The following is a 71,156-nucleotide window of genomic DNA, read 5'->3' as shown; positions in this document are numbered from 1 at the left end:
GGTGGCCAAGGCGGCCAATGGCAACCTGGCTTGCATCAGAAATAGCATGGCCAGCAGGGACAGGGAAGGGATCTTACCCCTGTACTCGGCACTCGTGAGGCTGCACCTCGATTACTGTGTTCAGTTTTGGGCCCCTCACTACAAAAAGGACATTGAATGACTCGAGCGTGTCCAGAGAAGGGCAACGAAGCTGGTGCAGGGTCTGGAGCACATGTCGTACCAGGAGCGGCTGAGGGAACTGGAGTTGTTTAGTCTCGAGAAGAGGAGGCTGAGGGGAGACCTCATCACCCTCTACAGCTACCTGAAAGGAGGTTGCAGAGAGCTGGGGATGAGCCTCTTTAACCAAGTAATAAGTGATAGAACAAGAGGGAATGGCCTCAAGTTGTGCCAGGGGAGGTTTAGACTAGATATTAGGAAGCATTTCTTTACAGAACGGGTTGTTAGACGTTGGAATGGGCTGCCCAGGGAGATGGTGGAGTCCCCATCCCTGGAGGTGTTTAAGAGTCAGGTCGACTTAGCGCTGAGGGATATGGTGTAGTTGGGAACTGTTAATGTTGGGTTGATGGTTGGACTGGATGATCTTCAAGGTCTTTTCCAACCTAGACAATTCTGTGATACTTCCCTTCCACTGCAGGCTAGGCGTGTGCACATGTTCAATTACCACAACTCAACTGATGGGCAGTAACACCACTATGAAACACAGTTATGTGCTCAAGCCACATTTAATACTGTAAAGTGACAAAGACATGTTTGTAAGTTTAGTGCTTGCTAGCAGTCACAGCTCATTGTCATTCAACTAAAGTAATCACATAATGAAGAATATAGCAATTGGGTCTTTCATTTCTCATGAAAAATCCCTACATTGTTCAGTATTCTTAAATTAAGTTTTTAAGTGTTTTGTCTTTTACTCACTGACTGACTGATTCACCTCCAGTCTTGTCTCCTCCATCTGCCTCCTCGTCTGTATCAGAATCAGCTCCAATCTTGCCTAAATATACAGTTTCAAACATGAAAATTTAGGCAGGTAATATAATTAATGCTATATGGTTAAGTTTACTCTTAATTACTAATTCTACTGCAAGCAGCATAAGAGTTTTTTCCCCAGTCAAAGCAGATGTACTAAAATTAGACTTAGTCAAAACCAAAAACCTTATTTAGGAGTTTTTTGCTAGAAACATGGTTGGCATTCTTCAGTTCACTGTATTATGAAAAAAACAGAATAGCTATTGCTAGTACAATACTATAGGTGCTAAAAATACATCACAGGAGACAGAATTAATAGAAGGCACTCTGCAGCATTCAAGATTCAAAGAGTTCCACTTAATTGAGAAGACAGCAGTATTTTACAAATAAAATTCTAGAGCCCTTAAGTATCAAGTGGAAGTTCAGTAAGATACTGAAAAGCTGAAATGTTGTATCTTTAATCACAGTACATGAACTGTGTGTCTCAGCAGAGCAGAGGGATTCACCAACATTTCTTTAACTACACCGAATACTTCAGTGCAATTACTAATTGAACTGGTATTGCAGTTTGTCAGATTTCTCCTGCAGAGAATCAGGAGGTAACTTAATGTCAGTTTACCTAAAATAATGAATTTCAAACAATACTTCTACATGCCTAGCTTTGTTTTTTCCATCACGTCAAAAGCTTTGTTCTTAGTTTGGGTACTAAGGAAAAGCAGCTTATATTACTGCTTTCTGAATGTATGTTTAATAGCTTCTAAAGCAATGGATGATTTCATTCAAGCTTAAAAGATCAAAATCAGCATATATATACCTACACACTATATATATACTATGACAATGTGTATATACACATATATATACACACACTAATATATACTTATTAGTCTGTACATATATATATATAAGTAGCTAGAAATGGAGTGAAAATCCAGTTTAGAAGCAGACTGGTCTCTGGTGTACAGTGGTGCCTAAAAGTTTCATTCATACCTTCAAGTATCTTCAACAGTTTTTTTTCAGATAACAGCTCCAACTGCTCCAAGCAAAGCCTTTTGATTTCATCCATGGAACAGTTCTAAGAAGACAGATAAGACAGACCACGAGCTACTAAAAATTTCTGAGGACAGAGTGATTATCAACAGTAAGCAGCATTCCAACTATACTGAATGAAGAGTTATCTCACACTGCAAGTCCCTTCCCTATTTTCACCTGCATTGATGCAACTGCTGAAGAACACCAGGGATGTTTCAGTTTTGAAAACTACCAAAAACTCTGTGTGTGCACGTGGTCTTTGCTAAAAAATTAAGCAATACACACTATCAGTTACTTGACTTATAGCTTGGAGTTTTCACTGCAGCTACAACTCTGAGCGGTAGAAATACTGGGCCATACGTGTGAAGCATGGAACCGCAAGCAACTGTAGCCCTAATTATTCATAATTCTCCATCACTCAGGAACAGGTGAATTACATAACTAAGCCTGCAAAGACCAGAGCCAACTGCTGAATCCAAGTTCACACACTGAAGCAAACAGTGCTGTTGACAACACACCAACAGTTGTATATCATAATAAAGAAAACATAAGAAATATGTAAATTGTGATCCATTTCTCATGCTTTATACATACCACATGCTGCCACAGGTTTTATGGATATTCCCGCTACCTCCACATCTTTCACACTACTTAAGTGTCCTCTGGGTGAAATGAAGTGATAATTTTACAGTTCCAGATGAACTATGGTACCACATGCAAGTACCAAAATTAGGAAGTGCTAAGCATACTGTAACATTCACGACCCTACTATAGGTTTCGTTCTACACCACCAAGCAACTTTCTTTAAAACTCAGTCATGCCTTTGCCTCCAGCTGCTCCAGACCTCTTTTCTTCTCACAGAGATAAGAAATGGATAGGACTGTATTTTTAATTCACTATTTAAAATGAAGAAGTCCTGCCTCACATTAGTAATATAGCTCATAATGATTAAAATTTTTGTGTTTAATTTTAAACTATTAACAAACGTCACACAAATGGCATTTCACCTGCAGCCTCTTCTTCTGTACAGACTGCTAGCCCAATTTACTTTCACCAAGTCCTGCCATTCACAAGACTCAAAAAGCGTATGTTCTAAGCCAGTAAGACTCTAGCAATACTGTCACTAAAGTCCACAGAAATTACAGCTTCAGAAGCTGTTTATCAAGAAGGGGTTTTACTGCCTTATCTCAGACATTAATTTAATACCATACAAAGAAATTCAGTTAACACAAACAGACACCAAACTTTTATTAACAAATCAGCATATTTATTAGTGAACAACACTACTGAATTTACTCCATGCAACTATGAAACTCCTTTTGCATTTAACTAACCAGTACAGACAGATGGTATAAAAATGATCAGCCTACAGTTCAGCAATGGCTGAGCAGTGGAAAAAAGGAGTAAGCTGGAATAACTAAATTAAATCTTTAAAAAGTCTCACTTTCAGAGACTTGATATAATCTTTAAGAAATATACAGGCAGCTTTTATGCTGGAAGTCCACTAAACTTGAGAGATAAACGAGCTTTGTTACACAAGCATTCAAGCTTGTAAAAAGTATATAAACAGTAAGTGTATTTCAGTACCTTTAAAATATCAGGCAGCATCTTCTGTAGTTTCTTCTCCCCTATGACACAGAAACACTGCTGAAGCATTTCTTTTTTGTCTGCGATGTAGAAACTGACAGGTTTGAGTGACACACTGAGGTCTAATCCTCCTTCTTCTATATCACTGGGTTGTTCAGCTTCTTCCACTTTTTCTCCTGATGGCACACTGCATTTTGCTTCCTAAAATCAGGGAGAGCAAGTACAATTTTCACAGTTTCTAGTGAACTAGAGAAAGAAATTTACCTCTTCATTTGTGCTTGCAATAGTTTTCCCTTCATAATTGCAAGGTTGTGTTGGGTTTGTGTGTGGCAGTGTTTTGGTAGCGGGGGAGGGGGCTACAACTGTGGCCCCTCTGAGAAGGTTCTCCAAGCTCCCCCTGCTCCAGGTCCGACCCACCTCTGGCCAAGGATGAGCCAATTAGTGATGGTGGCTGCGCCTCTGCGAATGTATTTAAGATGGAAAACCTGCAGTGAGGAGAAGATGTGAGAGAAACAACTCTGCAGACACCAAGGTCAGTGCAGAAGGAGGGGGAGGAGGTGCTCCAGGAGCAGAGAGTCCCCCACAGCCCGTGGTGCAGCCCATGGTGAGGCAGCTGTGCCCTGCACCCATGGAGGTCCATGGTGGAGCAGATCTCCACTTGCAGCCCGGGGAGGAGCCCAGCCCGGAGCTGGGGGATGTGCCCGAAGGAGGCTGTGACCCCGTGGGAAGCCCGTGCTGGAGCAGGCTCCTGGCAGGACCTGTGGCCCCATGGAGAGAGGAGCCCACGCTGGAGCAGGTTTGCTGGCAGGACTTGTGACCCCGTGGGGGACCCAGGCTGGAGCAGTCTGTTCCTGAGGGACAGCACCCTGGGGAAGGGACCCACGCTGGGGCAGTTCATGAAGAACTGCAGCCTGTGGGAAGGACTCACATTGGAGAAGTTGATGGAGGACTGTCCTGTGGGAGGGACCCCATGCTGGAGCAGGAGAAGAGTGTGAGGAGTCCTCCCCCTGAGGAGGAGGGAGCGGAGCGGCAGAAACAATGTGTGATGAATTGACTGCAACTCCCATTCCCCAAGGCAGAGAAATTGGGAGCAAAGCTGAGCATGTTAAGAATGGAGGGGTGGGGGGAAGGTGTTTTTAATATGTGGTTGTATTTCTCACTATCCTACTCTGCTTTAATTGGTAAATTAGTAGTGGTGGTGGTGGTGTTAAATTGATGGGGTTTTTCTTCCCCAAGTTGAGCCTGTCTTTTGCCCATGACCATAACAGGTGAGTGAGCCCTTTCCATCCTTATCTCCATCCCCAAGACTTCTGTTATATTTTCTCCTCCCCATCCCACCAGGAAGGAAGGAATGAGCGAACAGCTGTGTGGTGCTCAATTGCTCATCAGGTCTAAACCATGACAAAGGTACACCTTGAGGCAAACTTCTGAGCTTCCCAATAGTGTTTTAGTTTACAAGGTAACTGTGTTACAAAAGCTACATTTTTGGTTACTGAAACCATTTTTATGCTATGGGAAATCTTAAAAGCTTCAAGAGGCAAAAAGTACTTTTAAATATGAAGTGGAAATATTATCTGTAAATACCTAGCTGCTGCTTATACATGAAAGCATGCTTTAAAGCAGAAGAAATCCATCTCTCCGATTTGCTGTACAATTAAATCACTAACCACATAATTTAGAGCTACCCTGACAAGAAGGAAATGGGCATGCAATTCACTGCATGACACGGTCTTCTGAGAATAACGGTCGGTTTTGTATCAGAGAATGTATCATCCACACATCATTAGAAGACCTCTACAGTTTAAAAAAAACTGCTAGAAATACAGTCTGACGGCCCTGCAGTTCACTCGAGAGTGCGTGTTATACGAATTTTTGTACTGGCACACCAACACCTCCTGCAAGAGGGTCACAACCCCGCAAGCACGAGCGCCACGACCAGGGTCACCTCAGAGCCTGTGCCCCCCATCTCTGACCCCCGGGAAGAGACCAGCCGGCCTCCCCCGGGCGTGCACGGGGAGCACCACGGCACCGCCCGCCCGAGCCTTCCCCTCCGCGCAGCGGCGCGCCGGCAAGCTTTGACTGAACGTCACCGGCCCCGAGCTTGTGCCGCAGGCCCGGACAGGAGCCAGCCGCAGCCGCCGGCCGCCTCCCGACCCTGCCCGCCCGCAGCCGGCCCCCACAGCGCCACAGACCGCGCGCGCGGCTGAGGCGGGTCGCGCCCCCGAGGCACGGGTAGGGGGGGGCCCGAGCCCCGTCCCGCCGAGGCGGGAGGGGGGAAGCAGCAGCCACGCCCGCCCCTTCTCGCCGCGCTACCTCCAGGGCATCGCGGCTGGACGCGGTGCTCCGCCGCTTCCTCTCGCCGCTGCCCGGCCCCGAGGCCGCCTCCGGACAGCAGGAACGCGAGCGACGCCGCTTCTTCTCCTTCGACGACTTCCGGCCCGGCATCGCCGCGCCCCGCGACGGTCACATCCGCGCGCCCAGGGCGAGGCGAGCTTCCGGCTGGGCCCCGGTAGGCCGCGCGTCACGCGCCGCCCGGCGGGGTGGGCGGGGCCCGGCGGGCACCGGCGGCGGGGCGGGGAGCGGCCGCAGGCCTCTGGCCTCGGCCCCGGGAGCGCTGCGGGGCTCCCCCGCCGCCGGCTCTGGCTGGGGCCGCTGCATCGCGCCGGTTCCCCGGCCGCGGCTCCGCCCGTTGCTGTGGCGCCTGCCGGGCTTTGGAGCCGTCTCGGCATGCTGCTGTAATTTCGTGGCGTGGTTTTGTTCTTGGGTAGCGAGGTGGGATTAAAACGGCAGGCAAGCCACCCGTTTATACGAATGTGTTTGATCGTTCGTAATTACTACTTAATCCTGACCGTTTATTTCCTCGCTTTCAACTGTCAGCAACGTGAGGACCTTCATTCGCTTCCCTCGGCAACTCTTTGGAACCAGAGATCCTATCCAAAGCCTTTTGGAAACCCAAGTAGATGACGTAAAATCCAGGCAAACTACATTACCCGGGTAACACCGTCTTTGTGCTCAGCGACACCTTCAAAACCTAAATAGATTAGTAAAATGTTCTGCCTGGGGGAAAAAAAAGATCTTTATTCTGGTTTGTCTAGTCTGGTTCTACTCTTTGCTGTAGTCCATATAGCCTGCCCAGCTGAGAGACATTTGACTGATTTCTCTGTTATTCCAGAGAGCCACCTCTTAGACTTGCTTAAAAACTGTTACGAGCTGCTGGTCTGAGCCCCTGGTGTGAAGCTTTAAGCAACAGGTTACACATCACAGTAAACACCTTAACTTGGTTCTCATGTAATGTTTTGTCCCCAGAAATTTGTTCTGAATGATTTGGTTGATGTATTGCTAAGTTCTACAGAGACATGCTCCATTAAAAACGGTTCAAGCATGGAAATATCCATAATAAAAAACCAAATATCCATATCCCAGTCAGTGCTAATGTTAACATAAATTTAGGTTTTATGTGGTATTTCATGAGTATTGGCAATGAAGCTGGTGCAGGGTCTGGAGCACATGTCGTAGGAGGAGCGGCTGAGGGAACTGGGGTTGTTTAGTCTGGAGAAGAGGAGGCTGAGGGGAGACCTCATTGCCCTCTACAGCTACCTGAAAGGAGGCTGCAGAGAGCTGGGGATGAGCCTCTTTAACCAAGTAATAAGCGATAGAACAAGAGGGAATGGCCTCAAGTTGCTCCAGGGAAGGTTTAGACTAGATATTAGGAAGTATTTCTTTACAGAACGAGTAGTTAGGCGTTGGAATGGGCTGCCCAGGGAGGTGGTGGAGTCCCCATCCCTGGAGGTGTTTAAGAGTAGGGTCGACATAGCACTGAGGGATATGGTGTAGTTGGGATCTGTCAGTGCTAGGTTAATGGTTGGACTGGATGATCTTCAAGGTCCCTTCCAACCTAGATGATTCTGTGATTCTATTTTTTGTGGGATGCAAACAAGTAGGAATCACTGCAGAGAAGCCCATTAAAGGCAGATGACCACTCTGTGCAATTCAGTAAGACAGTGATCAGCCTTCAGCCATCAATGCCAAAATTACCTACAAAGGGAAATGCCAATTAAAGAGGAGAGTTAGTTGAAAACAAAAACCAGGGTAGACAAATATCCATCATTACACAGAAAGAATTTGTATTAAGAACATCCTTTTCTGTGCAGAGACCAACAATTTTCTTCTTTATTTAATGCACTAGTTTCATTTGTCTTTCTTCTGGGTCTGTTTTTTTTTTTTCCCCAAACACATTGCCTTCCAGTTTGATATATTCCACATTGTATTGGATCTTCAAACAACATTGGTGGCATAACCCATTTAGGTAGAGGTCCTCTGAATGTAAGTTGTACAAAGCTGGCAGTGACCAAAAGCCCTGTGGCCAGATGATAGGTCATGCAGTGGTTCACACTGTGTTTTCAAAAGGGTTAGAAGAATTTAAGTATCATCTCTTCTTTTTTCAGTAAGCATGAGCCCCTGCAGAGTCAGATAGTGCACAGTCACAGGGTCAGATTTGATCCTGCTTACTCTGTGTTGTTAGATTACCTGGATGGGTGGGAATAGATCTTCATATTTGTCATCACAAAATGACAGCCTTAGTGTACTATGAAGATGGCAGAGGTACTGTAAGTAGGAAATGTTGATGAGGGGTGTATGAGTCTGAGATGAAAATGGGATCCCTTGAGCAGCTCTATGGAAAATAAAAGGTTAAGCAGTATATGATTAGGCACACCAACAGGACATATGTTAAAGATGAATCAGGAATAATCAAATACCTAACTGTCCGAGCTGCTATTTTTTTACAAAACCTGCACCTTTAATTGTGTGTTTTCAATGAATTCAGTGTCTATTCACACAGCATAGAGGAGCTAACTGGGCGTGTTGATAAAATGATTTCTAACAATATTGGCATTTATATGGTCACTGTTAGGCTTCAGAATTTACTGTCAAAAAGGGGTAGTCAAAAAGGGGAAGTCCACTTAACATTTATTTTTATCATGTGATTGATACAGACCAACAGTGACTTCGTCCCCATTTGCAAATTCATCTTTTCAATTGGAAAATCTAGAAAAAAAATTACCCACCAAAATGGAAAGCTCAGTCTCCACAGTGAATAAACATCAAAATCCATTGGAAGAATAGGAAATCTGAAAATGCCCACATGTTCCTTTAGGCTTTAAACAGTTGCATATGGCATCTTGTTGCTAAACATTTAATTTCACAGTCTATCCAGTACACATTTTGAAAGCTGGGAAATGTCTCCTGTTCCTAGACTTTGGATTTGTTGATAGTTTAAAGAGAGGGAGAAAAAAAAAAAGAAAGTGATCACAGTATACAGTAATGGATCAAATTCAGCTAAAACACCTTAACTAAATATTTTTAAACAAAAAACTTCACAGAATTGGAACCAGCAGGTTGTAACATTTCCTAAAGCATTTACAGTTACCTCTTTAGTACTGATCTATGGTATTACTCCTCTACAGTAGATTACTTTAGCGTATGATGTTACAGAGAGTGACTGCATGCAACAGTTCATGAATGTGTAGTTCCATGGACAGTGCTTTTAATGAAACATGTTTGCAGACTGAAGTTAGTCTATTTCTGTCTGCAACCTGAACATGACATCATAATAATGAACATTACAGAAATCCTGTGATTCATGTATCCCAGGTTATGTGACTATTGTCTCCATTTGTTTTGGCAAGTAGAGAGTTGGTGCTGACTTAAGTCAGCTTTGATTCCTCACTCAGTTCCCTAGGAAGACATTTTATATTGTATGCTGAGTTCTGGTCTAAGTAGATCCCAAGTACTTCAACTTCATAAAGCCCAAGGCAGGCCTAACAACAAAGGCTTAATGTGAAGTGCTACTACTACCTGCTGGTTGCTCTTTTTTCAAAGAGTTTCCATTCTAGCTTAGAAAAAGATGCCAGAAGAATTGTATCATCTACTAAGAAACTTTGAATTCTTAGCAAAAGACACAATTTCTCTTTAAGGGTCTCTTGAAATCTCTCAAACTTTTACTATTCCCCTGATGAAGCAAAAGAGCACTTAGCACACAGATCATCTTATTTGAGGTTTATTGCTGCAGATAGCAAGCCAGCTCTGATTTCTGTGCTAGGCACTGCAATGTCCTCTGGCCTCAAAAGATTGTACACTGTGGACCTCCTGTCTGGCATGTTTCCAAGGCATAGATTTAACATCCTTTCACTGAAACAAACTTCATCCTGGTGACATCCTTATTCTAGTTGGTGGTGATCTCTGCAACAGTAGCGTAGACTAAGTAAAACCATATGTTCAGGTTAATGCCTAAGCTATAGTGACCACTAAACATTGGATCTATTGCGTAAGCCTGATACTTTGTATAAATGATGCAGGCCTTGCTAACGACTATACCCTTGAAGAGGAGCCAAAAGATTGGTAAAAGCACATCCTGCCCCAGAAAGTGCCAAAGGCTAGATTGCTTGAGAAGCATGAAGTCAGCAGAAATCTGTAGTAACTGGGGGAAAGGTAAAGGCGGTGAGGGGAGACCACGACCACTGACTCAGTTTAAGACCAGGAAGACGTGCCCACCCTCACCCTTTGAGTTTGCGCAGAGAACTAAAAGACATTTTAACTTTAAATTGAGACGAGGCATGCTGTTAACCAATGAGGGACAAAGTGAAAAGAAACTAAGCAATGATCATTACAGTAAATGTGTATTCCTGTAGTTTGAAGTTCTTTTGTGCAGTGTGCTACCTTTGTGGAATTACCACCTAGCACCCATCTCTGCAAAGATGTGAAATAAAAGAAATACCTTGACCCTGTGTGTATTGGCTTGTATACTGGATAAAAGAACCCTTCTTTTGGGATGACAGCATACATAGAGGCATTCCCCACAGAAAGCTCATCACTTTATGATGATCAATAGATACAGTATGCTTACAGCTATTTGTGTTTATGTACATGCATGCTTCCATGTACCTTAATGGAGTTTTAGAACAGTGTCATTTAAAACAGGAGCAATAGCAATTATTAATTTTCAAGGCAATACTGGGAAAAAGAAGATATTTAGTTATGCATCATAAGGCAAAAAAAAAAAGCGTCCACTGCTTTGTAAAAGATGTGTTTCTCCCCTTTTTGCACTCAACCTGTGTTTGCACATACCAAGTTTTGCTAGCTTGGGAAAATCCTCACTGAAAGCTGCTGCACAAATGCATGAAGGCCTAAGAATGCCAACATGATTCTGTGTCAATTAAAAAAGCAAACCCTTGTTGTAGGATCTTGCTGTGTGTTGTAACTTTTTTTCTCATTACCTCCTTTACACGTTACCTCCATTGCCTGTATGCCACTGCATGGCTCTATGGGGACAGACCCTCCAAGGACAATTCCTGTGGGGATGGAATCCAGTGTCCCCCACTCCCTCTGTTCCTCAGACAATGCGAAATTATCAGGTCAGGTATCACAGTACCCTATAACAGCAGCTGTCCTTCTAATATTCCTGACCTGCTTTGTATATCAGCAGTCTCCAGATGAAGGATTTTTTGCTTGCCCCATACTTTCCCTGCAAATTTACATAAATTTTGTAATATCTCTTAATATACCATTTCTTGGAGTTGCCAGAGTATGTTTATTAATATAAATGTTAATTTTTGGTCTGGGAAATTGATGACAATTTTTACATAAAGAGGTAATCTGTAACAGAGCAATCCCACAATAACAAAGCCAAAATGTTAGATGAGTATAGATTTCTTAAAATAGTACATGTACAAACACAGTTAAAGAGCACAACATCAAAAAGCTAAAGCTTCAAGAACAATTGTATAGTAGGCAACAAAATTCAACACACAGGCACATTATTTCACAGACATGTTTCCTAAAGGTAGGTTCTTAGATGTCTTCCCAGGAAGGGGTTGATCTGTTGTTAAGCACTGTAAATCCTGAATAATCTTATACATGAACCTGCAATGGATGAAATGAGAAAACCTGTGACTAAGGCCATGATCAAGACTGCTTGCGACGATATGTATTTAGAAATTCATCAAGTTTAACAGTACGAATGTGTGACTAATGATCTGAGAAACAAGGTTTGCTGGAAGTAATGTAGTCATTCAGACAGTTCAGTTAAATGGAGCAAAAAAGTTTAGAGCTCTTGGTCACAAAATCCTTCACATCTGTCACAGATGAGGCAGACAAGCGTCCCATGACGAAGAGCTCATGTGCCAGAAAAGTTTGCCCATTTTTTTCATGTTTTCCATTCTATTAGTATAATGAAAAATGTAACTTGAACATTGACCATCTTGACTTCACCTTAATTTTAAGCCGAAGTGTAACGTTTACAGGAGTAGTATGAAATAACATTCCCCTTTTGAGCTGAACATCTTGGATCTGCTGAAATAGCTGTAAATTATTTCATCTTTTCACAATCACCACAGTTACTATGTTAAAACTACTTCATAAAACTTTACATCTGTACAGTTTAAAGTATTTCAGTTGGAAGGGACCTACAACAATCATCTAGTCCAACTGCCTGACCACTTCAGGGCTGACCAGAAGTTAAAGCACATTACTAAGGGCACTGTCCAAATGCCTCTTTAACACTGACAGGCGTGGAGCATCAAGCACCTCTCTAGGAAACGTCTTCTAGATGCTGCTGTTCAACCTGTTCTCTGCACCTGAATTTCTCATTTCTCTCCCCCTCTTCAGGATGGCATCTAATATTTTACAACATACTTTAGACATTTGCTATCAACTGGTGGAATATTCTTGACATTAAAAGTCCTGTAAAGCTTTTGTAGATATTCAAGCCATTTTACAAGCTACAAGATACTCACTTATCAGTGAAGCACAACATCTATATTGCAGTTAAAGATTCTACCCCTCAAAAAGTCAGCTAGTTCTAGGTTAAAAACAGCCATAAAAACAGCTAGGTTTCAGAAGGAAAGCGGAAAAAAACCTTATGGAAAATGCTGCTTCCTTATCAGGATATTTGACAACGGTTAATATTAACCAATTGTGAAAAGTGCCATTGAACTTAACGGGCCCCAGGGCCCCTTCTCTGCTGACAAAAAGCACAGTCAAGAAACAGGCTCATTGTGCTGAAACTTAGAAACGTGGTTGGGATGGGTATCTCAGTTGACAGTCACTGAATCACAGCCATTTCCTATATTTCCATCTAGATGACCTTTAAGTACTGAGATGGTTTGACTTCTTGGTGATCTATTTTGATCTGAGCTATGTCAGAAGTAGTTCCTGGAAAGATCCTGTGCACTATAAACTTCAGAAAAGCAGTCAAACAACAAACAGTGTAAAAAGTTTTATTTGCTCTGTGTCTTCAAACAAATCAAGTGTAATTAGTCCACAGTATTTTCTCAATTATAGTCTGTCACAAAATATGAATAAAAGCATCTTTTTTTTCCTGCATACACTGTGTCTCCCAACTGCTACGAAAAACAATTACAGAAGATTAAGAACAAACCTACAGCATTCCTTTACTTTAGCCGGTTCAGATACAGAGGCGTACTTTTTTATGTGAGAGTCAACTCCAAGAGACTTAGCTAATTGCACAGCATTTGTATCATCACTGATTAGCGTCCCAAGGGCCACAAGCAGTCTAAAAATGGCTTCAAGATCTTTAACAACTTCTATAACTGTGCTGATTATTGATAAACATTGAGCTTTGCCCTCAATGTTGTTGACTTTATGCAAACATACAGCATAGTTCAACATCAGCGTGGCAAGCGCAATGTGGATGTTCTTATTACTGCCAAATTTCATTTCTATTGCTTGCGTCATTATTTCATCCCTCTGTTCCATCATGAGCTTCTGGCCTGCCTGGCTGACAAAACAATTGCAAAGAGCTCTAAGAGCCAACAGCTGGTTTGCTTCCTTTCCTTTAGGGTTCAGAAATTTAAGGAGAAGGATGATAAGTTGCACGTGATCCTTTTCACTGCAGAAGTTCTCATTCACGGTGGGATGCCTGACAGACAATCGAAGAATGTCTAGGGCTGGAAAGACAATATCTAAGAAACAAAACAAAAAATATTTTAGTATTAATACTGCATTATGTGCAAGTGTGATGATGAGTTTCTTTCAGATACAGAGCTTTTTAAGCCCCTAGCTTTGGGAACAGACATAACAGTTTCATGCATAAAGAGATTCAGGTAAAGCACAAGTTGGTTGAAATTCATAAAGACAAATATTGACAAATGCATTCTAGTAACACTTCAATTAAGCACAAAAAACATGCTCCTTAATTTAGGATAAACACAGTGCTTTGCAAAAAATCCTGAAATCTTTCCTAAGAGCTAATTGATAAGACTGAAGGCAAACACAAAATACGGTAACTAATCCAAAAAGGTCTCTGAAAGCTTCCCAGTGACTGAACACCCCTATACAGTCAGCATCTCATTCCGTATTTTACAGTTTAATATAGCTACAAAACTGCTTCAGAAAGAAAAATGAGAAAAAAAGATTTTTAGACCACCTTCAACTTCAAGACGTAATTTGCAAATTAAAAAAAAATATGTCCTCAAGCGACCAACTGGAAATCATTGTAAGGAAACTGAACTGAGAGTTTGTTCAGTAGTTCCCCCTGACTTTCTCAAATTTCAAATATATCTGGCTCCTTGGGTCTACTATCAGTATACTATGCTTATAATCAAATCAAAGATAAACCTGCTTAGCTACCTACTGAGCAGTTTTTCCTGCACATACGCAGGATCTTGAGAATTAATGCTTTGTACAATATGAAGAGTCTGAAAGGTATGAAGATACTAACCATCACTAGCTCTCAGCTGAGCAAAATGTAGTTTGAGTGATGTTATATACTGAACATGAATTTTTAATACCAAAATACTCTTCCTGTTAATAAATCTTTAACCACAATTTCAAGAAAGCACTTCACTTTAACTGCATGTTCAGATATTTGTATATGCAGTGTGTCCATTTTTTCCAGAATGTGTGGTAACAACCAAAATAGCCTTTCCAATCCATCAGTGCTGATGATACATTGTTGAATGAAATTATATCACCTCCACTTGCATTCATTCAGAATGTCATTTCACTAATGCAGCTCTGATCACATAACCTAGCATCAGTAACTTCTTTTCTACCATACTAATCAGGAGCTACTTTTGAGATTTTTTTTTTTTAATAATTTATCTCCATAATTTAGTATCTCATTTGATAACAATTTAGGACTCCAACCTCACATTTCTTTGCTCTGTTTCCAAACAAGCCTCACACTTCGTTCTTGAGGATGCTCCTGATAATGAAATAACCATGACTGATGTTTATATCAAGTTTCTCCTCTGCATTTACTGTTGTGCCAACAACAAAACCAGACAGCCAATTACCAATTTTGCAATTCGTGTCACTGCCTCTGCTACTGACCAGTGCTATTAGCATCTATTTATCATCTTCTGGTTTCTACTTGGATTATAAACTCTTTGCGACAGTCTCTGCGTAACAGCCAGCATAAGACGACTTCTGGCTCATGGTGAAGTATTGATGAGATGATGGTACAAAAAAAATAACTGCAAGTGTCTACCTTCTGGCCAGTTAACTGCTCTCCATAAAGTCTGAAGTTGCTGTGCTGTAGGTGTTTCTGCAGAAGTGTTGCATGTTGCAGACAATAACTTTTCTAGGGTTATCAAGTCATCTTCTGTAAGCTTATGTTCTTCAGCTGCGCTGCCATTAAGTTCCTTTAATTTGCCTGTAAGACCAATAGAAGGCACGGCTTTCTGACATCAGAACTTCACAAATATAGGTCTTCAATGAAATACTGCAAAACCGCTTTACAAACAAGTTTCAACTATTGTTAATTGTTTTGAGGGGTTTTAGATTTTTGAACATTATTTTTCCAGTTTCATCATTTTCTAATTTTAAGTTTTTAATCATCACAATGATTGCTATTATTAATCCCCCTCTAATACTGCAACACAAAGATTTAGGGTTCACAGCCTACATACAGGAAAAAATGCAGAAAATAATCACAAGACCATTAATTTTCATAACTGAAAGATTATTCCTTTTTTGCTCTTTATTATTAGGTAGTAGAAACAATAAAGAAACTGTATGTTCTCAGTGTGATCACAGTTTTTGCATTTTTACTTAAGTGCCATAAGGAAAATATACTGCACCATGTCCTATTATTCAAATTTCAATGTAATTTAAAAATCAAAGTGTTGGAAAAAGTGTTTTAATGTACAGCACTTTGCTTAAAATGGACCTAGCATTAAGCACCTGCCAATCATGGTTCTTCCAGAATTGATGAAAGCCATGTCAATAAACACACAAGCAGGCAGCATTACATTAGTACACCCTTAGGAGTTTTACAGTATGCACAAAAGTCAACTGTGGGCCTCTTATGGAATAAAAACACACACATTAAATCTAGCCCAGTCCAGCCATAAAATTAACAAATGTATTTAACCATGCACCGTTATAATACTGCAGTAAACTCAGTAAACCTAGTTTTGAGATTCTAAGCTTCAAAAAACCCAAACAACCCACTAAGCCTGGGGCTAATATGGCCATCCTTAAAGAATATTTGACAAAAACAAACTGATGCAGTATGTTTTTAAGACTAAGTAAAAGTCTCTACTTTGCTGTAACACAGCAGAATGAGAGTCAGCCAGTCTTGCCATTTTCCCTCTCAGGAAGTTCTGGACAAAATTTTACTGTAAAATCTGTGCAAAACTAAGAGGAGGATAAATCTATTTACTAGCAACAATGTCCAGAAACAAAATTTCTGATCTGTGAATCCCTTATCTTCTCCCTGAACAAACAAATAACAGAGTGCAAGAAAACTCAGAGAAACAGGACAAGGCTGACTGAAGATTCCAACTAGTATTTTTAAACAGAAAACAGAACCTGAACAATACATAGAAGAGCAACACTGCAGAAAGAAGGCCCCAGAGAGACCCTGACAAGCTTGAGAAGTGGACCCATGTGAACCTCATGAAGTTCAACAAGGCCAAGTGCGAGGTCCCACACTTGAGTTGAGGCAATCCCCAGTATCAGTACAGACTGGATGATAAATGGATTAAGAGCAGCTCTGCAGAGAAGGACTTGGGGAATTTGGTGGATTAAAAACTGGACACGAGTTGGTAACATCCACTTGCAGCCAAGAAAACCAACCGTATCGTGGGCTGCATAAAAAGAAGTGTGGCCAGCAGGTTCAGGGAGGTGATTCTCCACTCTTGTGAGACCCCACCTGGAGTACTGCATCCAGTTCTGGGGTCCCCAGCACAAGACAGACATGGGCCTGCTGGAGCAAGTCCAGAGGAAGCCACAAATATGATCAGAGGGCTGGAGCACCTCCCTTATGAGGACAGGCTGAGAAAGTTGGGGTTGTTCAGCCTGGAGAAGAGAAGGCTCCTCGGAGACCTTATTGTGGCCTTTCAATTTAAAGGGGGCTTAAGACAGACAAGGGGAGACTTTTTATCAGGGCCTGTAATGACAGGACGAGGAGTAATGGTTTTAAAACCAAACAAGACACTGGAACAGGTTGCCCAGAACAACTGTGGATGTCCCATCCCTGGAAGTGTTTGAGGTCAGGTTGGATGGGGCTTTCAGCAAGCTGACCTAGTGAAAAATGTCCCTGCCCACGGCATGGGGGTTGGACTAGATGATCTTTAAAGGTCCCTTCCAACCCAAACCATTCTATGTTTCCATGACTGTAAAGGAGCTTATTCTCTTCAAGAAGTTGGATAAAGGTGAAAGTATGCTTTTTCTAAAAAGCAGAATCTCTTGTTCTAAGGTTCTTCAACAGACTACTACACAATGACAACGTTTTCAAGCTCTGTATATAAAGCAGAGGGAAGGAGCCAAGGTAATTTTAATTTGGACATCTTCAAGGCACGTACATTGTGAATACAAATTAGTTTTACAAAACCCTTAAATACACTAAGGCACTCTACAGAAACATACTGAAATAAACTGGTGACAAATAGGGTAGAGATTCTGTGGAACATTTACAGAAAATACAGAGGAAGAGATAGTAGAATAGAAATGAAGCATGGGGAAAAACAAGCCAATAACAACATTTACTAAAAACATGTATAATTACTAAATATTGTACATGGTTTTCTTTTTTTGTTATGCAGTGTTCTGCTTAAATATAGAAGTGACAATTGCAACCTGTGAAATTGCAGAATGCCTTACTTCAAAACTTCACAGATTACACTGTATGGTTATGGTGAACTAAAACTTCGATGCGCAAAATCAGGAAGGGATTGTACATGATCTGCATTACCAGCAGCTAGGTGAAAAAAAGTACAGTATTGATAAAACAAGATGCTGAACACAGCATATACAAGCTGAGTGGAAAAAATGGATATTCTGTATTACATAAAGGTCTTGTGAAATTTACTCATACTCCTAAGCCTTCAAATACATGCACCACTAAAGTGATGAATGCAATTTTAAAAGGTCAAAACCAAGAAACAGTGAAAAGCTATGGGAATCACTTAGCTTTTTGAAAAGTTCAAAAGTAAAGTTACTTCAAACAGATGAAAAAGAAAACCATCCTTGAAATTAAAACACCAACCCAGTATCTGCATAGGATTGGCCTGGTCAAAGGTGACAGCATCCTTCTTCGGAAAATAAATATTTTCAACTTTAGCTGCAGCTGACTGGTAGGCTCCCGTTCCTACATAAAGGAAATACGGAAAGTTGAGTGGTGTACCAAAGTGTCCAACACAGAACACTATCCTACCAGTAAGCCTCTTCTGCTGGACAATACTCAAAAATATCTCATTAAAAACTTGAATGGTTACGCAAATAGCTGTCATTCCTTACTGCTTTTACATTCAAGGGTTAAAGCTTACAGCAATACCTTCACAAACTGTTCTCCACCCATGTAAAAATTTACTAAGCAATTTAAATTAAGTGATTTCTGAATTACGTGAACTAAATACATTGTCATTCATAGGAATAGGCATTGCAGTTAAAAAATGAAAATGGCAAGGATCATTTTAGAACAAAGATCTCTCCTGCTCCTGAAATCTTATCTTTTGATTATTTTCATAATGAATAGGCAAAGTTTACACATACTGGAAGACTTGCAGATATGGCCAAGTTATGTCACATGCAACAGTAGCCTGAAATCTCTTTAGAAAAATAGTAGTAAAAAGCTTTAATCATGACCTACAATGATTTCCTAGAACCACAGGTGAATTAGTGGCTGATATTGTGTAATTTCCATTAGCTACATGTATCAATTTCTTTGACTGACAACATAACTAGAAGGAAACCAAAAATCCTCTCAAAAACAATTACATATTTCAAAGCTTCTGTGCATGGTTCCTGAGTATAAAGGAAGGCTCTGCTATCCCTATTTTCTGAATAATTTCCAGCATGAGCAGCTGGAATCTGCTCATTAAGTATAAATTTGCATCCATACAAAATTCATGTCAAAGGAAAAACTGAAACAAAAGATCAGTGATGCTTTTCATTAGCAGTCATCATCTCTTACCTGTATATGGATCAACCCCACCCACTGGAGCTACTGCATTTGATGCTGAACCAGGAACATAGCGACCAGCACCTGAACGGAGACATTAGGCTTTTAAACACCACCACTGGTAAAGAGGTAATGTATACCCATATTTAGTTACTAGTTTTCAAACATTGCTATTAAAGGTGTTATTTTGCACTAAAGTGATTAAAAAAGTCTTCAACACTTCCTGAAATTTAAGGATTAACTCTATGCCAATGTGTGAGGGTGGTGCTGGTGGTGGTGATGGCATTCACAAGCTAAGTGACTCACAGCTGCGAGACATTCTGGCATGGTCTCTGGCACCCAGTGGTGCAAAGGCCCTCAGCACAGCAGGTACCTTATCCAGGACTAGCTCCAGGGGAGGGCACTGCTGCCCAGGCATGGCCTCTCTCTGTGCCTGAGGCCAACAGTGGCCTCTCCTGCAGGAGGTGGACTCTGTATCACTGAAACTTCAGGTGAAGGAACTGCAGGGCCCTTGCATCTGCAGAGATCACAGCCTGAGCCACACAAAGCAAGAGAGGAAACACATTTGGAGACCGCAGTAGAATAGAGAAAGACTGATGGGGAAGGCTGAAAGCTCTGTCTGTTGGCAACAGCACAAAGGCTTCTGCTCCACCTGTAGATCTGCAGCTGCAGAACAGGCTCAGTGCCCTGGCACTGGCGAGGACAAACACCCAACAGGGGATGCATCAGAGCCAGCTGAGACTGCACATCGTGTCGTCTGCAAAAAGGGGAAAGGCAAGCAGCAGTGATGGGAGGCTTCCTCCTGCAGGGTATGGAGGCACCCATCTACTGACATGACCCGCTGTCTTGGCAGGTTGGTGTCTGCTGGGGACCAGGATGCTGCAGAGAGACTGCCAAGGCTTGCCTGGCCTTCAGACTATTACCCTCCTACTCTTCCACATGTGCAGCAGTGATATTGCCAAGGAAGTCCTGGAAGAGTGTCAAGAGTGACTACAGAGCTCTGGGGACAAGGGTGAAGGGCCCAGGTGGTGTTTCTTTGATGCTGCCAGCAAAGCAAGAACACTTGAGTAGAAGCAGGCTCAACATGCGGGTCAGCAATTTGTTGCATGGCTGGTTCTGTGGGCAGGACTTTGGCATCTACTGACTACAGGACCTTCTTTGAGGAGTAAGAACTACTGAGCAGGGCTGAGATAAGTTTGACAAAGCAGGGCTGGAATGTCTTTGCAAACAGGCTTGCTAAACTAGTGAGGAGGAGTTTCAACCAGCTATGCCAGGGAGGGTTATAATCTAAAATTAAGGTGGAAGGCACCAATAAAGGTCCCATAATAAGAAAAAAGGAACAGTAAGGAAAAAAGAAAACTACTTATATGAATATACCCATTCCTGCGTTGGCCATGCATATGAAAGTTTGACAAAACATAAGGTTTAAGACCATACTGCTCTGCTGTAAAGGACAGAGTAACATGAGGCAGACCAGACAGCAGAGGGCTCTGCTCTACTGAACAGACCTGGACATGTTTTGACAGTGGCAGAGTCCACTATCAGTCTGTCCCACGCTACTGTGCCAAATGGAGAACTGCAAGAAACAGTGGTCTGGAGCTGACAGCTGAATACAACTGAACACATTAAAATATACATCTTAAATGCTAGCAAAACAGATTATGAATTTTACGTTACCTGTAAATGGATCTGCTGCAGGTACTGTACTTGATCCAGATGAAGAGCCTGGAACATAACGCCCAGCACCTAGTGAAACAGTAAGAAGAGCAATGACTACTATACACAGATTGATATTATTAAAGTGTCAATACTTTTCAGACAGAAGCAGCTCAAAAATAAAGTCAAACATCAAATATATCTTATTGTTTATTGTAGCATTCTAAGAAATCTGATCCTATCCATGCAAAAGTCTCCTGATGCTGAACAAATTCTTCCTAATTACTTAAGTCAGAAATCTGTTTTCTGGGGCATATGCATTACACATCTGAACACAGACAAATCAGAAGTTCAGATGACTGCAGCTGTGAATTACATCTGAACCCCATTAGCCTGTATTCTCATTTCTAGTTCATTGCAAGAAAAAATTTAGCTCAATTATTTTAATAACAATTTCCTCATAAATTCACCTTTGTGGAACTAGTTGAAATAAGGAGTGGTTTTGTTTGTAATGTGATAAGCAGGATGTAATTGATTAACATGGTTCAGCTTATGAGTAATTGCCCAGGTTTTGGCTGGGATAGAGTTAATTTTCTTCCTAGAAGCTGGTACAGTGCTGTGTTTTGGATTTAGTGCAAGAATAATGTTGATAATACACTGACATTTTAGGATAAGCACTATTTAGCAACAACTAAGTCAAGGATTTTTCAGTTTCCCATGCTCTGCCAGCAAGCAGGTGTACAAGAAGCTGTGAGGGAGCATGGCCAGGACAGCTGTCCCAAACTAGCCAAAGGGATATTCCATACCGCAGAATGTCATGCTCAGCATATAAACTGGGGGGAGTTGGCAGGGAGTGGATCACTGCTCAGGCATTGGTCAGCAGGTGGTGAGCAACTGCATTGTGGATCACTTGTCTTATTCTTGGGGTTTATTTCTCTTTTCGTTATATGCCTTTTTGTTACAATTATAAGTAATTTTAAAAATTATTATATTTTATTCTATTTTAGTTATTAAACCATTCTTATCTCAACCCACGAGTTTTAATTTTTTTCTCATTCTCCTCCCCATCCCACTGGAAGGGGGGAGGAGAGAGCAAGCAGCTGTGTGGTGCTTAGTTGATGGCTGGGGTTAAACCATGACAGTAATTAACATGTTCTAGTACCATTTCATGCCTGGAAAAGCATCATTTATATATTTCACTCAGTTTCAGTTCATTCACTAGCTAAATTTTTTGTATTTTATTAATTGCCTTAATAGCACCTGACCACCTCTTAGAATAATATAAAAAGTGGACTTTTCTTCCACTGAAAAAAAAGACTAGACTGAAAAACACAACTGGCTTGATTAAAATTTTGGTGAAGATTTGTTCTGACAAATACTTCAGAAGTTTGTCAAGTTTTCGTTTTTTTCTTGTTAGATCTATCTGCACCTTGCCCTCAATCATTTGAGGAGATGAAAGTCCTGTACAGGAAGTGCAGGAGCTACAACACTGAATTCTGCCTAGGCAGACAGAGAAGTGGATTGAGAACATCTAGGTAGAGGGCAAGTGTGGTACTGGTGGCGTATCCCAGGGACAGTACTACATTCAGTCCTGTCCAACATCTTCATTAATGATCTGGAAGATGGGTCAGAGTGCACCCTCAGCAAGTTTGCTGGTAAACAAAACTGGGAGGACTGACTGATGTCATCATTTAAGTTTAAAATTCTTACCTGTAAATGGATCTGAAAATTGAGCACTTGTACTCAGTGTTTGCCCCTTAGTGTTGTCCATAATAAACTTGGCCACCTGATCTAAAAACATAGGATTTAGATCATTCTTTTGCAGGAAGTTGTATGCAGTCAGCCAAGGATCATCAGTGATGTTATATGGCAGTTTGTAGGAAGGCCCACTTTCATTTACATCAACAGTGAAAACATAGTCATACTCCTTCACGCAGAATAAAAATAAAAACAAATTAGAAGTCTGTCAGCACTTTTTACAAAAGGTGGTATCAAATGCAGACTAAAAATGGCCCAGAGCTAGGCCTAAAAACTTTAATACTGTTACTTGCAGATTGTATCAATAATACTGTCCTACACAGGCTGCAAGTAAAAAAATACTTAAACCATACCCTGTATATTCCAGAATTCTCTGTCTCAAGAAGGCCAGGCTAAAACACGTCATGATAATGTCTATGCAGGTATATTACAAAATAACAGATGCATCAGATAGCTCTCATGGACAGCTCTGGCTGCCTGCAAAGCCACAGGGCAATCAGACACCTCAAAACACTTCAGTCTTAAAAGCACACTTCTAATACTAGAAAACAACAAATTCCTAATGTTTCTTTAAACCACATGAGAGATAGAATTAGTATCTCAAAGCCATTACTTCTATGATTGCACTAGACAGAGACTTTTCTGTGTATATATCCTTTACTGAAATGTTTTTCAGCTTATCTGGCTTTAGTTCATATTGTACTTTTGTTCAAAAGTTACAATAGAAAAGGGATACAGAAAGGTTGGTACTTAATATTTTAGGTAAGCCTTGCATTTTAAATTGTACAGCTCACTTCCTTTGGAAAGGAAGTTAAAACTAACTTTTCAAGTTATTAGCAATAAATACTATCATTTCTCTACTAATAGTTTACCTGTCTCCAAAATAATCTGTCTCCATTGGCTCACTTGTTTCACAAAATGTTTCAAAAGTAATAAAGCAAGCAGTACTTATTTATATTTCTACCTCCAAGTTTTAATAGATCAAAGAAGACAGAAAAGAAACAACAAATACTTATTTTCTAAACCTAAGTAAAGACTTGGAATAAATTTTTAATGGGAAACCAAGCACACTACTTAAGAAGGAATAAAACCAATTCAAGTTTGCATATACCTTTCCTTCAAATAAAACCTTTCCAGATGTTTGTTGCGTGGCTCCAGAAGAACCAACAACATCGCCAATCTTTATCCATCTTCCTTCACTAACACTCCACTGATATGCTTCTATTTTCCCATTATCTTTAATAAGCCGTGTCTGTCCATCTCTTGTTCCTGTAGACAGGAGTGTTTAAGAGTTTGAACAAATTCAAGAATACAATTTACTGTAGGAAAGAAAAAAGTCTTCCAATAACACTCAAATTTAAAGATGAAAACATAGTTCAACAACATTTAAAGTCACAGCACAGGAAGTAAATGCTACATGTCACAACAAGAATAGCAGAAATCTTGACAACAGCATTTTACAATTACAGTAATGGTATCTACCACCAGACTAAGTTGCAAAAGCAATCCTTAAGAAGTCCAGTATTTCATAGTTTACCATTTTCCCAAGGAGATGACAATCAAGAAAGGTAATACTCTCCCATAGTCTAGAAAGCATCATAAAATTGTAAGATTTATGCCACTTGCTGATCAGAGCCAAGGGCTGAGGCCACTGGTTACTTCGCCTTGGGAAAAAGTATTCGTCTAGTTAAGAACAATCTTAACTATCACTGCCTCCACTGTACTCTCAGTAATCTCTCTAGTACCTGGGAAGCATGAACTGAGTCAATCAAAACAAAAAGTTTTTCAAGAGGAAAGCTAAAGCAGAACATTTGCATCTACTTTTCCTTTAGGAAAAAAAAATCCACTTCCAGGAGTCCTTTTGCAAATTATGTAACTGTCTCATATACTATTGGCACAGCTGGCATAACAGATCTGAAACATCTTGAACACACTGCAGCATCCTCAATTTCACCTTTTTGTAAATTATGTCAGAAGAGGAACATTTTTTACCGTTTTAGTCTACAAAATTATATATATTTTTAAATTAAGCGTCTTGCCTCCAGAAGAATCAGGGAAAGGATAGTAGAACAAAATTAAGCTGTTTTCTTCAGCAACTGTATTGAAAGAGATCAAAGCTTTAATTTTGGAAACTATGGAAAGTTTCAATACCTCAGAACTGAGATTTGGAGGCATCTCTAACATGACAAAAGTACAATAACTTACCAGGATCCTTAAGATGTTCTCTTCCAGGAAGGTCATCAGCATTAATATCTCCTAAATCACCAGTTTTAGGGTCAATGGATGCTTGGGAAAGCTCATTTTCAAAAGCTTGAATCTCCTCAGCACTTGCTGTACGTTCCAAAGACTCTGTAAACACTCTTATAATTCCATCACTGAATGGAAACATTCAAACAGAAATACTATTTGAAATGTCCACCTGGTTACATACATCCTAATGGTGACTTCTATGTCATGAGAAACCAATATTATTCTAACTACCCCTCCTGTGGGAATATAACAGAAGCTTGGTGATGAGGATTGTAAACACGCTCAACTGAGCTGCAGCTGGGGTGTTGAAAAAACACATGTATCATACTAATTGTTGTTTAGTTTTGTGTACTTGACAGGTACAGTATCTCTGGTTAGATAACACAGGCCTGTGATAGACTTGGAGGCACCCTATTGAACATGCTTGAGATTCCTGCAGTGCTGTGGGAAAGATGAAAGCACAGTGGAAAACTATGCCTGTGAAAATCTGACATACAAGCAAAGGCAGCAGGATCAGGATTTTTTTCTTCTTCTCTTTCTCACTAGCAAGTACCGAGCTCTGCAGTGCCTGCGTGCCTGCTTCTGTGCCTCTGCCCAGGTGCTGCTGCAGAGATCCCCAGGGTCATGAGGTAACAAGAATAAGTTTACTCTTTCCATTTCATCCAATAGTTTTGTGGTTGTTCCTGCATCCTGCCTATGCTGGCTCACACACCTTCCAATTATTTTTAGGAAAGAAATTTGCTCTCATGCTAAAAACACCCAGAGGAGAATTTAAGCAGGTAACCCCTATCTGTAGTATAATTTTAAAATCAAGGTAGGACATGCCTATCAAAAGGGTTCTTAATAGAGTACCTGTAAGGCCATTCTCAGTCTATTCATGGTTTACCACATTCCCAAGGAACTCACTCAACCTCTGTGATTCACACAACAAAAGAATGACTTTTTGGATGAAGTACAGCACATAAATTTAATCCCCACACACACTTTGATGGCTGTATTTTTAAATATAGATGAAACTGATATCCAAAGTGATGCTTGAAATTTCATTAAGGGTTTGCAGATTTATATCTAAAAATACACTGGGAGTAAAACCTGGATACCTTGCACCAACTACGATGTCACCATTGTCTAACACACAGCAGCACCATACAGACTGAGCTGGGAGTCTGATTGTTTGAACACATTCCCCTTGTTTCCAGATTCTAAGAGATCTGTCCTCTCCAGTAGTTACAAAATCTGAAAAGAAAAAGATATAAAAATATTTAAGATGTATTTTTACTGTACTGTATAATAAATGCCATTCTGCAACTGGGTATTTAAAAATTAGAACAGTAAAAGAACATTTCTACAACTTAATACTTCTCTCAACTTCAAGAAGAGAGCTAAAAGAAAGCCACCACTCAGTTGTCTTCTCAAAAAAAAAATTAAAAGTGCATAAACTGCTGACTGAGCCAGACAGGGAAAGAAATTATGCTTAAGACAAAGAAAAGATTCCTTCCTCTTTTCAAGAGTTTAAATGAAGAACTTTCATCAATTTTGTAACCATCACTGTTTTATCTTACACTATACTTGCATAGCTTCACATTTGTTTCAAATCCAGATTTTTGCAAGGTACGTCTTGCATAAAGCTCTCTCAAAAGTCCATATAATGTAAATTTTAAGGCATAAGAGATTTATGACATACACACCCACCAATACACGTGCACTTTACCTGTTGAACAAATGTGCAATTGTCCCATACACCTCACAAAGCTCACTCACTTGGAATTTCTTCTGTAACTGTCTGCAACAGTTAGTTCTGAACCTCGAAACCTCTAATTCTGAAGACGAATGCAATTAACCCTCACACATAAAATTCTTAACCTGAACTATTTATAACATAGATGTAGATACTTCACAGAAAGTTTTCAAACTACATTATCTCAAACCAGTAAGCCACACATTACCATTTTAGTAGTCTGCAACAGTTCTGAAATACAGGTGGCAACCTAGATGATAGTTTTGCCTGTTGCTTTGCCAAAGTTTCACTTAAGCAAAATCCAGGACCCTTCATCTCACCTACTGACAAGATCAATTCTACCACAAGTGGGATTTGAGGACAATCACAGTATTTTTAAAAATTATTTATGCTAAAGGAAAGAAGTAAATTAAACATGACCCAAGTTCTTTAGTTGTGGCAGCTCCACAGAACACCCACCTTGTCATTTCATTTTGGAAGAATGTTGGGTAACAGTCACAAAAATAATCCTACCTTTACACTGAGGGAAGACAGAGATGCTATATATATAATTTGTATGTCCATAATACACCTGCAGACACTCGCCAGAGATCTGCCATCTTCGAACACTAGCATCATTAGCACAGGAAAGGAATTCCATTTCACTGAGAATAGCTAAACCTCTCACACAATCTTCATGTCCTTTATAAAAGAAAGGAAAAGTTTTAATGTAGCATTATACCATTTCCATTAGCAGCAGTATACCATTTCAATTTAGTTCACATCTAAATCCTGGCAACCAATCTTCATTATGGGAACAATTTAAAAAAAAAAAAAAGTAATTCATTGCTCAATATTCTCTGAGAAAAAAAATCTAATTGTTTTAAAAGTGATGTGATTTCTGGCCATACAACTTGAGACTTCAAAAACCTTGCCTAAAAATTGCTCAATTTATCTACGGTTTTGTCGAGTTTTTATTCTGTTCTCTTTTTAAAAGAGCACATGACCCATGACCCTGATGAAATTGCAGCAACATTTACCAGTGAATGTTCTTCCACATCTGCCTGCCTTCCACAGTTTAATAGTTTTGTCAGCTGAACCAGTCAACATTAATCCCTGTTCAGGCAATATTTTCACTGCCCATATTGCAGCTGTGTGACCCTGCAAAAAAATCAACATTGTTAGGCTTGTCAGAATCAAATTTGGAGTACCTATTTTACATTCATGAAGAGGAACTTCATACCTGCAATGTCATCATACACCTGTCATTCAACCAGACCTTGGCTGTTGCATCCCATGATCCACTTAATAACGTGCCAAATTTCCCAGATGAAAGGCTGCAAACTGGAATGAACATTCAAATCAGCATTGACAAGTTTCCTGCATTGCCACCAATTTAAAGAGATTTATTTAAGGAGATTTACTTGGTATTAGTATCATATCTAGTGTTAAGGAGTTTGGGGAAGAATTAAGTGGAACTGTAGTTGCACTGCAAACTAGAAAGGAATTGCTTAAAACTCTCTTCACTTTAGATTACAAATTTTCACATCTTTTTGCCATTCACATTTTGAAATTTCTCTTAGTATCAGAGCTCTTCTCCTCAGACTAGAACATTGTCATGGTTTAACTCCAGCCAGCAACTAAGCACCATGCAGCCGCTCACTCCCTCCTCCCTCCCTGTGGAATGCAGAGGAGAATCGAAAAAAACACTCATCACTGGTCTCCACTTTGTTATCAAGCCGTTGACCGCAACTCTTTGAGTGTGATCATCCAGCCAGTTCCCAGACAAACATGTATTAGTTTATGTCCTCAAGAGCAGTATTTTGTACAAAAAATACTTAGGTTATCATCTTGGAAGGCAAAATACTTCTACCAAGAAATTGTGGTGACATTAAAAGATTTAACAAAAAGATAATCTGCAAATGCTCAAGTAATACACAGGTGTAAAACTGAAGACACACAGTACTAATAAGGTTTACTAATAAGTTTACAAAAAGAGCAAGTTATAGAGAGTAGTACCCTCTCCATCTAATGGTTCATAGCAGGAAAGTATGGGTTTATGTTTCTTGCTTCTGTGACTCCACACTGAGAACTGGACAGCATTCTACCCCTGTCACTTCTCATGTCCTACTTTTTCCCCACTTTAAAACAGATTTTACAATTAATGTAATTTGACTTTTTTTATTGTTTTATATTACTACAAAAATTGCTAGAAATACTTTTGTGTAGGGGAATCTATAACTCCTCTAGAACACCTCATCCCTTTTTACATGTCTGGAGGGAGCATGTCACATGTCATTTTAACCATTCATCTCTCCCAGGTTTCTGATAAAGTACATAAGCCATTCCATGCCTCCTTACACAATGACATTTCTTTCTCAAAGAAAGCTGAGAGGTTTATAATACAAGAATGAATTTTAGGTGTCCTAAAATTCCAGGGTATTTTCAAACTGGTCTCCACAACCATTCTTTAACACAGTTAAGAAAAGCCCCAAAACCTCCAAGACTTGAAATTATTTCTGACATCCTATAATTACATGTAAGACAGTTCAAAGGTCTATTAAATACTAGATCAGCACAGGAAAAGAAAAACTTAGTATGCTAATATGAAAATCGCTGAATGTTTTATTACATAGCTGAAGAAAAGGCATGCAAAATTGGGTTTAATACGTCACATGTTGCACTGACCTGACTAAAGTTGGCTTTTAGTCTTTACCGTGTATTTAAAGCACCAATTAATATTAGATCTCCATCTAGGTAACAAAATGGGCAGTGAAAGTTCATTTATTTGGGAAGTTGACTTTTCCTACTTTTATCAACTTTGACACAAAAATCAAGCTTAATACATGGAGAACTAAATTACTGCTTCTTAAAAACACAAATCTTGGCAAAAGGGTAATCATTCTGCAACTTGTGTGTTCACACATACAGCAAAAGCTCAAGCATTCTTCAGCATACACTTGGAAGTCGTTGCAATGAACTGTCACTACAAGAATTGAGATTATAAAATCCTATTTTGCAGAGGCCATAATTAAATAGTTCGCTATGTTAAATACCAAAGAAATAAAAATCGAGTTTTATAACTTTAACCTAATTTCCTCTCTAACAAATAACAACTTTTATGCAACAAACTCCAAAATAAAATGACTACATACCTGTGTTCTTATGACCCTTAAGGATGTAAAGAGGAGCTGGGTTATCAACTGTGAAAATGCAAATATTATGATCATTGCCACCAGTTGCAATCAGCCCACGAGGATAGAGGTCACTTGGAGGTATGATGCACACACAAGATACAAAATTTGAGTGGCCACTCATACAGTGCATTTCAGTAAAACCCCTGTTAAGACTAAACATACACGATAATCAGTTCAGGGTCATAACAGAAACAGTATTTATTTGAGGCACTGAATTACAACAGGTGTTTTATACTCCAACTTTTGAATTAATAACTATGCTTGCATTGTGCTGAATAAATACTATGGATGATGCAGAATGAATTAAAAACTTAAGAGAAAAATTATATCCCAGTATTCCAGCCCAGTAAGCAATATTTAATGCTTTCCAATTGTTTTTCAGTAATGGTAGGCCTGAAAGGACTTAGTTTTGGTTTTCCTTGTTTATTCGCAAAACTATGCCCCATTTGATCACAAGTAGTTATAGTCTGCCTTTATGAAATCTTTTGCTGTCTCAAGACTCAAATATGTATCCCAATACACCCTAAAATAACAGTGCACATAAATGAAGAAAGTCTACTGCCTGTCAAATCATTTCACTGGCTCTTAATTAGGAGCACTGTAGAGGTTTGATAGCTAAATAGATTATAACTGATCCAAGCAGCACCCTTATTTCTTCATCACGATCCAGAGTCAATAGTTATAGCATTAACTGGAAAAAGCTACTCATCCTGATGCAATAAATGGGTGGCTTGTGGTGCTGTTGGTTTGGGGTTTTCTCTTCTGTCTGTTCCCCCCCCGCCCAACAACCCAACATAACCGATCATACCACATTGTCATCCTTCATACTCTAATGCTTGGAAAGCTTGGAGGGTGTAGAGAAATCATGATACTCTTCTAAAATTGTGAAACACCTTTACTGCTTAAGGTACAGAGAACAAATGAAGGTAACATATTTGTGTGTAAAAAACCAAAAGTTACATACAGCAGTTTGCTTACCCACTGAACCCTGCCTACTGTAATCCCAGAGTCTTCAAAGTAGAGAGAGATAATCATTACCAGCGCTATGACTCTGTGTTACTCATGTCTTCCTCACACAGCTCTCAAAAATTATGGGTTAGAACTAGACTTCCTTTCCTGCAATAAATTTCTGTGCAGTTTAACAAGTTTCTCCCCTTGTGATGAGAGATTTAACAAGACACAATGAGATTAGTCTTCCCTCCCCTCAATTGCAGAGCTAGAGACACCAATTTAAACACACGTGTGAGCATTCTGACAAATTTACCAGTTATCTCTGTTTCACTGGAAGGCAGTGGAAAGAATATCCATGCCTAGCAACTTCAGAATGCATTTCACAATTTAAAACTATAGACAGGTGAGGAGATATATCCTGTGCCTTCCTATAATACCTTATCTCTCCACCATCTCCTACTCACATTGCTTAGCAGCACCTCTTCTGGTCACAATATGCAAAAAAATTCACTGACTGAAATCAACAAGACAAATGCAGTAGGAGACAAGCCCGTACAACATAAGTATCAGAAAATAATGGTTTTTCTTCCTTTTCCAGTATCTTCGTGTATTTAAATTTTCTGTGCAGTTTTTGGTTCATTTTCCATTTTATGTTCAAAGAAGGCGGCTTAGGAAGGGCAAGAAAAGAGTTTTCTGAAAATATTCAAAACATATCGTCTCGCTGTCAAAAATACAGCACTGTTACTTAGCAGGACTACTTTGGTATTGAATATCAAAAGGTGGAAACCACATCAATACCACCCGGAAAAAAAAGACGCCCAGATTTACAGACATGATTAGCGTCTGTAAAGCACGCTAAAAATATCGACATATGGTTAATTATTTGAGCAAATACAGCCTTCCCCAAAAGCTGGCGCGCAAGCGGCAATGCCAACGCCTCAGCCATCCGCACACTCAATAAAACGGCTCCAGAAAACAGACCCTCACCGCCACGCACAACCCCCCAGGCCCCCGCCGCTCCAGCCGGCAGACCCAAGAAAGGTCACGGCCGCGGGGACCGACCCGGCGGGGCACGGGTGGGGCCCCGGCGGTTACACCTCCGCGCCTTCCTCCCGCACTGCGCCGCCCAGGCCCGCCCAGCGCCGGCGGCCCTGCCGACGAGGGCTGCGGCCCGGCACTCACCCGTCAGGAGCCCAGAGCCGCGCAGTTCGGTCCCGGGAGACGGACACGAAACCGCCCTGGGGGAAGAGGCCGCGGGTCAGGCCCCGCACGTCCTGCCCGTGCCCCACTAGGGAGCAGCGAAGCCGGTACGCGCCGCCCTCGCCCGCCATGGCGGGAGGCCGCCGAGCTGTCCTGACACAGCAACTATCCCCTCCGCCTCCGCCGCCGCCGCCGCCGCCGCCGCCACAGCCGCTACCGGAAACCACCAAGCGCCGCGCCGGAAGAGGCGTGGCCGGGCCGGCGCGGGGCCGTGAGCCTCCCCGTCCCTCCGGCGGGCTCCGCGCCCCGGGGCGGGGCCGCCGCTCTCCCGTGGCGAGGCGCCCTGGGGGGGGTGGAGTCGCCGCGGGCCGCGGCGGGCGACGGCCCCGGGGCGGCCGGAACGAGATTTCTGGATCTCGCGATAGCAGCCGGGCGCCGCGCTGGTTGGCTGGGCGGTTGCTGCGATACCTGCTCTGCAGTCGACGGACGCTTAATGGCGGCGGGGAGGCCGGTGAGAGGAAGGGGCTGCTGCCGGCCGGGAAGCGGGTCCCGCGCCTGTCTGCGGCTCCGCGGAGCTTCCCGCTTCTGTAGCGAGGGCCATTGGCGCGGCTACCTCCGCGCCTCTCTGGCTTCAGACGCCCTCAGCCTTTCGGGGCCGGGTTGTTAGTGCCCCGGGGGAACACGGGTGCTTCCTGTCTCTTCAGGTCGTGGCCGACAGTATCGCCGTCCCACAGGCGCCTCCGAGAAACTGCCTGGCAGCGTCAGCGCATCTCTGTACTGCGTCTGGCCAGGAACTCACGGGGCTGGTGCGAGCTGCCAGGATTTGTCAGGGGTAGCGCAGTCTGGGTTTGCATTGGTGACGGGTGATGCCCGAAGGACTCTCTCCAGATAACCCCAGTGGGTATTTGCGGCAGCTGTTAACCGGTTTGTTTCATGAGAAAGAGACTGGAATTCTGTGGGCAGATGCTGAAACAATAAATGCCACAGGAATTACGAGGAGTTATCTGTTTAACAATATAAACTGAGGACTGACTACGCGCTGAAAAGGGACTGCTGTCTCGCCTTACTCATGGACCTTCTGTGGTCCTTTCTGAGCACTGTCTCGTACCATGCTTTTCCAGTAAGCAAGTGATTCTAAAGAAAACTAAACTTCTTTTAATACGGGGAAGAATTAAGCTTTAAAGAGTTAATCTCTGGTAGTTTTGAAGAACTTGTGCAAATTAAAGGACTGTTTCTATCCTTCCCAGAGAGAAGTTCAAAAAGGAACAAATATGGCCAGCAGTCACAGACCTCCAATAGCTCGTCCTTCTTCAAGAGCAGGAATAGGGTTGACTGCAAGGCCTACCTCTTCATCAAGGACTCCATCAGCACCCAGAATAGGAACAGGGGTATGAAAATGTTTAACATTAACTTCAATATATTTAGATTTTTATCCTTTTTTTTGGTTGCTTTTTAGTATCGTAACTGGAGTGATAGTTTCTCAGGAAGCATTTTAAGATTTTAGTTTTGTAGAGAATTTTATTTTCTAATTTTGAGTGAAAGGGGTCAAGGAGGTCTTGCATCAAGAGTTCACCTGGGAGACCTTAATAGCATTAATGTTGCAGACAGGGAACAAGGAACAGCTCAAAGGTGATCTCTTACACTTCTGCAGCAGACATTTGACTGAAGCTTTGTTTCCCTGAAGAGATATAAATGCTAAAGATAATTATAGAAATAGTATTGAGACTAACTTGAATTTTTAATTGCTTTGGCAATTGCATAAGGATAATAAATTCCTAATTTGGAGTTGGGAGGTTTGTGTTTTGTTTTTATTATAGATGCCTCCTAGTACATCAAGACCTGGTTCTCGTGGTGGTTCTTCGACTACTGGAGGAGTCTTATCATCTCAGATTAAAGTAGCAGACCGTCCAGTTACTCAACAGGGATTAAGTGGAATGAAAACTGCAATGAAAGGTATTCTTTTACTGAAATTAGCTATCAAGGTCTCTGCAAACATTTTAAAGGAATATTTAGGTTTTTAAAGGAAAACTTTTCATTGCCAAATTAACTGCAGAATGAATAGCTTATGATTAACAGGAGTAGGAGAAAGGAAGATTAAAGCATCCCTCTTATTGTCTTTGCTCTTGGCAGTCAGAAAATACAAAAGCTTTTCTGTGCCTGAGCTGTCTGTAAAAATCATTCAAAATAATAGAACAAGATAAATTGTGTCTTCTCCCATCACTGCAGAATAATTAAAATACTGTGTTATATAGTAACTATTTATGTAGCTGAAAAAGTAATGTTTGTCTTCACAACAGTCTAAAATGAATTTCTGCCTTCATTTGTTTTAATGAGCTAAAATCTGTTTAAGAACACAGAAGGTGGCAGTTCTTTGCCTGCAAGTTCTGCAGATTGTTTCCATAATTTACAGTTCATAGAAATTAGTTGGTTTTTAACAAAATATCATCTTACTCTTCTTTGTCAGGTCCTCAGAGACAGATAATGGATAAAACATACTACCTTGGACTGCTGAGGTATGTCTTAACATCATATTCAAACTGCAGAAGGTTTAGTGCTCTGTTCCCTTTGTGACATGAAGTTTGTTGTGCTTAACAATAGCATGGGATAAGTGGTGTTCGCTTACAATTAAATCTGTCCTGTTATAGGACTTAAGGTCATTTTGCATATAGTTTGTAGGAGGAAAGGAATCTTATGCTTATGTGCAAGTACAAGTAGATTCCTTTGACATTTTGTTATTAAGCTTGCTAAGTTACACTCCCACATCATTAGAAAAAGGAAGGTCAGTGATTTTTGAGCTTCCACCTGTAACACTTGATAGGTCTGATAGCTTCATTAGTACGAAGTAGCATCACAAACTAAGCACTTTTTACTGTATGTCTCCGGTGGTTTACTTGGATTATACATTGAGCTAACACTGACAAAGGCAAGGCCTTGCAGAAACTGTATTACATTCTCTACTTTTGTCAGTTGATCATATTGTGGTGTTGAATAAAATGTTGAATAAATATGATTTTGTTGAATAAAATCAGTCCTAAAAGATGCCATTTTAAATGTGGATTGTATCCACATTCTGTGAAATTATTTTTTTTCCTGTCCATTTGAGAATAATTCACATCTGTTTCACCAGCAGGGACCAAAAGCTAATTAAAACTTTTATTTCATATCCAGGTTTTCTAACAACTTCTAAGATCCTATCTGATAGAACCACTCTGCTTTTTTCCTCATTTGTCCAGCTCTTCTTTGAAATACTGATTTGAAACATGGTGCAGTGCAAGAAAGAGATACTGACTGCACATCTCCTGTAGTAAAATATAATTTCTATCTGTGTTTTAGTTGTAACTTCAAATGTTAATGATTCTTTTTTGTTTATTTTTTTCAGAAGCAAAACAAATGAGCTCACAACAGAAATTAACAAGCTGCAGGAAGAAGTAGAAATGTACAAGCAAGAGAAGGCTGTCTATTTGTCATATGAAAAAAGGTGAGATTTATTGCAGGTAATGCAGAGCTAACATTCTCAGTCATGAGACTATTCTTGGGTATTTTGGAGGCTTCCAGGAACCGTTAAATAATCGTTTTTATCATTTTATTTTTACATATACAAATCTTTCCACCTTAAGTTTAACTTTTTGTTTTGTATTTAGGGCAGAGGCTTTAGCTGGTGAAATCAAAGAATTTCAAGGTCAGCTAGCAGACTACAACATGGTATGCTGTTTTTTTATCTTTTTTTATTGACATTGCTCTGTAAAGATGTACTGGTTAATACTGCCTTTTATTCAGTTATTGGAAAGGAAAAAGATGGAAACTAAGAAAAACATAAAAGAAAAAAAGGAAGTATAAAATACGTTAGGAGAAGCAGTTGCATATGGATTTAAGAAATTACTGCTGCATAATATTTGTGGGTTTTATACAACTACATATAATGATGATTACTTCTGGAAACTGCATGTATTCTATTCAGATTCGCAAATCATGGTTTTTCTATTTGCAGTAATAGAAAATCGCTATGTTTTCATGAGTGCTTTGTGAGTTGGTACATATTGGTCCGATTCTTTTCTGTGTAATTAAAAAAAGGGAGAGCAATAACAAGTTGGAATTCTGTCTCATTTCAGGTTGTGGATATACTTAACACCAATATGGATATGGCAGAAGTTATTCGAGACTACAATATGGTAAAAATTATGTTGTTTGCTATGTTAGAACAGTGAAATGGTGTGTGTCACATTCTTGGTGCTTTAAATGTATGATATATCTAAAAAAACATAGCACTAATTTAAAACTTACCCATTTTTTCCAGTTAAGCATAATATTTGCAACATATTTGTAGTGGGACAATTGTCTGAAGTGTTGCGTTAACAGCCCCATGATACCTTGTATTTTAGATCTGAAAAGGGTGTCATCCCAACCCAAATTATGAGTGTTAAAATATCTTCTTTATTTGTCTTGGGAGCATAGAACACTAGTCTTATGAAGTGCAAATACACTGGACTCCACTGCCTTGTAAAGCTGCCTGGTCTTCTGGAAATGTAGTTCTCTTTTTGTCTTCTGCCTTTTAAATTACTCCAGTGTAATAAATATTAAGTATGTCTCTGACATGGCCAATCACAAAATCAATGAGCTTTGTTCTTCCTTTACTTTCTTTATTTTCTAACATAGATAGAGTGTTCCTCTAAGTATTAAGGCATGAGTGGCATTAAGCATGTTCCATTTCTTGTGATCACTTTGCCCATAAGCAAAAGAAACTAGTTTTAGAAAAGGTTATTTTGGTAGCTTGAAAAACCACCTGAGTATTTCTCCGTCGAAACAATATTTTTTTTTTCCCTGCATTTGATTGAAAAATGAAGTCACAATTGTCCGTGTCATGAATGCTTTGCAAGTGTTACATTTTCATTCTGTCTGTAGGCTACTGTAGATCCCACAATAATAGTAAGTGAATTGATTTATTACAAACTTGATTGTATTTCTTTTTCAAACTTAGAGATGCCGTCTTACTTCCTTTGGTTTCCAGTGGAAGACTGCAATTTCAGAAGGTCTTTCCTCAGTATCAACTAATAAAAAACTCTGGAGCAGGCAGCCTCTGCTGCTTCTTCCTCTACTGCATTCTGAGCAGCTTCTTGCTCATTTAAAGGAAACTTTGAATTTGTGTATAAAATCTGTTTATTATTATATATTATATCAAAATATCTTTTTTTTTTTTAAAGTTAAAGGTTCAGAATGACCGAGATGCTCAGAGCGTGGATAAAATTTTCACAGAAAGACAAACGTAAGTACAATGTATGCTTCTCCAAATCATGTTACGTATACTTCTCCAAAGCTGTTAAAATCATAACTGAACTTCACAAAATTGAGGTGTTATCTGATTCAGAAGTTCCTTAATAGTGCGATGCATGCCACAAGTGATACCTGAGTAATTTCAAGACGATACATCAGTGCCAGGCTACAGCTGTTGTTCCTAGCTTTAAAGTCTTCTGAGTAACTGCTGTGGAGATACTTACCATGTCATTCAGGGGGAGTTAGGTGGCAATGGAGACTACTGTCTTTTGGCAACCTGCTGTCAAGGGTCCTGCATTTTGGAGGTTATATTGTAGAGTAGCAGAGTGGGGAAAGCAACAAGGAGTGGGAACTAGAACCGAGATTCCTGTCTGATAAGGTAGGGGGTGTGTGGAGGGGAAGATGAGGACAGTGAGATGCTTGCAGTAAGAATTTGTAAGCCATGAGAATGACTTGTGTAGTGATAGGCTGAGAGGGTGAGTTTCTGAGATGTTTTAGGGACAGGAGATGCTTAGGAGAAAAAGATACGATCCTGCTTGTTGCCAGTAAAAGCAATCTCAGTGATGAGATTTCCTGTATAAATAAGCACTTTTTAAAAACAGTTTACGATTTAATAATAAGTCACTTTTCAATAATACTGCGGTTTTCAATAGCTTGCACATCTGTCTATTCTATCCATGAAGGCATTTTTAAGTGTTAAAAAAAATATGAAAAGACTTGGTTCAGTAGCAAAATAAGGCATAAATGCATTAGATATGTGGTAATGATAATTTATTGTACTGCATGTAGACACATTTAAGGGAATGGAGCAGTTGGTCTTTCTTGCTCTGCTAATTCAGGTAAAAAAAACCCAACAATGCTCTGTTCTCTGATTCTGTTAGTTTTGCCTGATAGACTGCTGAGCTGTGACACCACTGGTTTGGATTCACTCCCCAGTCTAGTTGTGGTCTGCTTCAATATTTTAGAGAAATTATTTTTCCTTTCTGGACTTCTTCACAATTAAAGCATTAGTGATTATGACAACTTCACAAGCTGCTTTGTAAAGACTTGTTCCTGTTAAGTAATATACAGCAAGCTCTCCCCCTCCCCACCATAAGTAACCAAATAGGTTTTTATAAAAGGTGGATTATGAGTATTTTTAGCATGTTTTGAAATATTTGTTGTGCCACTAATGCATGCACATCACGACATTTTTTCATTTTGTGATTCATGCATCAGTATCTTGTTATGAATTTGATGAGATGAAAGGAGATGGATTGCTTAGCTTCATTTTCTATTGTACATAAGTAGCGTAATACGGAAGTACAAGTTTTGAAAAGTCAGTTCAACATCCATTGTTTAAGACGTTAACTCTCCTCAGTCACATAAGAATCTATGTATTTATCCTCAATAAATCCATCTTCCCCAGGCACAAATGCATGAATTTTCTCAAATATTACTATGGGATCCTCGTTGTTTGTATGCGATACTGTAGGAAAAGAACTCATGTCAGCTGAGAACTCCTGTTCAGACATCTCTGAGTCATGTTCTTCCAGGCGACGGTGACTGTAGCTGATGAAATAGTGGTACCATGTTGGGCATTTTATAGCAGTAAAAATCAGGAGTGTAGTGCTTACGACAAACCCTAGGACACCCGCTAGGAAGGTCCAACTTTTGCCAAGAAGTGGTAACTCTTTAAAACAGGAAAAAAAGAAGAGTCATCTTCATGAGGAATACTAGCAAGAACTCTAATATGAATTTTTTCATACTTAAATTGAGAACTCACAAAATAAACAATGATAGGGGAATTTACTAAGCATCTCCAAAGCTCTAGTAGAGTGTTGTCGCTATGTTATTAGAGAGTCAGAAACATCACTCAGACCAAAAATGCATGTACAACTCTATTTCCTAGCAATATAAATCCATCATGCATATTTATGAAAAGTAATAGTTTCAAAGTCAGATAAAGTTCTGGGGACATACAAAAGATTAAATAATCTTTTTTTTTCAAAATTTAAATTCCAAGATTGGGCTTTGTAAAAAGCAAAACAGTAATTGACTTCAAATTCTATTTCCCAGGCTTAAATTTCTGTACAGTGATGATGTCTGCACCCTAAAATATTACATTTTTTGTTTGGCATATCCTTTCAATTGTATTTCTTTTATAATAAAAATTTCAACAGACTGTAGTTGCAAGTAGTCTTCATTTAGAAGCTGATTTTTGTATTCTAGCCACTGTCCAAAAATAGATTATAGCTGCTACAGCAGAAGTAGTGTGTGGCAGTGGTGGCTTACAATTTGTGTACGTATTTGGAGATTGATATTGCTTCTGCTTTAGCCAGAAGCAAGAAGTAAAGCATTTCAGTATGGAAGAGTGGAGAAGAACATTAATTTGCATGTAAGAAAAAAAAAAAAATTGACTTTACCAAAAGAAGAGCTGGAGTGTTACAGAGTGGTGATGAAAAGTAAGGAGACTATCACGGAAATTTTCAAAGAATATGGGATGTGCACATCCATGTCCTTTACACTGAATACAGTTGAGGGCAGGAGTAAATTAATAGGCTCACTCTTTCACATTTTAAGACGACAGCTATGTCTAGAAAGCAATTAGTTTGGAAGAAGTATTTGATTTTTTTTGCTAGTTTTTTTAGGCAGAGATCTGGACAATTATCTGAATTTCAAGCCTCTGAAATTTCATCACGTTTGTAGTATCATTTGAGAATTCAGGTGTGATTTATCCATTTTGAACATGTATTCCGTACACATTCACCATAGTCTGTGTACACTATACCAAAACGTGGAAATACGCATGTTCTGTAGCCCTGGCTTTTATGGAAGAGTTACAGTGTACTAGGAATACAAAACAATATGAAATCGTGGAATGGCAAATCAAACAGCTTGTAAGCCGTAAAGCAAAACATGAGTATATTACCCGCATGTGTTCCATTGTTTCCAGTGATGTTGTTTGGAGTCAAAGCTGTTAGTAAGGCACTACTTTTAAGCATAATGACAGAATTGGAAGTTATAGTGTGTTCTGAAGAAGCTTTTTCAATTTTGCAGTCCCCTGTTTGGATAGCTGCTGTCATGATGGAGAATTTTTCCATGGTGGATGGAAATATACATGTAGTGTTGTCTTCATTTTCTGTGAATGTGAGCAGTGGAAAGGCTATGAAATGTTGTCAATTAATTGGCACTCCAATTAAAAAAAAAAGATCATGCATAACTAATGTATTACTGCAAAATACAGATAAGATGATGATGGATATTATCCAGACCAGAAAAAAACAAGATAAGGCTGTTTGATATAAAAAAGTATGAAATGCTGCTCTTACCAAAACTTACCCATTGTCACATTGGAGGCAGTTAGCCATATCTGTAAATCAAGGAGGTCACAGGAGCAGGTCCATGGGTTTCCAGCTAAAACAATTCTAATCAATTTAAAAGATGATTTTATATTCAAAGATTTCAGAAAGTTATACTGTAGATTTAAAACTGTCAGACTTTTTAGCGAAGTAAATACATCTGAATCTAGTTGAGTAATTTTGTTATAGGATAGATTCAACACTGACAGCTGATTTAATCCTGCAAATGCTGCTTTATGAACTCTGCTAATATGATTGTTGCTGATATCCAGAATTACAAGTTTTGTCAGATTGCAGAAGCTGTCATTATACAGTATAGTAATCATGTTTTCATTCAGATAAAGTTCAGTGAGGTTAATAAAACTTTGAAGAATCTCTTTGTCACTATCTTTTAAAATAATATTATTATTTTTGAGGCTTAATTTAGTAATGTTTCGGAAAAGGTTAGTGGGGATATTAGAGAGGTTCTTTCCAGACATCTCACAGGTGACCTGTTGAATAAAAGAGAATGACAAAAATTAAATACTGTAGGGAAGTCTGGTGATGAAGGAGTTTGTGATGTCTGTTAGGGGCATGAAAAAGCTTTATTGTATTTTTAATGCCACCACTTTAAAAGAAAAGTTATACTGCTTTTCATGCAATTTTATTTATGTTCTTCTTAATATATTCATGGTCTGGTGATACAGGGGATTGAATCATCCGAGTGTATAGAGACCGTAAGTTCCAGATCACTTAGTGCTTAAACTCTTTTTGAGATGAAACGATTTTTATGTGATGATCATCCAAAATATAACCACTTTGGCATACTATTTTGGAATTAGTAAAGCTGTCTGTTTTAGAATTCTATGTAAAGGTTGACTGAGTAGAAAAAGGATTCCTTTCCCACATGACCTGGAATGAAGGTGTCACAGAGGAAGCAGATTCAAGGCTGCAAATTAATTCACACGTGCTTTTTCAAATGTTTTGTTTTAAAACCAGCTATATTTACTCTTGAAGCAGATCTTCAACAATACATTTAGTATATATTTTTATTATAAATATGGCACTTAATGTTGTTTTTCTGGATTGAAGTTTAGCATAGCTTCAGTCTTTTCAGGTTTGAGAGTGTTTACTCTCAGTACCTTGAAACATTTTTATTTTCTGAAAAGAGTAGATTTCTTAATATGTATGCATCACTGCAGACTATGGTTGAGTGTCAAGATACTTGAACTGGCTTTAAAGGAGATTCCAAGTACTGGAAACAGATTGGTTGTGTTATCCCTCTTCCTAAATAAGTAGCCTGTGTTCAGTTTGTTACTGCTGTGACCAGATTGAGTCTAGATAGCTTATTTAAAACCGAATGTGGGTGGAGTGCCCTTTCTATACTGTGTGTACTCATTGTGTGGTTTTTTTGTTCTTCATGTTTGTACCAAAGATGAACCAAGCAGTAGGTACAGTACTGGACCTGTAGGCAGTGAGTTAGAGCAAATAGTGCAATACCAGTTTTATCATTTGACTGTTAATCAAGATTTCTTCCTTCCCTTCCATTCCCCAATAAATGCAAAATGCATTAAATTAATCTCTGAAAAAAACCCTTTAAAATTTCTTATATACATTTGGACCTCACTTGGGCAACTTCAAACTCAATAGATCTCCAACTTGAGCAGTAGTTGGCCTTGTCCAAATAAACTGTTGCTTTTTATGTCTATTCCAAAATGATGTAAAGATAAAGGAGGCATTCTGGTTGACTGCAGAGAGATTTGACTAAGATATAAAACCATCTCAAATATGTTTCAGTGTTATTCATGCACTTACAATGACTGCCAGCAGCTAATTGTCCATTCCACAGAAAAATATGTCTTTATTTGTTTCTATGTGCTTCTTTCTTCAGGAATTCTGTGTTTATAAGGTAGTTTTTAAAATGCCTTTAGCTTCTAGTGTATCTTTCAAAAATAAGGGTAATTTACATACATAGAAAACTTACAGTTTGAGAAGTAATGTTGCAGTCAGCAGTGACTGGATTCAAAAACAGTGTTCCAGCCGAGATCACAAGCCAAGAGAGTTTCATGTTTACAGCCTAGTAAAGAACAATACTTTTGTATACCAGGACCCAAATACCACTGTCCTCTGTAGTGGTAGTTTAACAGATTAATAGATACACTTATTTCAATGATAATTTAATAATTTTTTTCTGCATAAATACTATGAAATGTAAAATTAAGAGGAAAAATATAGGTTATCAGAATTAACGCATTCAGCTTTCACGGTATTGAGCCAAACCTAAAGTCCAGTGAGCAGACTGTATCAGCAAATAGAAAAAGGATTGATTAGACAAGTTCATAGCAGTTTCATAAATATGTAAAACGAATAGGCAGGGATGTACTGTTTAATATCCTTGTTAAAGCAGTTATGAGTGCTGAAAGACTATGATAGGAGTAAACTGCAGAACATATTCAGGCTTGTATATTCTCCCTAAATTTCTCTTGTTGCCACTGACAGAGGCTGAATACTGTACTAGATGGGTTGATTTATCCAGTCAGATTTCTCTTATGTTCTTATGTAAGTTATTCAGCGTTTCTTGTGAATTTTAATTAGTAGATTGATCTTCTAATATCTTTATTATCCATAATATAACATATATTATATGACATAAACCTGCACCTCTGTATTATGAAGGTGTAGCTGTGGCTCTGATCTTTGGAACTAAGCAAACATGGTTCAATCTCTTCTGCTGGAGTTTCTGTACAGATTTGAACCTTATTTTCTGAGAGTCAGGAAAGCTTTTCTGACAAATAGTTTTCACCGTGACATTAACATCTCTCAGAGAAGGCGTCACTCACCCATAACCTTTGAATCAGGCATTATTTGCAAGATCTACTCATTTAAACTATCTCTGTCAGATGTTAAATCAGTTCATGTTTATGCCAGACTTAAAATGCTGTATAAAAGGTAGATTATACCTTCATTTCTACACTTTTTATTAAGCATCTGAAGAGAAAAGATAGTGGGCTAAGTGAATCTCAATATCTCCTTCCCAGATTTCTATCATCAAGATTGAAAAAGACCTAAAAGATAACTTTTAAGACATTTATTTGTGCCTGTAGTATCTTGAGCTGTAGAGTATTCACTGAATTTAATAGAGAAGACAGGGCAAAGTTACATGAGAAAGCTCATTTACATGAACAATGCTAAATATAAGCAGCCAGTCAGATTTAAAAAAACACCACCAATCCTTAAAGAGTGCCAGGATGCCTTTCCTGATCAGTATGAAGTAGAAGAGGTCATAGAACAAATTGGTCAAGTCTGATACTGATTTCTTTTATACATTTGTGTGTCTGAGGACTGACCTCATTCACCTAACAGAATCAGACTGGAAACTTGCTAACTTCTTGGAAAGAAGAAGATAAATGCCACTTAAACTGTTCTGATCCATTGGAAATTTACTTTAAATACAAAAAGAGTTCATAAACCTTTTTGTTAGACATTTTCAGTGGCAAGGACAAGGGGTACTAGCAGCAGCAGCAGCCACTGTGGTATTGTGTTCTGCATTAGGTATTGTTCTTGTCAGTGACGGTACTGGTGGCTTGCATACTTTTTGGAGCCAGTTTGTATATTGCTAGTGAAAAACATGATGCAGTTTGAGAAATCCTGGTATAGACTATGTTAACAGTTGGATCTTGTGGCATACTTGGACCTTAAAGATACCCCTTCCAAGATGTTCAGAAAGAGAGCAGGCCTTAACCAGGCAATCTAGAAATATAGATTAATAGTGTTATTGTTGTTTGCAGGTTCCAAGAAAAATACTGTCTTTAATAAAGTGGGATAAAATATATTAAAATATTATTTTTAAAGTTAGTCTGCAAGTTAATAATAATCAAGTTGAAAATGAAAGTTAAAAGTTTTTCAAAACTTCAAGCAAAAAGTTAAAATGTCTGAAGGAAGGAGACGTCATTAGGTTGAAAAATCCTTTTCCTGTCTGAAAATTCACTCTACATATGTCTAAGTCAAAACCAGTTCCTATTTTATACTTTAGTTTCTACTGAAAAGTTAGGGATTTTCTTAGAAACTTGATTTCCTGCATTGTGTGTGTATGTGAATCCCTATAATCAGTAGAACAACAGGAGAGCATCTGTAATTTTAATTGCAGTTTAGCTTTATAGTAGAACCAGACTTTAAGAATTGCTGTTTAAAGTAGTTGCTTTGGAAAGAAACTGAGCCTTGGCAATACATTGGTAATACCTTGACATTTCCTTGTAATTAGAAGCATTTTCTCATAAAAGTTTTCCTCGGAGAACTTCTGAATATTTTGTCATTTAATAGTAATGTAATTCCTACTGGTTTTCTTACATTTGTTAAAAAAAAAAAAAAAAAGGCAGATTTGGGGAGGTAATGGAGTTTTTGTAATCAGCTAGTCTGGTTTTCAGAGAAGAAATGGACTGTTCCCTGGCTTTCTACTGAAGTACAATTTACTTAACAACTTGGCATGTCCAAGGTTCATAGTAATTCCTGAACTTTTAATGTATCTCAAGATGTATTTGTTTCCAGTTAGCAACAAAGTTATACTAATAAATCTTTGTCTACATTTTGAAAAAGATGTGCCAAGTATCTTACCTTTCTGTTGCTTCTTAGAGGCAGCATATGTACACATGTATAGATTTTTCAGTGCACTGACAAGAAATAATATGGTGCAACAGCACTTTGTTTTTGTTCAACCTTTGTACCTGATGAATAAGCAGGCAGTGTAGAAAAAATAATAAACCTAGAAAACCCTTAGCAAAAGATTGACTAGGTTGAGCAACTTCTTATAATCATCTTGGATTTAATTAGATCTGCAGGCAATAGGGAAGTCTAATAGTAGTATGCTCAAGTGTCAGGTTCCAGATCATATAGGAAGCACTAGTTAAAATGCCATAGGGAATTTACAAACAAGTTTGGTTATAATCAATTAAAGAAATGCTGGATACAGAAAAAGACTTGCATTTTTTATGTGATCAGTCATCAAATGAAGAAAACTTCAGGATGTTTGCATACTGAAGTAAAGATCTCTACTAGTCAGTTAAACCTGTGTTAATACTTGTGTTTTGGAAAATCAAAGGAGCTGCAGGGTGTGAAACATAAAGCTCATTATTTACAAAGAATTGCAAGCTCTTAAGGAGAGATATAATATTGACTATATTTCAGGAAGAAATTCTGAAAACAAATGATACTTGCTCTGATTTGAGAGCATGTCTATATGCAGGTTAAAAAAGGGATTATATTGATACACAAACATTACATCCAATAATTTTTTTCTTGCATTGGTGCTCATTCTGTCCAATGCACAGCATTAAACTACAAAACAGTTCAGTCTCCTCTCATTCTCCATTCCTCTCAAATATGTGGCTGTAGAAACCACTTTAATTCACTAGCCTTCTGTGATGTTATTGCTACTTTGATTTTTTTGCTTAGTGTCTCAGAACATTCTGCAACTTTTCCAAGCCTAATCCCTGATTGAGCTTCGTCAGTAGTCTTAAAATTATTTGTGGTAATGAATTGTCTTCCTGTGACAGCAATTGCTGATATTTTTATTGCTTCTTAGAAAATCACTGAGTTTTAACCTTTGGTCAAAAGGTTTCTACCAGAAAGGTGCATCACAGCTACGTCAGACATTTCTAGTCTCAAGGACATAATGGATCACCTTGAAGTATTTAGCCAGGAGTCCATATCACATAAGAAAAAGAAACTTGCCTCAGGGAAAAGAGGCTACTCTCTAATGTGCCCACACCCATTTTACATCAGTGGGCTGGAAAAGTAGGCTTTCTTTCCTTACTGTGCCATGCATACTTGCAGCCTCAGGAATAGATGAGAGAAATCCAGTAGAGCTTGGAGACACCATTGCTGTCAGTGGTGCCAGCTGCTTCCACATGGTGGTTTGGAACACAGGAGAAATGTAGCATGTGGTATTCTTCTCTCCCTCCCTAAATGCCCCAGTGATCTCCAGGAAAAGGCACCCCGTTTGTATTTAAAGATGAGCTCCTTATGATCGGTACTGACAGTCTCTCCAGATCAATTACATCTAGTGTGGAGATTTATTTTGGAAATCAGCAATCTTAACATTTTCTTGAATTCTTCATTGCAGTTTCTCTATTTTCATTCTGTCATGTCTTCAGCTGGGCCTGATTTGAGAGAAACTGTCACTGCTGAGACCTTGCAACAGCCCAGATTGAGGGATGAAGAGCCTCCAATAAAGAAGTAGCGTGGAAGCTTCCTGCCAACTCCCAGGTCCATGCCTTCCAGAAGGTCTTGAATCAAACTACTCTCATAGCTTAAGAACATACTTCACTTAAAAAATTGCTCCTTTCCACTACCAAGCGTAACATAATTATCAATTCACGGACTGGTGTTCTACTTAACATCCTCAGATTCCTGGAGGTTATAGATCTTTCTTGAAGCTGGTTGGAAGACTGGTTACACCTTTGAATCTCTTCTGAGAATTCCTCGGAAGTGTTGAAAACTATGAAGAAAGGCAGAGGGAGCTGGAGTTGTTTAATCTCTAGAAGAGAAGGCTGGGTATCTTGACAAAGTAAATACTTTGGACAGGAGTAAAGAAAATGGAGCTGGTCTCTTCTCAGTGATGCCCAAGGGCAGGATAAGAGACAATGGCCACAAATTGGAGAACAGGAAATTCCATTCCAATGTAAGAAAAAATTTTTTCTACCATGAGAGTGGCCAAACATCGAAACATTGCCCGGACATGTTGTGGGGTCTCCATCCTTCAGGATACTCAAAACCTTCCTAAACAAGATACTGACAACCTGCTCTAGGTGACTGTGCTTTGAGTAGTGGGGCTGGACTAGATGATCTTCAGAAGTTCTTTCCAACATCAGCTCTACTCTGCTTCTGTGAGATTTTCGTCATTCACTTACCCTGAGGTTAAATTTGTGCAGTTCCTCTATTTTGCATCATCTTTTAAGCCTGAGGGGCATTCTTGGCTGCAGTCATTGGTCTGATAGTGTCAGTTACACAATGTAAAATTTTTGACATCTTGCAACTCAGGAAGAGTTAATGAAAAACAGAAGAAGAATAAATCCTGAAGGAAGGTGTCCAGCTGATTTTGTTATTCTTAGCAGCAGAAGTCACTCTGGAAACAAGCAAACTGTTTTTCATGAACTGTGGTGGGAAGGAAGTTATATACTCTTTAGGGTCTAGAAGTTTTTTGTTAATTTCCTTTATCTTTAGCTGTGTTCTCAAACTGACTCTCTAGCTTTCAGGAATTTCATAGAAATTACTAGACACTACGTGAAACAATGAGAACAACTGTCTGCCTTCCTTGAATCTGCTAATGCATTTGCTTGTAGCTCACTATAGCTGCAGTGGTAGAGAATTTTTTAGGGTTGCAGCCAGTTGATTTCCTAACAGGATTAAAGTCGTGAATCAAGAATGTCATGAATAGCTAATTTCTTAGTTCTTGCATGGCTAAGAAGCTCCCCACTGCCTAAGACTCTGAAGCCAGTCTCCATTCTTAAGGAATACAACAATTCATTGATGAAAGAAAGTTGCCTTATCATCATTATCCAGTACCATCAAGTGCTGGTATCTATAAAATATGTTTTCTTTATGGGCACTCACAAATCATATACCAGCTTCTTTATTTCACACTACTTGTTCTTATTGCAGGAATTCACTGATTGAAAACAACTGAGAGGAAGCAGTATAATCTTGTCAGTGTTGGGGACTACGGAGGTAGACAGGCTTGGGAGTGTTGGAAAGCACTGTGTGGGTACTGTAAGGGCAAAGAGTTCATCATCTGCTGCATTCTGTGATGTGAATGCTTATATAGCTAATCCAGCTCCAAGAAAATTAGATACAAGTATGTAACTCCTTTTTTTAGAGTCTGGAGTTTTTGTGTTAAAGGATCACTTCAGTGAGGCTGATGGAATGCCAGAGTTTGAAATGGGTGCTTCAAATATACATCAGCTAGTAAAAGTTACAAAAACGTTCTATTTTTACAGCACAGAAAAGTTAATTCAAGTTGTAGAAGAAGATATCGAACGTGAAAAGGTTGTAGCAGATGACATAATTAAAGACATGTCACAGGAAAATCAAGCTAAATACATGGAGATGAAAGCTGCAAATGAAAAACTTGCCCAGGTTGGTTTGTTTCATTGTACTCACCTGAAATGTTTCTCAATCTGGCTCCATTGATTCCAGATACAATTTCAGTATTAAAGAGCTTGAGAATGGAGTAATACAATAAAACTTGCTGGTATCTTAAAGTACCTGAAAAGTAAATAGAGCAATTGACTAAAAGTGAATACTTTTGTCTTTTGGTATTTCTTAATTTAAGAACAAATTATGTTCATAATTTTCCATTTAAATTTGGGGGCTGACATGCAGATTTTAAAAACCACTGTAGTGCTTAGATGTTTTATCATGTGTAAAAAGCAAGCAAAAGGGAAAAACAACCCTAGCAATTTTTGTAGTTCACTTGAGTAGAAAGTTTTCTTTCTGTGTACAAAAGTGAATCTGACTGGGTTTTTTTGTTGTTCTTGTTGTACAATCTGAGTGGATCAGAAAAATGAACTGGACTTTGTAAAATTTTTGTGACTTCACTAATCCTAATGTTAACAGAAGCATTAAGATTTCTAGGTTCTCTGGGATCATCTAGCTTCAGACATACTGTCTTATAAAGCTTCTCCGTGTAGTCTGTACAGAGAGATAGGCATCTTTTGAGGCCAGTGCTTCCCAGCTGTCTTAGTGTGAGCTGATTTCCTAGTCAGGGCCTACCTGTCTCTTTCTGGACTGTGAAGAAACTGTGGTGGCTAGTTCAGATTTTAAAATTCGACTTCAAACTTCTGAAGTAGAAATGATAAATTCCACCCTCAGTACCAATTTTAAGAAAAATAGTGGAAACAGAGCAAACAGTTTTTTGGTTATAGCCCATCTGCAAATAACAATGCTAACAGTTTATTGGAAAAGTTGGATGCTGAAAGTAAGTGGGTATTATATCTGAGTTACTTGGAGAAGCTGGACACAGTCTTTTAGATTTTTAAGAGCAGCAATGAGATGTTTTATGTCATTTTATAAATACTAAGTTGCAGAATAAAAAAGTAATCTCATCAAGTAGTAATTTTTATCTGAATTTTGCATTTTTTTTCTCTGTAGGAATTGGTTGTTCAACAGCAGGAACTGGATGCACTAAATGTAAAGGAGGACGCTCTAAGAGCTGTATGTATGATAATAAGTGGTCTCTGTACCAGTTTTCACTGAACTCTAGTGTAAAACAATACAGTAGAAAGATTATCTATAATCTTTCTCCTTAAATTTTCAGATACTGTAGGATCATGCCCTAGACTGGGAAGCCAAAGCTGCCTCTGTTTTCCACCAGTAATTTCTAATCAGTTTGGGGTAAAAATTATTTTTACTAGATGCCAAGTACAAAATTTTGATAACAATAGTGAGGGTTCCTAGCTTTAGTTACTCATGTGGTTTCAAATGTTTTGGAATTAGCCTATGAAGATCAGTGTGAACTTCAGGATGTTTTCCACTTTCAGGATGTGTGAGAATGATTTTTCTTGTTCCATATTCCCTTTCAAAAGCAACTGGTGTTTGAATCACAAAGTGGTACCTGCTAAGATACTCTTTATCCCACATACATACATAAACACACACTTCTAATACACTGTCATATTGCTAGATTGAGGAGAACTTTCTCATATTGGGTCTTTCATGCATAAAAGGATTTATGAGCTGAAACATACAGTCATGTATATATTCAGAAAGTATAAATTTCAAATACTGCTAGACATTTTTCCAGTCCTTTTGAATACTGTATATGGTTTGTGATCCCCTAGAAATTATGAAGTAGTAAGTCTACTCAGAAAATTAGCCTGAGGATGAACTCATAAAGCAAAAAGTAGCTGACTGGGTTATTCCCTTCCAGAAAATACAATATTGAGAATATGGATTATAAAGTTTATTGTTTATACTGTCTCTGTACTGTTTGTAACAAATAAGCTTCACTTTCAATGTATAGATAACTGTTGCTTAACTAAAACATAATTTCTGCAATGCTGTCTTGCCATCTGAAAATAGTAGGTGTTTGCTTTTCCAACAGGAAATAGCACACTTGCAGGTGAAACAGGAGGCTGTGCAGCTGTATGAAAAACTCCATGAGCTTGAGGAACGTCGAGATCAAATGATTGCTGAGGATAAGAACATGGAATCTCCACAGGAGGAAAGAGAGAGACTGCTAAAGCAGGCAAGAACATAAAATGTTATCATGTAAAAGATTGAGTCAGTATTTTAAGGGATGGTAATTTAAAATACTTGGGTTTGAATATTGCCTTTATTTGCTCTTTAAGCAGCACAAATCATCTGAAATTAAGAGCAGTTAATGAATTGGCTGGATGGGATGCTTCATGTTCACCGAAACAAAATTGGCACAGTCAGCTTTTCTGCTGGTTGACTTGTTCTATTTCCTCAATCCTGTTGGTATGAGAAAACTTATCCTATTTAACAGTTCTGTAACATAACTCGACAGTATCCTTATGGGAGGTACTAATCTAGGAACAATTTAATTAGTTTACGAAGATCTATGCTGTGTTATGTAACTATCCATATATACTATATGGATTATTGGACTGAACAACACTGATAAGTGTGTCTGATTTTTACATGTGTGTTGAGAAATCAGGAGAACATTTGGAAGACAGAACACTTAAATCATATCACCTCTTCAACTAAGAGTTGTTGTTGGACAATGACAGCAAGTTTGTGATTTCATATGCTGAGTGTCTATTCTCCGTATTCTGAATTAAGAGATCTTTTCTGATTCCTTTTTTCATTTGTAGATTTTATTTCACATGTTAAAGTTGTTATACTTTTTTATAGGTTAAGGACGATAGTCAAGAAATAGCAAGCATGGAAAGACAGTGAGTAATTTATTATTATACTGTTGCTACAAATTACATTTAGACCCTAAAGACAGATAATTGAATTCCATCGCATATTTCTATGGACTTCTAGAACATCATCACATTTTCGAGCCTCTGCTAGTGTTAACTTTCCACAGAGAACACAACATGTCCTTCTAAACAACTTTTATAGTGATAGGACAGTTAGATCTGCATAATATGTAACTTCCTGTCCTCATGAACGTGCCTTGAGAATATAAATTGGTAATAACACTGACATAAATTTATTTAAGGCTGAAGAAGACATTAATCCGTAAGAGCTACTCATCTGGGACATCTGTGAACATGAGCCCACATTACGCTGCAGTCACATTTTGAAGAGTTTGTTTGTTATGTGCCTTAAAACCTAAGAGTTATGAAGTTGCTTACAAAAACTTAATTCTGAAGAGTAACAGGGCATTTCTTCTTGATTCTTGGGTACTGGACCTTTCTGAAGATTTGCCAGAAACTCTGGTAAATGTAATAATAAGTAGTAATGGAGGAGGTATAAAACAGTACAATATTTTTGTGATTTTGAGCTTTTTGATTTATCTCTCTGTAGACAAAAATTGAGATAATTCCTGAAATCTCCTAGAAACAATTTTAAATTCTTTTAAGTGGTATTTCCAACTGTAATAATTGGTTAATTTTTAATGCATTGACACCTTTGATTGAATAATAAGTTGCTTAAAAGAATTTTTGGAAACAGTAACAGAGAATTATATTTGAGAATTCACACGGAAATGTTTTTAAGCTAATTTCCTTTCCCACTTCAATTGATTATATAATACAGTGTTTTACTTGGCAATTTCTTAATGAATTTTAGGTAATTTCTAAGGAATACAGTTCCTTTTTGCAGTTTACCAATTATGTTGTACCTCTGCAAAGCTGTGTAGCAACCAGAAGAGGGACCAACTGAGTAAGTTAAGAACTACTGATAACTCAAAAAAAAAGTTTTTAATGAAAAAGAGCAGGAGTAATTATATTTCATAGATATAGGGACTGGAGTGACAAGTGCTTTACATATACATTTTATAATAACAACAATCCTTCTCCTTTTGGTTTTGATAAACTTAGGTTTGCTATTTTTATTCTTGATTTTTCTCTCCATTTTTGCCTAAAAAATAACTACTTTACATCACATTTTTAACCTTGGATTTCATTATCTATTTGTCAGGCTGACAGAAGTAAAAGAAAAAACAAACCATTTTAAAAAGGTCATTCAGCGACTTGATATGGATCTGGAGAATCATCAAGGTAACGTGACTAGAGTTGTAGCACACTATGCAGAGCTGCATCTGTTCATATTATAACACATATTGTTATGGACATTAGTTGATTGAAACTTTTAAGCTTATATAAATGTCCATTATTCACCATCAGAAGAAGGTTTTGTGTCTAGGGCTGCAGGCTTCTCTTTTTAGATGTGAGAAATGGGGAGTACCCACCTTTAGTGGCGCGTTCATTAAGTTCATATAGAGTAGTAAAGCCACCATATAAAATAATAGTACAGCTGTCTGGTTTTCTGTCCCAATTTTGTTTTTAGGACTACTTGAGGAATAGAAGTTTCTCTTACTGGCAGCATTGCAGAACCAGCTCAGTTTTAGAAAAGTGTTTTTTTTATTGTAACTTTCGCATGATCTGATACACTGTCAGTGAATGTGGAATTGAGAATATTTAATAATAATGTGTAAAGCAGACAGAATTCATACTATTTTAATCTGGTTTTGAAACTTTTTGGGTTGATCTTTGCAAGAAGAGTTTGGGAGCAGCCTAGAAATGGCATTAGCTTAGAAACTTACCTTTGGCAAACACCTGCTGTAGTACATTAGGCTAGGTTAGGTTGGGATTTGTCCTAGCACTGGAAGTTATGGTTCTGAAGGAAGTAATTTAAATTTGAGCATAGGGCCTCAACAGCTGTGAAAGACTCTCCTTAAAATGAAAATTTATCCCATGGAAAACCTTCTAATTATAATAAATCTTGTTCAGATAGAAGTTAAATAAATATGTGCATACATTCTGGATAACTTTGTAACAAGTTATTTAAATTCTATAGGGCTGATGAATTGATGTGTTTGTGTCCTTTTTACTTTATACCTTTTCTCAGGCAATCAGTGTAAAATTTACAGTGCAAATTTCTTCAAGGTGAACAAATATTTCTAAAATTGACCCTAAACAAATGTTTGATACATCTGTTTCTCATCTTTTGCGTTACAAAATAATTCATATTTCTCAAGATATTTAATTATTTTTGTGCAGATAGTTTATTAAGACTGTTTTATTAGCTTTCTGGTTTCCAGGTAATGTCATTGCCAACTTTACTATTCTGCTTTAATTTTTCTTTATTTGGCTTGCAACTCTTTTTTTGTATCTTTGGAGAAATGCAGAAGGTAAGAAATGAGTTGGTTTTCGCATTTGATAGCTAGGTTTACACACACTATCATTCGTTGCTGGACTGTATGTCTTTCACTGTTAGAAAAAGACCTCTGATGAAGAAGAGGGTTTAAAGCATATGTAGCAGAAAGCAAATGTGCTCTGTCAATGTATCAGGAACAGTCAGGATATTCAGAATTAAGTTACCTTGTGGCATAATATAAAGGAAATGATACGTGTCGGTATAACTTAGAGTGAATAAAGAAGATATTCATAAGGAGTAGCTTTAGACACAGAAATTCCCAATGCCTTCTTCTCTAGTGAATGGAGAGAGAATCCCAGATGGCCATTCATACTTCTGCTCTAAATCAGAATCTGGGTGTGCCCTTGAGATTCCTGTCCTCCCTCCCTCCCTTGTCAGCTTGCTTCTGGCTCAGTATTTAAATTGTTTGTTACAAAGCATTCCTAAAACTTCAGCTCCTAAAGTTTTTTAGTTAAATTTAAGGTAAAATAGCCAGTAGAGAAAAAAGTACAAGTAAGGATTTTTTGAATGTTTCAGGATAAATATTTCAGTGCTAAAAACAGAGCAGGGAAAAAAAAAATAAACAGACCATAAATAGAAGTAACTATTTTTAGTTTTCACTTAACAAAAATTAAATAAGTAAAAAATTCACCCACTTATTATATGTTCCATATATTAGCAGTTACCTTTAACTGATTAGTGAAAATCAAGATTAAGTCACAATAGAATAGACTTAACACTTCATAAATTGTACGAAAGCCTAAGATATCAATGTAATAATGCCGTATTTTAAAGAAAACTTATCTGTAAAGACATTTTAAAAGTTGTGGTCTTAATTTCAAATATTTTTTTTCTTTAAACACTTGACAGATCATGTAGTTCTCTGTTTGATGGCTTACTGTAGCTAGACTTAACAGTAGAACAGACTGAGTTGCAAAGTTTTGGAGACTTGCCTTGCAAAATGAAAGAGAGAGTCCAGCAAGGAACAAAGCCACAGCTGCAAGGAAGCTGAAGCAGAATCACAGTTCCCTTGGGGCCCGAGGGTGTTCCTATTGTTTGTATATACTAGATAAAAAGGAAAGCCTGGGGGCATACAAGTAAAAAGACCTGCAAAAATTTGCTTGCTCAGTTATATCTGTATGTGCCTCATTCTTTTTCTTTGTATTCTTTAAAGTTACAAGATTATGCTGAAAAATAATCAATACCCAAGACTCAAACAATTACAAATTTAGATATTTGAAACTTAAAATTATTCTTAGGAGCTGAATTGTCTCATCTTCTTGAAACTTGTGACAAATACATCAAGTCTCCCATTTTACTATTACATTTTAACTAAGAGAGTCGGTGGTTGGATTTAAAGATGTTGTGAATTATATATCGTATGTTATTCATTACTCCTAATACCACTATAAAGAATGTGTATGGAAATGTTCTTTTAAACTTAATTGCAGAAAGTCTTCTGTGCATTTTATTTTCTTATATCATTGCTTGTACAGTTTTCTTGTATATTTCCCTGAGATTGTCACACTGTTACTTACAAGCAGCATATCCTTATGAAAGTCCATTCTAATATGTGAAAGTGCCATTGAAATGGTTCATGTGTTAAGGAGAGCTGCAGAAAGTTTTAACTAACAATGGTGCCTGAATGCACAAAAGCATTTGTTCTCTATTACTGAAATTCATCTGTGTTCAGAAAAATCCTGTGAACTTCCTTTGTTCAAACAAAGTATTTAAGCCACTCTTATTTATCAAAAATTCTGATCTCTAAAAGGTTCTAAAAATTGCATTGAGGCTGATTTATTGAGCTAATTATATTTTTTTTTTTTTTTAATATAAAAGTGTGTATGACATAGTTAGTTGGAGTGACTACATTAATGACATGGGATGAATCCTGTAGTTCCTAGGCATGTAGAATTTGTATTTTTTAAACTGACATTTTGCCAACAAAAGGATTCCAGGACTGAGACAATATAAAGTTAAATCAATGTTATTTCTCTTGCAGGAGAGGAAAATTGGAAATACAAAGAGCTGAAGAAGAGGGAAGAAAGCATGGATAGTAAGTTGTCTAATTTCCTTTGATTAGGGCTAATTACACCAAAATACAGGTTTTCTTGTATTGTTAACACTCAGTTAATTTAGACCCTAAAAGAGCTGATGTCCTGATCTTTGCATAAAGTTTCTGTGATCTATCTTAGGACAAGATAATTGATATCTTAGGACTCATAAGACAGTCACAGATATTTGGAGCAGCTTTCAATGCTTTTCATCAAACATTAAAGGTCTTAGGAACACAGCTTTTTTTAATGAAAGCAAGGCTGAAATTAATGTAAATAGAAGATATATAAAACCAGCTGTTGAGGTCTGATTAAAAGCAGCACTTCAAAATGGACAAGCATAGATACTTTGGAATTCTTTAAAATTAAGGCTTCTCATATCTGTTTATTCAAGATGAATGCTACTAAAGCTTTCTTCCATATTAAAAGGTTCTAATGTTATAGAGACCTCAGCAGCAATTAACAGAGGATGAAAACGGACCTGTTTTTAAAATATACCCTATTGCTAGTATACTGTAATGGGCAGATTACAAAAAAAGTTGTTCTGTTACTCAGAAAAAGGGGAAAATTATCAATAAATATGCCAAGAAGGCAAAAGTATATAATACCTCTTTGTTCTCTAAAAATGTTCAATATAATTTATGGCCAGCATGATACTGAAAGAAAGGTTTCAGCTGACAGTGAGGAAAGATGGATAAGAACGTAGTTAGAGAGTTTTTGTGTGTTCAAATTACCAGATTTCCTGAGAAGCAGAAAGGCAAAAGCTTGCTTGATCTTGATTTTTGGTATGAATACAGACCATGAAATCAGGGCCTCATGATCCTTCTGACTTTTGGGATTTTGGTTCTACTTCTGCCCTTCATCAGAGGATATTGATGCAGTTCCAGAACAATTTGAGATTAACTGAGAGACTTGGGGGAACATGCAAGAATCTTAAAGACGGGAAAAAAGCAAACACGGTACCTGTCTTGAACAGCTGGGGAAATATAGTCAGATTAGTATCCATTTCCAGAAAGATTGTAGAAAAAATAAGCAAGCAAACAATTTGTAAACATTACAGAAACAGGAATATGAATTGATTTGTCAAGAACAAACAACTAATTTCCTTCTTTGACAGAATAATATTGCAGAATAAGGGAGAAGCAGCAGATGGTGTGTACTGTGACTTCAGTACATCTTCTACTGCTGTCTCATGTTCTTAGAAGCAAGCTAAGGAAATATTATTAATCCATTATTAACCTACACTGTGCTTTTGATTAAAAAATTATTAATTATGAAGGATTCACTGTCAAGATGGAAGGAAGTATTGAGTGGAGTTTTGCAGTGTGTTGGATGTTCGGGTTAGTCAATATTTTTATTAATCAGTTCGATGACAGGAAAGAGAGTAAATATATAGTTCACAGAAAATGCTGCATCTGAAAAGCTGAAATCGTGTTGAAGGACAGCGTTAGAATTTAAAATACCTGTGGCAGATTAGAAATTAGGTACAAGAAGTTCAAAAAGGATTAAGTGTAAATTTGTACACTTGGGCAGAGGAATCAGCAGCAAAAATGCAGAACAAGTAGTTCACTAGTCACAGCTCTATGGTATGGCTCAGAGTTACAGTGAAAGAAAAAGTGAACATGGCTCAGCAGTATCACACTAACATGGAAGAGAATATAACCACAGCAGTAGGTATGCATAGGAGTGTCATTTGTCAGACACATGAAGTAATCTTGCTCCCTGTGCACTGAGGAAGGCTTCAGTTGGAGTATTGCCTCTAGTTCTGCAGATAAAGAAAGAGGTTGACAGTCCTGAAGAGAGACTGATGGAGAATGTGGAAAGCATGACCTGCAAGGAAATATTAAAGAATGAGTCTTTTATTTTAGAGAATTTATGACAGTCATCAAATATGTAAAAAGGCTCTTTCCAATAATAAGTGAATAATCTATCTCTGCATATCCGTGGAGGACAGAAAAGGAGTAATATACCAATAGTTGCATGAAGATTTCAGGTTGGATATTAGAAAAAACCTCCTAACGTTAACATTCACCAAGCATTGGAATAGATTGTTCAGGGGGATTGTAGAGTATCTATCATGAGCCTGTATGTAAGAAGAGTATAGACAAACATCTGAATTACTGACATACAGTTGTCTTTGTCCTGAAGTGAGTTAATCAGATGACCTCTTGCAGTCTCTTCCATTCAATTTTTTATGAATCTGTGAAACACGTAGCACTCAAACGAAACAAGGTCAATCAGACAGGTGTGATGAAAAGGAGAGTTGCTTGCAGAAAGACAGTGAGATGAGATGTAAATACAGACCTTGCTTAATGTTTTTAAATAAATTCAAAGAAGGTTTGAAAAAAAAACACCTAAAAAGGTCCAGAATGCCAAAGGAGAAAAACAGTAGTTAAATCACGTAGGTACAATTCTAAGGTCCTAATTCCACGGTTTTGGGGTCAGGTTTATAAAATTATATATTTGTGTATGTAAAGTATGTTAGTTTTATTCTCATTTCATATTTATAAACGTGTGAGAATGCTTTTCTTTCATGAAGGTGCTTTTATTTCACTCCTCTGCCTTCCCTTACATACATCCTTTGGAAGATTCAATATCCTCATTGCCTACAGCTTCCTTGGAAGCAAATAAGTGGGTTTATCAAGATAATGCAATCAGCATTTAAGACCTCTTGCTAAAATGCATTGAAGTCCATGGCCCAATCTGTTATGTTGAAAAGAAGTGTCTTAGACCCCCACAAGAGAGAGCTGTTAATGAAGCCTTTGCTCAGCACTAGAGCACTAAATAGTTAAATGTGATTGAAAGTTTTGTGTTAGGTCATCTGAGTGATTCTCTTAGTAAAAATTACCCACTTAGTTTTTTAAACAGAAAAGGAAAGAACAGCTCAAATGTTTTAAACACAAAATATATTACAGAAATTACAATAGTTTTCTTATCCATAAATGTTTCATTAGTAAAGAATTTTAAAATTAGTAATTTTTAAAAAATCATGGATGCTCTGGGATCCAGTTTTCTAGCCCATCCTCATCCCTTCAGGATTTGCCAGTATTTCCATTAAGTGGTTCCTCCTGTCTTCTTTCTCTCTTCCCAAATAATCCATCTTGAATTTACTGTTATCTAATCCTTCTTGCTCAAACAAGCACTTCTCACCTTTTTCATCCATTTAGAAAGTTTCCAAACTCCTATGTTTCCTGAGTGCTCCTGTGTATATAAGCCATGTTTCAGGAGGAAACCAAGCAGGAGATGGATGATCATAACTTATAGCCCTGGGTGGCTTCTTGATGGACTTCTGACTTTCATGTGATGTGTCCAGCACCTTTTTTTCAAGATGTGCAGCACCAAAAATACAATGTAGTATGCCTAGGATACAAATACAGAGTGCATACCACCATTAAAACTGTCTTGTCAGATTAGGTTGGACACTTACTGGAATGAACATAAATTAGAGATGTAGCAAAAGGACATCATACAGAAAGATATGATGCCAAGTGAATATTGGTCTCGGGTCCTTAGCAGTGTTTGGCATTTAGTCCAGGCCATTAGATAGTGAAATCACCTGTTTTCTTTATTTACTAGCCCATTTTGATAGCTTTCAGAAAAATTAAGACCAACAGTTGCTGGGACAAGCATTCAGAAAGGTGTCAGAAATAATGGTGATGAAACTCCTTTACCATTGAGTGGCAATTCTCACCTAAACAGTATCCAAGAAGGTGGTGACCTCATGTCATTAATCAGTCAAATACATGTCTCTGGAAAATACGTCCTCCTTCCAACCCATAAATTGACAAGTTTCAAGGACTCTGGTAACCTGTTTGAAATTGTACAGCTTATCAATTTAATACAAAGTTTTGACTGGAAACGACAAGGACTTGTGCGGTACCCATGCATATAGCAGTCTTCTTTATCATGTTTGTTGATCTCTAGATTTTCTTGAGAATTTTGAAGATGTGAAGAATCAGGAATTGGAACGAAAAGGCCAAATAGAAGCCAACATTGTTGCACTCCTGGAACACTCAAGCAGGGTAAGTGCATTTCCCTCTTCCTGTGACAAGTTAGGAATTTAGAAGCACAGAGCAGGAGAATGAATGGATAAAGAAAGATTGTGGGGTTTATATATTATCCAGTCAGTGTCTGCATAATAATCTCCTAAAAGGATTAAGTATTAAACCATGTACAGCTGTAGTTAAAAAAAAAAAAATTGTTTAATTTCTTTTTATTTCTGGAGAGTTTTGAATATTACATAATACTTGTGACCAGAATAAAAGAAGTGTTTGCATAATTGCTGTAACTCGTCATCACTGCTATAATGAACGTTATTCCATTAATGATAAACAGGTCAGAATATTGCAAATAAAACTACTGCAATACTTTGTTTACCTAAAGTCTGCAAATCTCAGTTCATCTGTATTCTGTCCCTACTGTTAAGTAACTGACAATATTCCAGTTGTCTGTCTTGATCTACTAAAATTATGTTTGCAATACCCTGCCATGTAATATTTAATGTAAACACTTCAGAAATTGTTCCCAAGTGCAGTCTGCTATTTTTTGCACTTTTGAATCATTTTTTCTTTAAGTATTTTTGGTTCCCATGTTCTTTTTAATCTTATAGAAATCTTTCAGCTGAGTAATACTTTGATTATATCATCACTTTAATTGCCTTCTAACTCAGTATGGTATACCATAAGGTATATTTTACACAATGACACGTACTTTAGAAGAGATCATTATGGCTACACAGTTTTCACTTGCTACATTTTTCTTGCATCTTCACTAGCCTGTCAGTACATCTTTTATCAAAAATTGGCTGAATGAAAATTGTTCACATTTATATCACTTCTGACTATCTCCAGTATTTTCAGTCTTTGTGGTAGAAGAGCCAAATAATAGGCAATGCACTAGGACAGGAGAGTTTTTTACTTGTCCAGTTGCTGTTTTTTGTTTCAAAGATACGGCACGTTCTCATTATTGTTATTGGTAACACACAGAATGTGAATCGTATGAAACAAATTTCATCTATTACCAATCAAGAGCTGAAGATTATGCAGGAAGACCTCACTTTCAAATCAAATGAAATGCAGAAATCACAGAGCACTGCTAAGAATCTGATTACAGGTGAGATCAGCAATGAATTTTCAAATTCATTCCTTAAAAAAATTAAAATTCCCTGAGTTGTTACACTGATAACAAGATCAATGATCTCCAAATATTAAAATACAGTGACAAGTTGACAAATTGAAACTCTTGTGGGTAACAAGTTATATATATTCCTCAGGAGTATTTCAATTACTATTATAAGTAAATGATCAGCTTCCTTGCAGCTATATATGTTTAACAGATGTATTTTTATAGAGGGGTACAAAGTTTTTTGAGCTAGAAGTTGTACTTTACTAATATCCACCTCGAAATAAATATTTTTCACAATCTTCAAATAGCATTTAATAAACTGAGACTTCCACAGTTATCTAACCATCTATTATTTGTAAATGTAGTACTTAGTATCACTTACTTATGGTTTGTGCTTTCCTAAAGCAGTATGTACCATGGGAGGATAACTGGGAACCACAGTGAGTAGCTCTCAAATTCTCAGGATCTGACTCTGCAAAGTGAATATTCATTTTGTCTTCATTTTGGAAATACTCAAATAGTTAAGTGTAAGAATCTGCAGGATCTTGCCTGTAATTTCAAAAAGCAGACAGTATTTTTCTTTCATTTCCAGAACAACTATCTATTTAGTTCTTTTTTTGCACTGTTTATGGTGGAATTGTTCTCATAATTCTAAGCCTTTGCCAATATCATTATTGCTTCAGCAAGCCTTTCCTTGTTTGTCTGGCTGAAAGGAAGGGGCAGGAGTTAAGAACCGTAAATCATTTTGTTAGAATGCTGTTATGTGCTGTACTGTGTAATAATTTTCAAAACAGGAGCCTGTGTTATAACTTCAAAGTAGTTATGTGCAAATAAGTAGTTGTTATGCACAAAATGTTACAGAAATTGTTCTGTTGTGTGTTTGAACATTTAGTGTTCGCTTGTCTACAAATACCCGTTTTGCAGTTCTAGCTTAGTTTAAAAAGCTGGGCCATACATTACAAGTTCAAATATGACTTTTTGTTCTTTCGTGTAAGCATCAGTTCTCACTACTTTACAATATAAGGATGTTCTGGAAGCACATAGCACTATAGAGACATGATTGAAAGATATATTTCTTTCTTCACAAGGGGAGAGAAGGAAGTTACAGTACGTAATTTTCAGCAGATCATTTAAATGATTCATAAGTAAACTTCTGACAGGAAGGAGTCACAGATACTGTAATAAACAACTTAAGATTCTCTCAAATATACAGTGAATGTTCAGTTTGCACAGTTGAAGTTCTTCCTAACCCTTGAATTATAGCACAGTCATCTTCAGGATTCTTTTGTTGTGATTAAAATCTGGATTTCCATATTTTATTGCCATAGCAGAGATATAAAAAGTCCACCAGCAGAATGCTTTTAAAAAAAAAAAAAAGGGGAGGGGCGGGGGGGGCAGAGAAAAGGAAACCATGAAGAGTAAACAAAAGTGCTGATGGCATAGTTTCCCAAAAACATTTCCCTGGGTCACTGTAGTTTGATCTGAGAGTTTGCTACTGTGTACACACTGCCTGCTAGACGCTGCAACTTCATGGTCTATCAGAAGGAACTGGGCTGCATCCTCTTCCTGTCTCTTCCCCTAGAGAAGTTTTGAGGTTTTTGAGTTTTGAGTTTTTTTCATTGAGGCTGTTGCTGGTTAAGGATAAATTCACCCCTTCTAGTTTCTTCCTTTTTCTCCAGAAATTGTGAATGGATAGGAATAGCCCATTGCTGTCCCACCATAGTTTTTATCTGTATATAGATAGAACAGTCTAAGAATCCTTTCTGGCTTTTTGGCATTTATGTTGTTATTACTCTTTACATGTAAAATAAATCACAACTAGTCAACTATTTATTATTTTAAAATAACAAATTATAAATGACTATATGAAAAGCTAAAATGCTGTGATTAGGCCTAAATAAATCCTAAGAAAATCTAAAGTTGTTTTCTGCCATTTCTCTCCAATTTGAATTATTTTTATTTCATAAATCTTTTTTATTGTTTTTAATGTTAAAGCCCTGATTTATTGAGGTCCTTAAGCATTTGTCTGTCTTTAAACCACAGTGCGGTAGAACAAGAGAAGTATAGCTGTGATCTCTTCAGCCATGTTTTAGAATCTGATGTTGACCAATACCAGGAATTTGAAAGTGAAACTGTGGGCAGTTATGAAATACTCTAGATACAGGCGAAGTGTTTTCTTAAGCCCTTTAGGGTGGAAGGCATCATAAACATTGAATCACAGACATTCAGTGCAGTTCCAAACCTTTTATCTTTAAACCCCTTTTTTTTACCACTGTGGAAATTTTCCGTATTTATAAATGCTCTTTGCACATGGAGGACCCTTTCAGTCTTACCTTATGGAAGTGTGTTCCTTCAGGATAATTATGTATTCTACACAAAAATCTTGGCTTGTCTTTATTTTGAAGTTCCTAAAGAAATTATCAAAGCTCTCAGTAATAAGCCAGAAATGTTCTAAAAAAAGAAGTACATGGCATGAATACACACGAGAGATGAGTACCAAAATCTTGCTGTGACAGGGTTTTCATCAAGTGAGATTTTCCCAAATAATTCCCCAAATAATTTCACCAAGGAAACCATACCCAGTTTTCGAAAAGTGAACTTTCCCTCTGTCATATATGTGCATCCACTCCTTTCTGCCATAAAGACCTATACTGCCTTGGTTACGTTGGGGGGAAGATTTCCTACCCTTTTTCCAGGTGATCAGCACAAATCTGAGTGTGTGAACAACATATACAGTCTACGCCAAGAGACGTTTCTTTGTGCTGTCTTAACCCTCCCAACAGCCCACTTTGCCTGATATTTTAGAATGTAGAAAAAAACCTGCATTATTTGTATCATTCTTCTGGGTTAGACACAGCTCTGAAACATAAGATCAAGTAGCCATGTGTTTAAATGTTCAGAAACATGAAGAAAATATAGTGACAAGGCTGTGGGTCGGAAAACCATGCAAAACAAGTCTTGCCACATCTAACTCTTCCACACTCAGTGTGGATAACATCCCCAAAACTGGATCAAAGTTGGTTTTTTTTTTTTTTGTCTGTCTCTATTATGTCCTCTCTTAAGCATCTCATGTCTGAACATTTTCAGTCTTTACATCTGTCTTCGTATAAGAATCCATCCGTACTTCTAACTTGTTTAATTACCTGTAACTGTGTTGTTTCTTTTTAGGACTGTCAGAAGTAAATGCTGTATTTTGTAGCACATACTCATTTTGTAATCTATGACAATTCTTATTCTGTGTGGAGATACAGAAGTGTTTTCCTGTACTGAGTGAATATTTAAAGCAAATTGGCTATTTACTCTCATAAATCTTAAGTCATCATATACAAGCAACATAAATAAAACCAACATGATGCTAAAAAAAACTAACAAAAATATATTTTTTAAATTGTCTGCATTTTCTAAATTGTCTGCATTCTTGCAGTCAACTTTTTGTAAGGTAATACCACTGCTTTAAGACTTAAAATTGACTGATGCTATAAACAACTTTAACATACCACACTGTGATACAGAAAATCACCATGTTTTCATTACTCTTCAGTTGTGGAGTAAAGTAATATACAATAATTGTCTGTCTGACTAATGGGATGATTGTGAAGAACAAATTTTTTTCTTTCATTCACATTAACATTCCCATGAATATCAAAATCAGAAAGATATGCAGGAGCTGTTTGTATTGCTTAAGTATAGCATAAACCTTTATATACTGGGCAATGGATTATGAAATAAAAAGTACTGTTAATTAGAGATTGTGTATCTGGTGATCTAGAGAGTCAAAAACTGCAGATGGACCTACAGAAGATGGACCTCTTGGAGGGCAAGATGGTTGATGAACTGGCTTCTCTTAAAGACAAAATTGAACAAACAAAAATGGAGTTGCAGGTCTATAATAATTTGCCAGCTCTGAAAGCATCAGGAGAAGAAAAGAAAAAGGTAATGAAGGGAATTAAACCTTGGATTATATAGAATTTGTGGTTTTGAGCACCTAGTGGAGGGGAATCCAGATATATGACTGAGAATCCTGACTGAAAGCTGAAAACTGGGCTTGCACACCACTGCGAGTGAATCCAGATGCTTCTCTGCTTATATATGTGACATTAACTGAGTACATGTAGCAGGCTGTCAGCTGGATACCTTTTGATAACTTCCTTCCACAAAATTTCCCATTTAATTTAGTGATTCATCTGAACTTTTTTGCTGTAACATATGACTACCCATAAACTTGACTTTAGCAATCTAACCACAGAACCCAAACAAAGAAGAAAAATCTATGCTGCATGTATTTGCTCTAAGACAAACTCCATCTAGAGCACTTCCCATTTCACATGTGATAAATTTCCTACAAATTCATAACATCAGCTGTTCCCACTTGTGCTGATATAGTATTGTCTAAGCCTATAACTTGGTCATAACTGTTGAATATTATCTTTAGAAAAGGGCATGCATTGCTAGAAAAAAGCCTTAAGAGTTCTTTATGCGTATGATCTTTTTCTGAATGGAAGAAAAAGTAGCATCTTGAAAGCTAAATTAAAATAATTTGTCTGTAGTCCACAGCAAATGAACTCATCCATTAATTGGTTTGTCTTGGGTTTTTTTCCAACTAGAGACTCCAGGATGACAAAGAAAAATTGACAAAACGTAGCCATTCTTTCAAGAAGATAATGGAATGCTTGAATACAGAGTATGAGACACTAAAGAGAGAGCTGCAAGAGAATGAGACACATTCTCAGGTATAGCTCAAGCTACGTACTATCTCCTCAGTTGTTTCTATTGCAGTTTTTGTTTTCTCTTACACATGAAGCATTGTATAGATGGAATCAGTTTATTCCTTCTCAAGGAGTTTTCAAGGTTATGTGTTGTAAATGCACAGCCATATTTTCTGATTTCAAACAGGAGTTAATATCATGCCAATAAATTTCTTGTAATATTTAGATTTCAAAGTTACTAGGCAGAGTTCTTTCTGAGCTTAAAAACTGTGTGAATCCTTTGTTTAAGTGTTTATATTAATCTTGCTCAGAACTCTCCCCTTCTGCCTGTCTTTTGCTTGAGGAGTTTTGAGGACCAAGTTAGAAAGAAACTACAAGAAAAAAAAGTCACTACTAATTAGATAAGATCCCTTTTGCTTTTAAAGTTATGATGGTAAGTTTTTTCTTGCAATCTGTACTATTAATTTCATTTTCCTTTTTCCAGTCTTTCTGCTCCTTGCAGACCACTGAAGTTTTAGTGTTTGTTCAGACTTCTTTAAACCCAAGGAACTTTGGTATATGCATATATTTACAGCTACATTTCAAAAGTGAATTGGGAAAAACGATGTTTATTAAGTCTTGAGCAGCTTTGATTCTTGCATTATAAGCACCCATAAATTGCTGTCATCTTGGCAACAGAACCTTACTGGCATATAGGCTTGAATGCACAGAAGGAAAATGGATGACCTCAAAATAAGCTGAAAAATGGAAATTTATTATCTTCTCTGCATTTCACTGGTTTTTATTGTTTCAGGTTGTTGAGATCTTTGTCCTTTAGAACTGTTACTTTTTTATAATTCAGTTAAAAGCTGGAGGTGATATTCATACATGTTTAAGTTAACTTTCTTTTGGAGTGAACTTTATGGAGCAGATGAGAGGGCATAGCTCTAATTGAGGAGCTATACGTATACATTCATAGCATGTGATTATTGTGGGCTAAGTCTAGGGTGATGGTATAAATCCCCGAAGCTGCATGCCAAAGTCTGCAAGACTTCAGATATTGTATATTTTTGTGCCAAGATCACATTCTTATTCCTAGAGATTATGTAAATCAGAAATGGATACCCAGCCAGGGTTAAGATACTTACATAATAATGCTAAAAAGTTTATATAAAATTGTAGTTGTACAGCATTTCTTCAGTTCATTAAGATGTGGCAGTTCTATCTCAATGTGTGCAAAAAGGATTTGTTTCTTTTCTTTTTATGTCATGAGGTAAATGTCATGAGGGTGAATAAAGTTATATCTTAAAATAGCTGATTAGTTGACATGCTTCAAGCATTTTGAAGTACAAATAGTTTAGGTATCTTGAGGGTTTGGGTGATTTTTGCAAGCACCCAACTGTATGAGGTGTGGCCTTCAAGGAGTTATTATAAAAATGCACTGAATATTTTCTTTGATATATAGCAGAAAGTATTTTAAACCTAGGCTCCTTTACCAGCTGTATTGCACATAACAACATCTACAAAGGGGGCAATAAAAATTATAATTGGTCAGAAATATCATATCTTGGAAATAAATGACTGCCATATTTGCTGTGAACCAGTACACTAAATAACTGGTTCTTCACTGTAAGATTTGAGTAATGTAGCAACTATTTTCATATCTTCTAGTTTAAGAATAAGCTTTTTAAGTAAAATCCTAATTTATTACCCTAGTTTCCACTGAACGTTTAGTCTCAGAATGATTTTCAGTTTCTGCATTTAAAAATAACATCTGCATATCTTGAAATGCAGAGCCTTGAACAGTAGCATCAGAAAAACAAATATAAAATTGTATTGTAAGGAAGCAGCCATCAATATAATGTCCACATTAGTTTCCTGTTGATGCTGAAAGTATTGAAGAAGTGCCAGCACTTAATCCACACTACTACAATCTTCTTGCTGCAGCTCTGTTCTTATCACAGCTTCTGGCATCAGACAGGAAACTTAGCTATGGAAGTGAGGAAGTTTCTTCTGTATAGCTCAAAGTCCAAGACAGCGTCAGGAAATATTGTATCTTTGGTGATTTTAGATCTTACTGCTCTTAAGAAGAGATCATTTAAATGATATGAAGTATAATGCGAATTAGTATCTCCCTGCAGTGTTCACCTTTTTACTTCTGACTTGCTTAGACATTTCTCTATATGACAAGTCTTGAATTCTCATCTGTCTTTTTCCATCTACCACTGCAGTTGCACACGGTGCTTTTGTATAAAAAGGTGTATGAAGTGCTGAATTATATACAGGTTAATCATTGGCAGCTTTACAAAGAATTTTGCCATTGTTTCTCATTTCTGTGGGTTTTTTGTGAAATAACTTCGATCTTATCAGGTGATAGGGTACATTTTTTGTGAGATTCTTTGCATAAAGTACATGTGTAATTATAATTTTCTTTTTTGACTCTTTTTGTGTTATCAGCTTACAAATTTGGAGAGGAAGTGGCAGCATCATGAGCAAAATAACTTTATGATGAAGGAATGTATCCTTTTCTTTAAGAAATTCAGCAAAATTCATGCATGGTATTAATTGAGGAAGAAGTCTGTTTCCTCCAGCAGAATAAGACAGGACGGGATGGGGAACAGAAGACAGGGGAGGAGGGGAAAGGCGATGTTTTTCAAATGTCTAGTTAGCTAATAGATATTATATATAGCAAAACTTACATGTATTGTCTAAAACAATTTTACAGGGTCCTAAACCATAAGATTTGTCTTGCATTCTGGAGTTTTTCCTGTTGGGTCAGTTTTGCCATTAGGTCTTATACGAAGATCATCTTCACATCCATGCAGTCTTATCTGAAATTATCCAGCAAGTGTAGCATTGTTTGAAAATCTGTATAGCATGGTGACTTTGCATAGTATTTCTCAGTTTTAAAACACCATAAATATGAATGATGAAAAATTAAACAACAAAATGTATGCATTTAATGTATTTTTATCAAATAAAAGAGGAATTGCATAATAGAGAGAGAAAAAAGATAAATGTGGTAAGATATGACAGGGAGATGCTTTAACTGCAAAATGAGCTGGGAGGGGGGAACTGCAATGTAGCTCTCTCATTAGATGATGCTAATTTGTTACATTGCACTGATCATATAAGAGCTTCCAAAACATCAGCAAAATCTTATTTACTGGAAGTGACTTTCATAAGGTAGTTTTTTAAATTAGCAAAAGCACTGAAGTTTTTTTTATTAGAACTAGTGGTTCTTCTTACCTTGTACTATTCCCCATAGTTATTGTAGGCATTGAAGTAGGGCATCATTGCACTTTTATTTTATATTCTAGGGACTTTAAATTCACTGCAATAAATTAACTTCTTTAAAATTATTTAGGAAACAATCTAAAATCTCAAAGATGCATAGAATCACTGTTAAATGATTATAGTACAAATGTAATTGGTAGAAGTAAGAGCAAAACTAGACCATATCATCCAGTGTTGTGTGTTGGACAATGGACATTGCCACATGTCTCAGAAAATGGCCCAAGAATATACTTCAGGCAATTCTGTAATAGCCTAGTCATCAGGGAAAATAATAATAATATGGGATCTGCATATAGCGTTATCTTTTTTATATACCAAATATCCTGTTTCTTGTATCTGATAAGTACTCTAATTCTTAGAAAAATTCTGAAAAAAAGTCTTGGACGATGTAATGTAATTGCAGCCATTTCCTCTATGAAGAAGGCTCTACCGCAATATTTTATTAAAGCAAGAATCTTAGGTCCTATTTTTTCTAACAGAAAAAAATGAAACAAACCAAGAGAAAAAGTTGATCAGGATACTAAAAGTGCCTCCTAACTTTCTGCAATGTATTACCTATCCAAGTGCAGACCCTTATACGGAGTTTTATGTCTGCTTGGGCTACTGAAAAGAAAGGTCCTGCTTTCCTGGACTGGGACTGTTGTAGCCGGAGTTCTAAAGTGCCAGACTGTATGATTGTAAATAGCTGAGTGCCTTGAAATGGTTTTGTTTGCAATATAACAATGGACAGAGTCTTCCAGGAGGGACATATTGCCTGCATATATGAAAACAAAACTGACTCAGACATGTAATCTCTTTTTTTTACTATGCTTGGCATGAGATGGCAGATACTAAATTGGCGTAAATCTTTTAGACCCAATTTGAGTTTTTTCCATTATTTGCAACCCATGACAGTTTTCACAGGAGGAAACTTACTGTATTATTGTTCCCTTATGATATCTAATTATGCTTGTATTTATACTGGCAGTTTGTTTCTTTAATTCTTTTAATCAGTTATAGTAACAAAAAGTCAGGAGAGTGACTACCAACCAATAATGAAGAACGTGAGAAAGCTGGTCACAGAATACAACAAAGCTCTCATAGAAGCTTTACAGAACACCAAGAACTGAACCCAGGCACTTCCTTCCTGCCCCAATGGACCAACAACAAGAGATGTGCACAGGCAGCATGGAAAGCTGAACTAGTCAGCTCATTCACTCACCACTATGGCAACAGATATTCTTGAAAGTATTTTTATAGGGTTTTAGATGTCACAGGGTTTAATAGTATCCCTCTGTTTGAAACATTTAAAAATTTTACTGAATTTTAGAAACTTGTAGAAATAAAAAGGAAATACTACACAATGAGTGTAAAAACATCAGAACATTTTACTGAGGCCCATTGCTGGATCACATCTGAAATGTGAAACAATGAATTTATACAATGAATGTCTTAATTGTCTTGTAGTACTATCCCTGCCAGGAGTTCTCGCTGAATAAGGACTGCCTGACAGGCTCTCATATGCATTATCTTAAATGAAGTGTATAATAAGATAAGTGGTAATGTCAGCATACCACCCCTATTTAAATAGCAATTTATAACACGTAAGGAAACATCTAAGGATGACAAGCATCCTTTTAAGTCAGAACTGCTTCATAGTATGAAGTCTTATAATAAAAGCAAATGTACTTTGGATCTGTCAGCAAATTTTCATTTCCCAATGGAGAACTGATTAACTTCTTTATATTTTTTAATGTAATTATAAGGAGAGAACTGTGATAAAAATAGTGAAACACAGCTAATACTGACCTTCTGCAGAACATTTTACTTTCATAGTATTCACCAATAAAGGGAATAACAGGGAAAATCTTTTGTATTTTCTGCCATGTTTCTTTTTCTTCAGGTTTCAAGCTGCAGTGTCATATGCAACCTCTACTTTGACAAAAATACATAGAAAGAGATTCAGTGTAGAACAAAACCAGAACTGATACAGAAATAACAATGTGCTTTATAATGCAGAAATTTCAGAAAACTTTTACATAAAATTTCCATGTGTACATTTCCCTCACATTCAACATGCAATGTAATTATAAACTACCTAATGATAATTTCCTCCACCTGGTATGTTGTAAGAGGAAAAAAGCATATTCAACTACAGATAGGAATCTTAGCCAGACAGTAATCTAGCCTTTTACAAAAAATAATAAAAAACAGTGGGGTCTGGTTTTATAGTTTTCCTGCTCTCTTAGAAAAGTTTTCCAAAACATAAGTAGACTATGTGCTTCACCTTATAGGACTGGAGTAGTCAAATAATTAGAAAATGCACTGAGTCCATGAAAATAGAAGTCCTGTATTTTTGTCA

General features: G+C 37.8%; 4 protein-coding genes across 8 annotated transcripts in view; 1 reads left to right on the top strand and 3 right to left on the bottom strand.

Annotated features, from left to right (window-relative positions):
• Positions 1-6,063, bottom strand: part of CAAP1 (caspase activity and apoptosis inhibitor 1) — a 21,393-nt gene extending 15,330 nt beyond the window's left edge. Inside the window, exons 1-4 of the mRNA XM_074856415.1 lie at positions 5,896-6,063; positions 3,583-3,783; positions 1,954-2,038; positions 913-988 (exon numbers count right to left, since the gene is read on the bottom strand). Coding sequence (XP_074712516.1) covers positions 913-988; positions 1,954-2,038; positions 3,583-3,783; positions 5,896-6,027 — 494 coding nt within the window. The 5' untranslated portion in view covers positions 6,028-6,063. The remainder of the gene's footprint in view (positions 1-912; positions 989-1,953; positions 2,039-3,582; positions 3,784-5,895) is intronic.
• Positions 6,064-12,841: 6,778 nt separating this feature from the next.
• On the bottom strand, positions 12,842-32,089 carry PLAA (phospholipase A2 activating protein). 2 transcript variants are annotated; one of them, XM_074855326.1, is made up of 14 exons: positions 31,721-32,089; positions 29,546-29,739; positions 27,634-27,734; positions 27,431-27,551; positions 26,925-27,092; positions 25,774-25,909; positions 24,629-24,798; positions 23,535-23,692; positions 22,376-22,592; positions 20,687-20,755; positions 19,022-19,093; positions 18,095-18,196; positions 15,092-15,256; positions 12,842-13,562 (listed from the first exon to the last, which is right to left on the bottom strand). In XM_074855326.1, exons 1-14 carry the CDS (start codon positions 31,867-31,869, stop codon positions 12,997-12,999), a joined length of 2,388 nt encoding a protein of 795 aa, XP_074711427.1. In that variant the 5' UTR covers positions 31,870-32,089; the 3' UTR covers positions 12,842-12,996. The 2 variants fall into 2 exon arrangements, with proteins under 2 accessions (XP_074711427.1, XP_074711428.1); XM_074855327.1 differs by lacking the exon at positions 29,546-29,739 and having other exon boundaries at positions 31,721-31,912.
• Positions 32,090-32,094: 5 nt separating this feature from the next.
• IFT74 (intraflagellar transport 74) lies at positions 32,095-70,662 on the top strand. 4 transcript variants are annotated; one of them, XM_074855332.1, is made up of 21 exons: positions 32,104-32,249; positions 32,443-32,635; positions 32,986-33,126; positions 33,556-33,691; positions 34,203-34,251; positions 35,118-35,216; positions 35,380-35,440; positions 35,848-35,907; positions 36,937-36,998; positions 48,318-48,456; positions 49,471-49,533; positions 50,423-50,566; positions 51,199-51,239; positions 52,438-52,517; positions 55,658-55,711; positions 59,634-59,731; positions 60,695-60,821; positions 64,603-64,766; positions 65,438-65,563; positions 67,976-68,036; positions 69,809-70,662. In XM_074855332.1, the coding sequence occupies exons 3-21, from the start codon at positions 33,010-33,012 to the stop codon at positions 69,922-69,924; spliced, it is 1,797 nt and encodes a 598-aa protein (XP_074711433.1). In that variant the 5' UTR covers positions 32,104-32,249; positions 32,443-32,635; positions 32,986-33,009; the 3' UTR covers positions 69,925-70,662. The 4 variants fall into 4 exon arrangements, with proteins under 4 accessions (XP_074711431.1, XP_074711433.1, XP_074711429.1 ...); XM_074855328.1 differs by having other exon boundaries at positions 32,443-32,858; XM_074855330.1 differs by lacking the exon at positions 32,443-32,635 and having other exon boundaries at positions 32,095-32,249.
• On the bottom strand, positions 38,353-45,235 carry LRRC19 (leucine rich repeat containing 19). Its single transcript, XM_074856192.1, has 5 exons — positions 44,938-45,235; positions 42,311-42,403; positions 40,328-40,838; positions 39,918-40,127; positions 38,353-38,678 (listed from the first exon to the last, which is right to left on the bottom strand). Exons 1-5 carry the CDS (start codon positions 44,962-44,964, stop codon positions 38,353-38,355), a joined length of 1,167 nt encoding a protein of 388 aa, XP_074712293.1. The 5' UTR covers positions 44,965-45,235.
• Positions 70,663-71,156: the final 494 nt, after the last annotated feature.

This window comes from Strix uralensis, chromosome Z (assembly GCF_047716275.1).
Source record: "Strix uralensis isolate ZFMK-TIS-50842 chromosome Z, bStrUra1, whole genome shotgun sequence".
NCBI classification, from domain to species: Eukaryota; Metazoa; Chordata; class Aves; order Strigiformes; family Strigidae; genus Strix; species Strix uralensis.
This window is presented reverse-complemented; position numbering and strand designations above follow the sequence as displayed.

What these genes read in the sequence shown, in the direction of transcription:
- PLAA (XM_074855326.1), bottom strand. Translation starts at nt 31,869, where the DNA reads ATGGCGGGCGAGGGCGGCGCGTACCGGCTTCGCTGCTCCCTAGTGGGG. An exon ending in GGTGTATGATGACATTGCAG is followed by an intron (nt 27,552 to 27,633) that starts GTATGAAGTTCC and finishes ATTTTTTTGCAG; the next exon opens with GGTCACACAGCTGCAATATG. An exon ending in ATGTGGAAGAACATTCACTG is followed by an intron (nt 27,093 to 27,430) that starts GTAAATGTTGCT and finishes TCTTTTATAAAG; the next exon opens with GACATGAAGATTGTGTGAGA.
- IFT74 (XM_074855328.1), top strand. Translation starts at nt 32,808, where the DNA reads ATGGACCTTCTGTGGTCCTTTCTGAGCACTGTCTCGTACCATGCTTTT. An exon ending in ATTTTCACAGAAAGACAAAC is followed by an intron (nt 36,999 to 48,317) that starts GTAAGTACAATG and finishes CTATTTTTACAG; the next exon opens with CACAGAAAAGTTAATTCAAG. An exon ending in GAGAGAGACTGCTAAAGCAG is followed by an intron (nt 50,567 to 51,198) that starts GCAAGAACATAA and finishes ACTTTTTTATAG; the next exon opens with GTTAAGGACGATAGTCAAGA.
- LRRC19 (XM_074856192.1), bottom strand. Translation starts at nt 44,964, where the DNA reads ATGCTGCCTCTAAGAAGCAACAGAAAG. An exon ending in CTCTAAGAAGCAACAGAAAG is followed by an intron (nt 42,404 to 44,937) that starts GTAAGATACTTG and finishes GTTCTTTACTAG; the next exon opens with GCTGTAAACATGAAACTCTC. An exon ending in AAACAATGGAACACATGCGG is followed by an intron (nt 38,679 to 39,917) that starts GTAATATACTCA and finishes CCTGTTTTAAAG; the next exon opens with AGTTACCACTTCTTGGCAAA.